The 50910-nt window shown below is 41.9% G+C and overlaps 1 protein-coding gene across 1 annotated transcript; it reads right to left on the minus strand.

Annotated features, from left to right (window-relative positions):
• Positions 1–18428: 18428 nt before the first annotated feature.
• On the minus strand, positions 18429–43862 carry ITIH6 (inter-alpha-trypsin inhibitor heavy chain family member 6). The gene is given in 20 exon segments (XM_039851399.1): positions 18429–18640; positions 19553–19822; positions 19825–19929; positions 20890–21003; positions 21185–21220; positions 22156–22248; positions 24119–24140; positions 24142–24686; positions 24689–24904; positions 24907–25803; positions 25806–26180; positions 26901–27072; positions 31537–31613; positions 31616–31652; positions 34444–34613; positions 36723–36970; positions 37781–37891; positions 42507–42661; positions 43759–43773; positions 43776–43862. Coding segments are annotated over 20 exon segments (3957 nt in total).
• Between the last annotated feature and the right edge of the window lie 7048 nt (positions 43863–50910).

Here is a 50910-nt window from a genome sequence, read left to right on the forward strand (position 1 = left end):
GCCCAGAATGTGGTCTATCTTGGTGAATATTCTTTGTGATCTTGAGAAGAGTATATATTTCATTGTTGTTGGATAAAGTAGTTGAAAGATGTCAATTAGATACAGTTGATTGATGGTGCTGTTTTTTTCCAATGCTCTTCCTTACTTTATGTATATCTGAAGGGTTTTTTTTCTGAAGAACATTTTTTAACATTTCTTGTAAGGCAGATCTACTAGTAACAAATTCCTTCAATTTTAATTTGTCTAAGAAAATATTTATTTCTCCTTGACTTTTAAAAAAAATATTTTATTATTTTCAAGTGTACAGTACATTGGTTAGATATTTATATAGTTTATACAATGATCTCCCCAATTGCTCTTCTTCTCCTCTGGTTTTCTACCTAGCCATTACATTAATGCAAACAGCATTCCTTATGCTGTGCTCCCCATCCTCATGACCATCTATCAACTACTAATTTGTACTTCCTTAACCCTTCACCCTTTTCTCCCAGCCCCCCAACTCCTTTCCCCTCTGGCCATCACCAGATTGTCCTCTATATTTGTAAGTCTGTTTTCGATTAGTTTGTTCTTTTTGTTCCTTAGATTCTGCATATAAGTGAAATCATATGGTATTTATCTTTTTCTGTCTGACTTATTTCACTCGGCATAATAACCTCTAGGTCCTTTGTCATCTATGTCATTGCAAATAAATGGTAGGGTTTCACTTTTTTTAATGGCTGAGTAATATTACATTGTATATATGAACCAAAACTTCTTTATCCAATTGTCTGTTGATGGGCATTTAGGTTGCTTCCATACCTTGGCTATTGTAAATTGTGCTGCCATGAACATAGGGATGCATAGATCTTTATGAATCATTGTTTTGGTTTTCTTTGGATAAATGCCCAGAAGCGCAATTGCTGGGTCACAAGGCAGATCCACTTTTAATGTTTTGAGAAACCTCCAGACTGTTTTCCATAGTGGCTGTACCAATTTGCAAGGATAATTTCATAGGGCACACAATTCTATGTTGTGTTTTTATCTTCAATGCTTTATTTCACTCCACTCTCTTCTCGCTTGCATGATTTCCAAAGAGAAGTCACATAAAATTCCTATCTTTATTTCTCTATAGGTTAGGTGTTTTTTCCCTCTTTTTGCCCACATTTTTTCTTTATTTTAGATTTTCTGCAGTTTAAATGTGAATGCCTAGGTGTAGGTTTTTTTTTTTTTATGCTTATTGCTCTCTGAGCTTTTCTGAGTATGGGCTTTGGTATGTCGGCATTGAGTAAAAGTGAGGTATGAAATTTCAGTGTTGTACTGCAATAACTGCCTGCTGCTGCCTGCCTATACCTGCACTACCGAAATTTGCATTTTTCTGTATACCTTATATTTTTTTTTTGCCCGTTTGTCTCTGCAATTTTGGAGATTATTTCTGCTGTTTTACATTTTTCCGTATTTCTTTATTTTTTTATGTTTGAAGGTTTCTGTGAGAATAGCCAATAAAACAGGTTTCTTTTCTACTTTCCAGCATTGTCCGATGCCACTAGCCATTGCATCGCCGCATGGCATTTCTGAATTTCTGTTGTTTTGGCTTTAAAATATACATATATTTTGAATTCTTCCGCCAGAATTTTCCTCCATCTTTCTTTACCTTTGCATTTTGCTCTGTTCTTGCATGCTGTTTACACTATCAATTGGAACCCTTAGCATATTAATCATACTTTATTTATTTAATATATTCTAAATTTTATTTTTCAATTATATTTGACATACAATATTATATGTTTCAGGTGTACAACATAATGATTAGAAATTTATATAACTTATGAAGTGATCACCCCAAGAAGTCTAATAGCCATTTGGCACCATACATAGTTATTATAATATCATTGACTATATTCCCTATGCTGTACTTTACATCCTTGTGACTATTTTGTGACTGCCAATTTGTATTTCTTGATCTCTTTCACCTTTTTTACCCAGTCCCTTAGCCCCATCCCATCACAGATACATCCATCTTGTATCTATGAGTCTGTTTCTGTTTTTTTCATTTATTTTGTTTTCGGATGCCACATATAAGTGAAATCATATGGTATTTGTATTTCTCTGTCTGACTTATTTCACTGAGCATAACACCTTCTAGGTCCCATAGGTTGGAAGGGTGGCACATGCTATAATAAGATGAGTCCAGGGCTCAAGTAGTATATGTCCAAGTGAGAGTAACCACACAAAACCTGGGCCAGATCATGCAGGTTAACAGACTCCAAGACCAGGAATAGAGCTTCCAAATATTTTTTTGGAGGAAGAAAGGAAGAAAGACTCATTGCTAATATCATTTGCTCACATCTCAGGACTGGAAAAGACCTTGGAATTTATCTGAAACCAACTGTCTACCCAAAAAAGGACTGACCTCCACTCTCTCCCAAGGTGACTGTCAAGGAATAGGCCACATTTTAGACAACTCCATGGATGGAAAGCTCATTCTGGAAGCTGACTATGACTTCCCTTTATGTCAGTTTGAAATAGATTAGCCCTAATTTGAGTGGGTTGGCAAGAATTTTATGTCTTCCCTACAACCAGAAAGAAAAGTTCTCTCATTGTCCTTTTCCCCTGATGCCTGAAATATCACCATTTGTGAGAGGCACTTCTTTGGGGTAGGCTGGTTAAGAGACTAATCCACCGTGAAGGCAAACTCTGCTGAGACTTTTAAGCCTCCGTATGAATGAATTTCCTGAATTTCTTTCCAAGATGGAAATTGACTTACTGAGGGTAGAGAGCAAGAGGGCACCGAGTCAGGCTTGGGGAAGGAGGCACCCATTCAACATAAACTTCTGTCTGTGGAGTCTCTGCTCCAGGAACCATCATTCCAGAGGCCAGGGTACCAAACTGACATGGAACTGGCTTTCGTATTTGCCTTCAGTTAGATGCAGTAATGCAGGCTGCCTGCTGAGAGCTCCCCACCAAGGGTCTTCCTGGTTAATCTGTCTTCTTTGAGCCTTAACCTCCTCCTTTTCTCCACTATACAACCTGATTCTCTTGAAAGCCCACCTTTGATCATAATCTATCCTTGTTCAGAACCATTTAATGATGAGTCACTGCCAACAGAGTAAGTTTCACATTCCTGAGCCTGACATTTATGCAAGGGCATAGCAAAAAGAGGACATAGGTCCCCAGATGCAAGTTTATGCCACAAAGATGCTAGCCAAGTATTTATCTCAACATTGCATTTAGTAACTATTTTTAGATATGTTGAACATTAAATGTATGAATACACTTTAGTTTTGCTATGCATTTATTCAGTTCTGAGCTATTCTAACGCATGTGTAAGAAAAGAGGGCACAAACACAGTACATTGAGCTCAGGTACCATTTGCCCTCCTCAATGTTTTAAGACCCACTCACTCCTTCTAGTTTCCTTCCCTTCTAGCTGAGCTGTGTGTAGGTAGAAGTGCTATGAGAAAAAAGACACTTTACCATCCTGCTGCAGTAGAAGAGAGAAAATGTGCCAGGTGGGGGTAAAGCTGTTCTTTTTATCTAGACCATTTTTCCCCCAGAAAATTACACAGACACTTCCTTACCTCCTTACATTCTTTTTAAAAAATTTATTTACTTATTTTTTTATGGTAAATTGGTTAATGAAATCCAATGTTTCATCTGTACACATTAACAGTAAGGCATATATATGTTTACACTGTGTGTCACCTCCCATAGTTAGATTTCTTTCTGTCACCACATATTTGACCCACTTTACCCTGTCTATGTCCCCCCTCCCCTTACCCCGTAATTTCTGGTAAACATTAGTCTATAGTCCATGAACAGGAGTCTCTGTTGGTTTGTCCTGTTCATTTGTTGCTTTTAGGTTTACATCCCACATATAAGTGATATCATGTGATTTTCAACTTTTTCTGTCTGGCTTATTTCGCTTAGCATGGTTATCTCGAAGTCCATCCATGTTGTCGCAATTGGCAGTATTTCATCTCTTCTTATGTCTGAGTAACATTCCATTGTATATATGTACCACAGCTTCTTTAGCCAATCATCTATTGTAGGACACTTTGATTACTTCCATGTCCTTGCCACTGTGAATAAAGCTGCTATGAACATCGGTGTGCAAATATCTTTTCAGATATAGGTTTTCAAGTCTTTGGGGTAAATACCCAGTAGACAGATTGCTGGATCTTATGGTAGGTCAATTCTTAGTTTTTTGAGGAACCTCCATATGGTTTTCCATAGTGGCTGTACCAATTTGCAGTCACACCAGCAGTGTATGAGGGTTCTTTTTTCTGCATGCTCTCCAACATTTGTTATTACTTGTCCTGTTGATTATAGCTATTCTAATAGGCGTGAGATGGTATCTCATTGTGGTTTTGATTTGCATTTCCCTAATAGCTAGGGATGTTGAGCATTATACTTAATGGTGAAAAACTAAAAACCTTCCCTCTAAAATCAGGAACAAGGCAAGGCTGTCCACTATCACCACTGTTATTCAATATAACATTGGAGGTCCTAGCTAGTGCAATCAGACAAGAGAAAGATATCAAAGGCATCCAAATAGGAAACAAAGAAGTCAAACTGTCACTATTTGTGGATGACATGATTCTCTATATAGAAAATCCTAAAGACTCCACAAGAACACTACTAAAAACAATAAGCAAACACAGTAAAGTTTCTGAACACAAAATCAAAGTTCAAAAATCCATAGCGTTCCTAAAATCTAATAATGAATTGTCAGAAAAAGAAGTAGAAAAAATAATTCTTTTTGCAATTGCAATAAAAAAAATAATAAAATACCTAGGAATAAATCTAACGAAACATGTGAAGGACCTATATAATGAAAACTATAAGACTCTATTAAAAGAAATTGAAGAAGATACAAAGAAATGGAAAGATATTTTGTGTTCTTGGGTTGGAAGAATCAACGTAGTTAAAATGACTATATTACCTAAAGCTTTATATAGATTTAATGCAATCCCCATAAAAATCCCATTGACAATTTTTAAAGAAATAGAACAAAAATCATCATATTTTTATGGAAGCACAAAAGACCTCGAATTTCTCAAGCCATCCTGAGAAAAAAGAACAAGGCTGGAGGCATCACTCTGCCTGACTTCAAATTATACTACAAAGCGACAGTAATCAAAATGGCATGGTATTGGCAGCAAAACAGACACACGGACCAGTGGAACAGAATTGAGAGTCCAGAAGTAAACACATAATTATATGGGCAAGTAATTTTCAACAAAAAAAACCCCCCACAAATATACAGTGGAGAAAGGAAAGCCTCTTCAATAAACGGTGCTGGGAAAACTGAAAAGCCACCTGCAAAAGAATGAAACTAGACTGTTGTCTATTGCCACACACCAAAAGTAACTCAAAATAGATTAAGGACCTGAATATAAGACCTGAAACAATAAAATGCATAGAAGAAAATATAGGAACTAAACTGAAGGACCTTGGGCTTAAAGAGGATTTTATATTGTCTACGGCCATGCCATCCTGAGTGTGCCCGATCTCGTCTGTTCTCAGATGGTAAGCAGGATCAGGCTTGGTTAGTACTTGGATGCTGTAGACGTTTAAAAAAAATAAAGAGAATTTTATGAATTTAATCTCAAAGGCAAGGGAAGTAAAAGGTAAAATAAATGAATGGGACTACATCAAACTAAAAAGCTTCTGCTCAGCAAAAGAAATTGTCAACAAGGTAAAGAGACAACCATCCAAATGGGAAAATATATTGGCAAGCAATGCCTCTGATAAGGGCCTAATATCCAAATTATACAAAGAACTCATACAATTCAATAACAACAGCAAAAAACAAATAATCCAATGAAAAAATGGGCAGAGTTCCTGAATAGACACTTCTCCCTAGAGGATATACAAATGGCTAACAAATATTTGAAAGAATCTTTCCATTCTTAGGGAGTCTAACTGCCCTGGTTTTCCTAGAACTGAAGAGTTTCCCAGGATGTGTGGTTTTCAGTTAAAACCATGACAGTGCTGGGAAAACCAGATGGTTGATTACTCTAGTTGCTCAATCGTCATCTCAGTGAGATCTTCTCTGACCAACCACCCAGTCTAAAATAATATATGCTTTCTTCCTTACAATCTCGTTTGCCTTATCCTGCTTTATTTTTCACTTCAGCTCTGTTTATTTTTCAGTCTCCTCCAACTACAACATAAGCTCCATGAAGGCAGGGGCTTTTGTTTTGTCACTGCTGTATCCCTAACACATAGAACAGTACCTGATGCGCAGCAAGTAATCAATACTCACTGTTGCATGAAATACATCCATTTTGCCTCTAGAAAGCTTTTTATTTTTAAAAAATCACTTAACTCCAGTGCTAGGGAGATTTACTAACTGCCCTGGCCACTGGCAATCACTCACTCTGCCAGGTATCCTACTACCAGGCTTAGTCATTTATTACATTTGGCTTAGGTTCCATTCTGTCATTTTGAGCAGTTTTTCCTGGCAATGCTACCTTCTTAATATCTCTTACATTCATCTCCTCCTCTAAACCCTGTTGCCCTTACCCTAGATCAGGCCTTATTACCTCTAGAGCACTGACTCTTAAAACAAACCAAACTCATCATATTGCAATTTGGTTCCAGTTTCAGAGTTTTTGCTTTAGTTGCTCCTTCTTGCCTGGAACACTATGTCTGCAGATTTTCCCATGATTGGGTCCATCTTTTCATTCAGGTCTCAACTAAAATGTCAGCTCCTGAGGAAGATGTTCCCTGATCGATATAGCCAAAGGAACTCCACCAGTTACTTTTTCTTCAACATATTTTATTTTCTTCATAACATCTATTGCTCTCGAGAAATAATCATTTTTATTTTTCTTACGTGTTTATTGTTTGCTCTCTTTCACTAGCTCCATGAGAGCACAGACTTTTTCTGTCTAGTTCACTGCTCTATCTCCAGAGACTAACACAGTGCTTAGAACATAATAAGAGCTCCCAGGCTCCTCTCTTCCAAATTATTTTCTACAGAAGCTTCCAGAGAGTTCTTCCTAATCTGTCAATCTGAACATGTTAATTTTCTGCTTAAAATCTTCACAGGCCTCCTACTGTCCCTGGAATAAAGTCAAAGCTCCTTAGCCCAGTGTTCAAGGCTCTCCAGGAACTGTGGGTATCGACAATTCACAGCTTATTTCTGGCTTCTCTTTTCTTCTCCCAATCTTGAATCCTCTAATTCAGACATATTGAATTACATAACATTCCTGAAAGCTACAAACTTTTTAAAGACCAAATGCCATTTCCTTTACCTGGGATGCCCTACCCTTATTTGGGTACTGGGAAACTCCCACTCCTTCAAGACTAGAGAGAACAGTGTGGTTTATGAATAGCAATCTGGTTGAAAAAAGAGGTGCTAGGAATTGTCTTGCAGCTGTATATTTACAGAAAATTCACTGAATTTAATCATTGTGATGTTGCTGATTGAAAAATCAGCTAAATCTTCTTAAAATGATTTTTAAAAACAGCTATATTGAGGTATAATTCACATGCCATAAAATTCACATATTATAAATGTACATTTCAAATACTTTAGTAAATTTATAGGGTTGTGTAATAATTACTGCTATTCAGTTTTAGAATATTCTTATTATCTCCAAAAATTATTTCCTGTCTGTTTACAGTTAATATGAACTCCCTTCTCCAGTCCTAGGCAGCTATTGATCTATTTTCTGTCTCAGTATTTTACTTTTCTAGACATTTAATATAAATGGCATCATATCATATGTAATCTTTTGTATATAGCTTCTTTCACTTATGTTTTTGAGGTTCTTTCATGTTGTAGCATATATTAGTACTCATTTCTTCTTATTGCTGGATAGTATTTCATTGTATGTATACACCACATTTTGTTAATCCATTTATTCATCAATGGACACTTTGGATTGCTTTCATCTTTTGCCTATTGTAAATAATGCTCTTCTGAATGTGAGTTTACAATTATCTCTCTGAGACACTGCTTTCAATTCTTTTTGAGAATATCCTTAAGTGGAATTGCATGATCATATGGTAATTCTATTTTTGTTTTTTTCTTTCTTTTTTGTATTTACATTGACAATTCAATGAATTATTTTCAATTATAGCTGGCATACAATAATACACCAGTTTCAGTTGTATAACGTAGTGATCAGAGATCCACATAACTCACAAAGTGATCACCCCACTAAATCTAGTACCCCTTTCCCCCCTTACATATTTATTACAACATTATTAACCATCTTTCCCATGTTACGCTCTACATCTCGGTCTATTCTGCACCTATCCTTTTGTACCTCTCAATCCCTTTGCCTTTTTTTTTGTGACCCCCAACCTCCCTCCCATTTAGTATCCCTCAAAATATTCTTGGTATCTATGAGTTTATTTCTGCTTTTGCTGTTGTTGTTGTTGTTGATTTTGTTCTTTAGATTCCACATGTATGTGAAATGATGTGACATTTGTCTTTATCTGACCGATTTCATTTAGAGCAATACCCTTTAGGTCCATCAAGGCAATATCTTTTTCCATCTCCTTCCTTTTAGTCTATGTGTGTATTTTAATCTGAAGTGAGTCTCTTGTAGGCAGCATATGCAGGGGTCTTGTTTTCTTATCCATTCAGCCACGTTACTTTTTGGTTGGAGCACTTAATTCTTTTCTATTTGAGGTATTTGTTGATAGGAATATAGTTATTACCATTCTTTATTCCTGTTTTTGATACATGTTTCTCTTCTTAAGAAGTCCCTCCAACATTTCCTGTAATGGCTTGGTGTTGATATATTCCTTTAGCTATTTTTTTTGTCTGGGAAGCTATTTATCTGTCCTTCGACTCTAAATGATAGCTTTGCTGGATAAAGTATTCTTGGTTGTAGATCATGGGTTTTCATCATTTTGAATATTTTGTGTCAAGTTCTTCTGTCCTGCATAGTTTGAGAAATCAGCTGCTAGTCTTATGGGTGCTCCCTTGTAGGTAACTAATTGCTTTTCTCTTGCCGCTTTTAAGATTCTCTCTTTGTATTTAACCTTTGGCATTTTAATTATAATTTGTCTTGGTGTGGGCCTTTTGGGGTTTATTTTTGGGGGGACTTTCTGAGATTCCTGGGGTTTTATGTCTATTTCCTTTACCAGATTAGGAAAGTTTTCCATCATTATTTTTCAAATAGCTCCTCAATGTCTTATTTTTATTCTGGTACACCTATGACATGGATATTTTTACATTTAATAGTGTCCCGTAAGCTCCTTAAATTATTATTATAGTCTTGTCTTCTTTTTTCTTGCCATTCTGATTGTGTGTTCTTGGCTTTCCCATCCTCTATATAGGTCATTTGATTCTCTTCTTTATTCACTCTGTTTATTCCATTTAATATACTTCTCATTTCAGATAATGTATTCTTCATTTATGACTGGTTCCCTTTTATAATTTCCATTTCCACTGTTATGTTTTTTATCTCTTTGTTGAAGTTCTCACTGAATTCATCTACCCTTCTCCTAAGTTCATTGAGCATCTTTATAACCAGTGTTTTGAACTCTGCATCTGTTAGATTGTTTGCTCCATTATTTTTGGATCTCTATTCTGTTCTCTCATATGGTTTCTGCTTCTTTGTCTTCCCATTTTGGCTGCCTTTCTGTGTCTGTTTCTATGTACTAAGCAAAGTTTTTAAGTCTCCCAGTCATATTAGTGCAGTTTTGTGAAGTAGGTGTCCAGTGGCGCAGTTCTGAGAGGGGTTCAGCTGCAGGCCAAGTTTAGCCCCAGCATGTGCCCCCTGGGGGATACCTGTTAAGATTCAGTAAGCAATCCACAGATGCTGTCCTTATAGTTGCCTCAGAAGGCCACACCAGTGTGAGTCCAGGCGCTGCTCAGCAAGGGGCACCTGACTCACTAAAGATACACCTGGATGTGGCTTGGTTGGGGCTGCGAGTTTGGGGAGGTGGGGTTTCAAAGAATCCTCTGGGCTGAGTGACCTCTGTTATCCATTTTGATGACGTCTCTGCTATGGTGGTGCTCAGCCTGCACACTGAGAGTGGGGAGGGCCCAAGAGAGGAACAATGGATACCGCTGGCACTTCTGTACAGAGCGAGTCTCATCTCTGCCCCTCATTCTGACAACTCAGTGCCCCCCTATAAGTCCCTGGTGCCCTCTGCACAACCGAACTGGTGCCGGTGCTTAGAGCAAGCAGGACCATTATGCCAAAAGTCTGCTCGCAGACACGGCCCCTTTAAGAGGCGTCTGTAGCTGCCAGCTGCCGTTGCCACTGCCTCCGTCTTGCTCAGCTGCTCGAGACTGGGCAGCCTCACGTCTTCGCCCCGTCCTACCTTCTGCCATTGTAGGGTGATTTCTTAATTCTCTTGCTAGTTGTAAGGCTTGTTCATCTAGATCCTACGTGATTTTCCTTGCCGTTTGCTCCTTGTTTCTGTCACAAGTTTGATTTGGTTGCCAGAGGGATGAACAGAGCCTCTATCATCTATACCATTTTTTATCTCTCCCTATTTTTAATTTTTTGAGGAACCCTCATACTGTTTTCTATAGTGGCTGCACCATTTTACATTCCCACCAACAGTGCACAAGTGTTCCAGTTTCTCCACTTCCCCATTAACATTTATTTTCTAATTTTCTCTTCTTTTGATAGTAGCCATCCTAATGGGTGTGAGGCAGTATCTAATGGTTTGGATTTATAGTTCTCTAATTATTAATGATGTTGAGGTTCTTTTGATGTGTTTATTGATTATTTGTATGTCTTCTTTGGAGAAATGCCTATGCAAGTCTTTTGCCCATTTTTTAGTTGGTTCTGAATGTTTTTTTTTTCTGAATATTTGGGGAAATTTCTCATATTTTCTAAGTTACTTTCATTGTGGTAAGAGCACATATCCTTTTAAATTTACTGAGACTTTTTAAATGGCATAGAATATGTTTTTTCTTAAAAATGTTCCATATGTACTTGAAAAACATGTGTATTTTGCAATTATTTGGGATAGATAGATATGTATATAGATATCGATAGATATCTAGATATCTATCTAAGCATACACATATATGTACATATTCACCCTCCCTTTTCCTTTTTGCTATTTTCATATCTATTATATTTTCATTTATCATAAACCCAATAATACAGTGTCATAGTTATTGCTTTAGTCAATCTTGATTTAAAAAAAAAAGAATTTAATAGAAGTGAGCAAAAACAATATTATAGAGTCTTGTATGTTTATCTACATATTTATCAGTTCTCGTAGATTTGAGTTATTATCTGTTATCATGTTTTTCAGCCCAAAAAACTTCCTTTAATATTTTTGGCAAGGTTGGTCAGCTAGTCACAAATTCTCTCGGTCCTTATTTGTGTGTAAATGTCTTTATTTCACCATCATTTTTGATAATTCTAGTTTTATTTCACCACTTTGATTATGTCATTCTACTGTATTCTGATCCCCACTGTTTCTGATGAGAAGTCAATTGTTAATATTGATTCTCTCCTGTCCATGACGATTCATTTTTTTCTTGCAGATTTCATGATTTTCTCTACAATTTTGGCATTTGGAAGTTTGTCTATAGTGTGTTTGCTTGTGGAGTCTAAATTTATCCTACTTAGAGTTTGTTGAGCTTCTTGGATCTATAGATTAATGATTTTCATTAAATTTGGGAAATTTTCATTATTTCTTCAAGTATGCTTTTCTGCTACCTTCTCTCTCTCCTCTTTTTGCCGGGACTCCTGTTATACATGTCTTAGAATGCTTGATGTTGTCCCACAGATGCCTGAGGATCTGTTCATTTTCTTCAGTCTATTATTCCCTCAGTTCTTCAAATTGTATTTCTATAGATCTATTTATCTTAAAGTTTATTGTTTCTTTCTCCCATTTTGAATCTGCTGTTGAATTCCTCTAGTGAATTTCTCATTATAGTTATTGTGCTCTTTAATGCCAGTTTCCATATGATTCTCTATTTTTTTGTAGCAATTCTGTATTATGATATTTTCTCCCTAAAGATTGTTGTTGTTGCTTTTTAAAATTTTTTTCTTTGTTTAGTAACTAGTCTCTTTTGTAGTATGCAGCTAGTGATGTGTCTGTTTTCTTTTTTAAATATTCCTGTAAGCCTGGCTTCCTAGTGGTTGCCCCTGTTTCTACATAACTTATTGGTTAGTCAATGATTAGTCAGAAGTCATGCTCAATTACCTTGAGCCAGTAAGTTTTCTATAGTTTGCCAATGGATCTATGTATGGGTAGGGGAGTGAATTCAAAGTTCAGACTGTTTCTAAATTTGCTCTAGGTTTTACTTTTTCTTTTGAGTCATCTATGTCTATGTACACAGCCTCAGGTGTGTGTAGGAAGCTTGTGGCTCAGGAATATGCTTGTCCCAATAACGACCACAAACTCAGGGTAGTAAAGCTTGAACTGGCAGATTCTCATCCACTTGCCTGCTGTTAAGCAGTCACTTCCACTGACAGTGCTGCTGGTCATGGGCATCACCCATACTCCAGAGATACGGTCACTGCAACATTCAGGCATTGGGAAACAGGGTGCACTGTTTCAAGATCAGCAGTTTTTAAAGTACAACCACTTCTTAGATTATTTATATGTCTTTGGGCTTTGAAATAGTTGTGTTTATCAATTTTATCTGTTTTATGGTTACTGTTTGTGGGGAAGATTTGCTGATTCCCTCATTCGGCCATAGCTGGAAGTCTCTCAAGATTATTTTAGTCACACTTTACATAAGATTGAAAAACCACAGTTATCCATATCGAAGAACACCATTGTCACTTAATTTAAGTGGGGTGGATGTGGAAGGGTTAAGATTTCATAGGAGGAAAGGCTAATATCCCCCAAAGTCACACTTTTGTCCCCTTACTGCCTTGCATACACACGTCTCTATTTTCTGTTTGTTTGTTTATTTGTAGTTGTCTATGTTGATAAACATCTTATCTCAGGTTTTGGAATATCTCAGGGGCAGGGACCAGGTCTGAGTGCTCTCTAGTACCTAATATTGTCTAGCAATAACCTGGCATAGAGATATTTTCTATAAATGTTAGACAAATGAATTCTCCAACTGAGGGAGACAGGCCAACACCCACTAATTGTGACTCATTGACTTTGCCTTTACAGTCTAAAATGCTCCCCAAACTCAGCTAGACAGGGTTAAAAGCAGCCTTTGAGAAGGAGTTGACAAAAACAGGTTCTTTTTCTGCCACTAAATTGCTGTGTGATCTCAGGCAGTTTTCTCCCTCTCTGGTCACCAGCTACTCCATGTGAGAAATGAGAGTGTTGGAGTGGGTAATTTTTTAAATTCCTTCTACCTCTGACTTTCTGTGAGGAATAATAATAGCATCAGGTACCATTTATGTGTCAAGCCTTGAGCTAGGCCCTATAAATGTGTGTATATATATACATGTAAATCATACATATGTACATATCCTTTTTATTTCATTCTCAGAGCCCTGAATAATAGGATTGATTCTCTATATTTTACAGAGCAGAGATGGAGACTTAGAGGGAGGAACTGACCAACTTGAGGTCATATAGCATGGAAAAAGGAAATGGTATATATAAGTACCCACTTGAGTGGGTGACAGTGGAGGAGACCATTGCTGGACTTCGTTCAGTCTGTACCATCCAGACATTTGTATCATGTATCTGTCTGCTTTTGGCCCCAGAGTGGCCCTTGAGCTCTAGCCCTGAGATTCCAGAGGCACTGGTGATATCCAACCCTCTAGGCATTCCAAAGCTTTTCTGGCTCCAATGTGGATAGCTACTCAGACAGCCAGGGGCCAGGTAGGGGACCAGATAAGAAAGAAGGGAGTTAAAAGTTAGACTAGATACAATGCTCTCTTCCTCTTCTTTTCTTCTCTGAAGTCTACCCATTTCTGAAGGTACAAGACAAGCTTCACTTCCTTTAAAAATCCTGCATTCCTTAAACCTTGTTTCAGAGTATTTGGTGCTATTTGCTAAAGGGCTTCTGTGTGGGTGGAGCACTCCAACTAGGCTGGGAGGAGGACAAGAAGGACATCTCTCTTCCATCCGCTACATTTTCCTCCTTGTGTTACTAGCTTACCATACTTGGGAAATACTTATTGAGCAACTGTTTCTGTGTGCCTCAGAAACTATATCCAAGTATCTGTATATCCCAGTGTTTGTGTGTCCTAGTATCTGTAGGTTTAAGTGTTTGCAGTGTCTGTGTGTCTCAATGTCTGTGTGTCTCAGTGTCTGTATGTCCCAGTGGTTGTTTTTAACAGTGTTTGTGCACTGTTTCCCAATGTTTAACAGTGTTTGTGCACTGTTTCCCAAAACTGCCTGAATGTTGCAGTGACTGTATCTCTCAATGTCTGTATATCCAAGTGTCTATGTGTCTCAGGAGCTGTGTCCCAGTGTCTATATACCCAAGTGCTATGTGTCTCAATATTTATGTATTCCAGTGTCTTTGAACTCCGATGTGTATAAGTCCCAATATCTGTCTCTACTCGACTGTGCACCAGTGTCTGTGAATTGAAATTACTGTGTGTCAGTGTCTGTAATTTTTCAGTATCTGTGTATTTCCCAGTATCTGTATATTTTCCAGTATCTGTAGATCGCAGCCTCTCTGTACTCTAATGCTCGGATGTCCTAATATCTGTTTATGTCCTAATGACTGTATATTCTAGTGTCTACATGTCTTGATGACTGTGTATGTCCCAATATCTATGTTCCTCAGTTTCTATATGTCCCAGTGTTTGTGTACACTAGTGACCATTTGCATATTACATGTATTTCTTAGTTTCAGTATTTCTGTGTACCTCAATATCTGTAGCCCAGTGTCTGTACATTACAGTGTTTGCTTGTTCCACTGTTTGTGAGTCAAAGTGTCTGTATGTTTCAGTGTTTTTGAATGTCCTTGTGTCTCTGTGCCTTAGTGTGTAGGTATCCTGCTGTCTGTGTTTCCCAGTGTCAGCGTATTACCATATGTCTCTGAGTTTTAGTTTTTGTGTGCTTCAGTCTTTGTACTCATTTCCTTATGTCCTAGTGGTGTATCCCAGTGTGTGTGTGTGTGTGTGTGTGTGTGTGTGAGGTTCTATATGTCCCTCTGCCTGTGTATCCCTGTGTCTGCATATACCAGTACCTGTGTAGTAGTATCCGGTCCTATTGTCTTTGTGTACCAGCATTCCTGTGTTTTCTGACATCTGTTCTAGTGTCCATGTGTGTTAAGTGTTTGTATGTGTCAGTGTTTCTGTGTGTGTTAGTGGTTGCCTGTATTTTCAAAGGGCTGTGTATATCTTAATATCTGTATGAGCAAGTTTTGGTTTAGTTCCAGTGTTTGCACATTTCAATTTTCCAAGGTTTCTGTGTCCCAATGTCTCTGTGTTCTGATGTCTATGGTTTCAATTGTATATTGTAGTCTAGTATCTGCATGTCTTTGGTCCTCTGTAAGTCTGTGAGTTTCTCCATCTCGTTCTTTATGCATGCCTGTGTTGTACATTCCATTAATCTCTGTTTCAGTGTCTGTACATTTCCATCTCTGAGTGTCCCCGAGTTTTCATTTGTATTCCCCTACTTGTATGTCCCTGTTTCTGTGTGTCCCTGATCTCTGTGTTTTAGTGCATATGCATCCTTGTCCTTGAATGTGTTTGAGTTTTTACATATCCTGAGCCTCTGTAATCTAGTATCTGTGTCTTCTTGTCTCAGTGTGCTCATGGATCTCTATGTTTCAGTGTCTGGCATCTAATGGGCCTTCGTGTTTAAATGTTTATACATCCCTTTTTTCTTTGCATCACTGAGTTTCTGTGTGTTTCTGATTCTTTATATATCCCTGAATCTTTGCATGTTCCTGAGTCTTTATGTGTCCTTGAGTCATGGTGCATCCCTGAGCCTACATGTCCCTGAATCTTTACATGTCCCTGCATCTTTGCATGTGATCTAATGTCTGCATTTCTGAGTCTGAGTGATCATTAGCCTTTGTGTTCCAGTGTCTGTGTGTTCCTATCTCTGTACATTCCCAAATCTTTGTGTATCCCTGAACCTCAGTGTTCCGTTTTAAGTGTGTTCCAGAGTCTCTCTATTCCTGGGCGTCTTTCTCTGAGCTTCTGTATTCCAGTGTCTGTGCTCTTGAATCTGCCTGTACCTCCTGAATGCCCTTTGTTGGTGAGTCCCAGAGTCTGTGCATCTCTGGGACTTTGTTTTCTTTTTATGTGATTTGGTATTTACCCTACTTCTCCATTTATTTTTCCCAGCTTTTGTCAGTGTCTCTATATTATTGTTTCTTTACATTGCTGTGGCTGTGTCTTAAATTGTTCTATGACTCAATAACTCTCTTTTAGTCCTTGATTTTTTTTCTCTGGATCTCCATGACTTTGTTCTTGTTTCTATGGATCTGTTTGACAGGGTATCTCTCTGCATCTGCTTCTTTTTCTGTCTTGCTCTGTCCCTGGTTTTGTTTTGATCTGACTCACCACTTCTGTGTCCCTGTCTGTCTGTGTCTGGTATCTGGATCTATGTCTTTTTATTTTTGAGCCACTATCTCTGTGTCCCTGGATCTGATTCACTGTCTCCATCCCTTTGTTTGTGGCCTTGGTTGCCTCTTTGTGTGTCTCTCTTTCCAAGTGGCCCCAGGTATATATTGATTTTGTGTCTTTGCATCCCTGACTCTCTGGATAGATTTCCTTGTCACTGTGTTCTACCCATTTGTTTATGTTCTGTGTATCTGTTACTATGTGGCTAGGTTTCTTTATTCCTGATCCCACCAGACGTGTCCCAGTGTTTCTGTCCCTATGACTAGCTTGCATCTATAAGACTGTATTTGTGGGTTCACATCCTCATTTCTACTTGTTCTAGGATTTCTCTCTCTAAATTCCTATGTCCCTGTCACTATGTTACGATGTCTCCAACATACCTGGGAATCCACCTGCCTGTCTTTATGTCTCTGTTACCTGGCCTGACCCTTAGCCCCTATCTTTTTGCTAGTGTTTGTGACTCTTCATGTGTCTCCATCCCCATGTCTTTGTCACTGGATATCAGAATATATATGTCTGTGTTCCTGTCTCACTCTTAGTGTGTTCCTCTGCCTGTAACAGTGTCCTTGGATCTTTGTCACAAATTCTGGGTCTGTGTAGTGTCTTTTTTTACATACTTGTAGGTCTCTGGCCCTGTGTATCTGTGTTCTACTCTCATCCCCCACCCAAAATCTGCATGTCTCTGTGTTTCTACTTCTCTGTCCTTGGTGTCTTGGAATATGGTCTTGACTGATATCTCCTTGGTTACCTCTGTATCCCTGTGTTTCTATGTGTCACCGTGTATCTTGATCTCTATGCTCCTGTATGTGGATCTCTGTGCATATCTATCCCTTAGTTTGTATGTTGTTATGTCTCAATGTCTTTATAGTAGTCATTGTGTGTCTGCCTCTGGGTAAACTTCTCTTTGTCTTCCTGTGTCTTTGTCTATGACAGGGACAGTACCTCAAAATGTACCTCAAAATGAGGATACAGAAGCCCAACAAGAGAACATTTGTTTCTCTGTGTTTATGTCCCTGATGCTGTCATTCTGGCTTCCTGTTCCCCTCTTTGTATGCCTATGTGTCCCTACATCCATTCTTTGTTTTGAGATCCTCATGCCTTGTTTTTCTGAATGTCTCTATCACACTATTTTTCTATGTATGTCTGTGTCCTTGTTGCTGTCTTTCCGTGTATAATCCTGTGTCTTTGTGAGTGTGTATTTGTGTGTGTCTACTGCTGTATCGTGGCTTCCTTTATTGGTTCATTCATTCATTAATTCATTCAGCAGGTATTTACTAAGCACTATTTACTAAACATTTATTATGCGCCAGGCATAGATGATTCAGAAAAGGTCCTTGCCCTCAAAGAGCTCACAGTCTAAGTCAGAGATCCCCCAGCAGCCCCTAGACAAATAAACAGACAATTACTACTTAGTATGATAAATTCTGTGAGCTTGGGTGGAGTGGGTGGGCTATGAAAACACAGAAGGAGACCGAGAGCAATCTAGAAGAGGGGTCATGGAAGGCCTTTTAGAGGAGATGACAACTAAGAATTGAAGGATGTGTAAAACCTACCTATATGGAGCCAAGGAAGGAAATCTCATGCAGAAGAAAAAATACACGCAAAGGCCCAGCAGTGGGAGAGCATATGGTTTGTTAGGGGAACTCCAAGAGCCTTAAGTATAACCATGGGAGCCAGAAAGGTTGTAAGCAGGACTGGTGACTCAGCATTTTTGTTTTAAGAAAGCCACCTCTAAAGCTGGTGTGAAGTATGGATTGAAGAGAATGGAGACTGGAGACAGGAAGGACTGAAGAGGCAGGAGTATCTAACTAAGTCTCTAGGTCCGTAGGTCTGCATGTCTATGTGTGTGTGTGTCCTTGTATATGTGTCACATAGTGTATGTGTGAGTGTGTGTTTCCCTGTGTGTGTCTTCATGTTCCTAGGTCTTTGTTCTTAGATCACCCCATGCCTGCCCTCTGGGTTTCCTAAACTCAGGTCTCCTGGCTCTGGGGTTCAGGCGCCATCACAGGACATAGGCAAGGTATGGGTGGCACAGTAGCTGCTGTACATGAGAGCACTTCACCAGCCAGCAGGAAGCCCAGCGGGGCAGCAGCCTTGGTGAATCCTTCAGCAGCTTCTTTCCTAGAACTACAGGTATATCTGGGCCTTGGTGCCTCCGTAGGCATGGCCCTGTAGACCTTGCTACCAGTTGAATGTCTGCATGCTGGAACTGTCCTGAGGGAGAAAGATTGCAGCACCAGTCAGGGCAGTGGCCTGAGTCCCCACTGAGAGCGCTGAAAGGAGCCTACAGCAGGAAATTTAGAAGGAAAAGTGAGAAGGACGACAGACAGCAAAAGTCTAGAGGAGAAAAAAGACTAGGAATTGTGGGAAATGTGGTAGAGCCAGATGGGACAGGGGTGTATAAGAAAGTAGGGAGCCAAGGTGGATGGGATGGCAACAAAAGAGACACAGTCAGCTGTGGAGGCGATGACAGGGCAGATTTGCAGGAAGGACAGGAGAGGAGTGGGGAGGCCCAGAGGAAGTAAAAAATATCTGTCCAACCCAACCATCACTGCTCATCATTGGCGTGGGCCTCTGCCTCAGGTTCTGCCCTGTGTCTCTTGACCTACAGTCTGACTTTCTGTAATCCCCCTTCACAGAAGCCTCTAAAAGGATCTTTGTTATTCCCAGATCTGATTGTCTTTCCCTTACTTATAACCTTTCATGGCTCTCCATTGTTTTCAGGATAAAGCCAAGTTCCTTGTTTTAGCATTCTACTCTGATCACCCCTGCTCCATCTTCTCTAACCTCCATTTCTTTCCTCTGCTACTTTTGCTCAGCCTCTCAGACTGTGGGTCTCTCTTTTCCAGGAGATCTTTCTTGAACTCCAAGGCTGGGTGAGGTGTCCCACCCTGGGTTCCTCCAGCACCCTGGGCAGCTTTCTAACTAGCACTGATAGCTCCTGGATCACTATCTATGTCTGGGTCTGTCTTCTTCCCAGACCAGGAGCTCTCCAAGGGCAGAGCTTGGGTCTGATTCCTCTTTGTGGTTAGAGAGGGTACAGGGTGCTGGGGGCTCACTGGCCTTTGGCAAAGTCTCTTCTGGGACTGATGCTCCCTGGCCCCTCTCAGCCTCAGTAGTACTTACCCAGCAGGCCATGAGTCAAGGGACTGAGGCCTGAGCCATTGACCACATAAAACCCCAAGTGTGGTAGTTGCAGGGTGCTAGAGTGCCTGCTGCAGTGCCGAAGGACTAAGAACTCGAGATGGGCCCCAAGGCGGAAGGTGAGGTGGGCTGCAGCAGCCACATGGTGCTCTATCTGGGACTTCCTCAGCAAAGTAGATTGGTCCCAGGAGAGAAGCAAGGTACTCTCGCCTCGCACATATATGGAACTGTGGGTGATATTGATAGTGTAGGCCTGGGTTTGTCTGTGGTGACTGTGACGATCTGGAAGTAGGTGCGAATCTGGTCCTCATGGCCTGGCCTTGGTGGTGCCCCAAGCAGCTGTCCATGCACATGCAGCCCTGAAGGGAGGAGAGTGTGGGTCTGGAGGATGGTCTTTACATGGTCATTGATGTGGTCACTCACAGCACAGAAAGGGGTGAGTTCTCAGAGCCTGGGTACAGATTTGTGGTTAGAAAGCTAGCTCCTAGGGAAAGTGCTTCTACTATAACTCACCTAGGTGCTCCTTCCTATGAAGTGTGTGGGCATACATTTATGTGGGCACATGCCCGCCCCAGTAGGGCTGTTTGATTGCGTGTGATTGCCTTTGAGTGTGTAAATGTCTGTGTTTGGTTATGTTTACATGAGTATCTCTGGGTCTATCAGTGCTTCTGCATATTTTGGGAAAGTACTATGTTGAAGTGTGTATTTTTTTGGTTGTATATTTATGTTTATCTCTGGATATGTTGGTGTTACATGTCTCGGTGAATAGTTTATGTTGTATGCGTCTGGTTGTGTGTTGTTAGATACTGATATATATCTAGGGGTGTCAGTGTGCTTGTATCAGGGTGTGTCATGATGAGTTTTTGTGTGCATTGGTGTGTTTTGTATGTTTAGAGTAGTAGAGTATGTGTGCCTATGTGTGTTGAATTCCTGGGTATTAAGATGTATCTAGGGTATCAGTGCATGTATGTCAGTGTGTTGATGTATGTGCCATTGTATATATCTGGGCATTTATTGTGTGTCACTGTGTATCAGTGCATATTTGTATGTTACCTGTGTGGGTGTGCAGAGTGTGAAAATATGTGTCTGTGTGTGTATTTGTGTGAGTTTACTATATGCCCTAGTGTGTGTCTGTGTGTGTATATCTGTGAGTGTCTTGGTGTTTGAATGTATTCATGTATGTTTTCATTTGCGTGTTTGCTTGTGTATATGTGATATGCACTGCTGTGTGTTTGTATTAGTCCACAGATGTCTGAGGGTGTTGACATGAGTATATCTGGCTATGGTGTTATATGGGGTTGAGTCCTTGGGGCTCTCACCTGCCTTTGGGTCATCTATGAGCTGTAGCAGGTCCCCTGGGCACCCATCAAGTGTGAAGCAGATCCTCTCTTTTGAGCATGGGACATGGATCACAAAGTGGGGATCTCCATCCACTATAAGGCAGGAGATAAAACTCTGAAGTTTTGGCTTTAGAAGGAATGGGAGGAGAAGAGAGTGCAGGAGGGAGGAAGGTAGGAGGCCATGTCTATTTCCCCAGACAGAGAGAGTCCAGCTCCAGTCCCAGTGCACAAGCTGTCTTACACTCAAACAGTATAGTGAGATTAGCTGGCTTACCTGAGGATGAGAAGGTGAAGATGCTTGGCAACATGCCTGCAAAGGAGAGGAGGACCGTGTTGGTAAGGGACCGACCTATTATATTTCTTGGAACTCTGGGACACCCTGGCCTCTGGGTCATGCCCTCCTAGATAAGGGCTAAATTTCTGAGCTCAGCATGTAAGTCTTTGCTTCTGTTTTCCTGCCACTGGAATGTTTTCCTTTTCTTTAGCTACTAAGGATCAATTTATAGTTATCCTTCCAGGTTAACTCTTATCCTATTTTCTTTTACTCTCTGCCTACGGTAGGTAGAATTGGCCTCCAAGATTCCCTGGTGTACACAACCTATAAAATTCCCAGGACTGTGATATGATGAGATATCATTCCCATAAATAGGTTATGTTATGTGGTGCCATTGACCTTAAAATAGAAAGATTATCCCGTAGTAAGGCCTGACCCAATCATATGAGTCTTTTAAATATGAATCAGAGAAGTCAGAGATTTGGAGTGTGAAAAAGATTTGATGTGAGGGAGATTCTCTGTCTTTGAAGATGGATGGGGTCTTATGGAAAGGAATGCAGAAGACCTCTAGGACCTGAAAGTGGCTCAGGTGGCCTATAGAAGTTAAGAGTGACTGCCAGCCAGCCAATAGCCAGCAAGCAGAGAGGGATCTCAGTCCTACAAATGCATAGAACTGAATTTTGCCAACAACCTGAATGAACATGGATGAGATTGAGAAATCAGTCTGATAGACACCTTGATTTTAGTCTTGTGAGACTGTAAGCAAAGAATCCCACTAACCCGTGTGCAGAATTCTGATCTATAAAACTATGAGATAATTAATGGATGTTACTTTAAGCTACCAAGATTTGTGGTAATTTCTTATTCAGCAATAGAAAACTAATATATTGCCTCTCCTCTGGGCTTATGTAATGCCTATGAGAATGGAAATGAAAGCTTAGGGATTTTTGCTAGGAGAGCTCCTTGTTCACCTTTTTCTGGATGCACAGAATTTCCCTGAGAGTCCATGCTGCCTCCAGCTCCTCCCAGGATCTCTTCAGAATTGCTTTCCCAATGTGGATTTCCTGCCAAGCACAAAAGAAATAAGAAAAATCTTTCACACTCCCAGGGCAATGATGCCCTAGGCTTACCAAAGGACACATCTTCCTTCTGACCAGGAGAGTCCTCATGATCTTCCCATTTGACCTGCATATTGCCAAGACTGGGACCTTATGCTCTCCATAGCATCCTAGTCTTTCAAGTTTAGTTATGTTCAAAATTCTCCCTCACAGCATTTATGCATTTATTCATTTGTTCATTCATTCATTCATTCATTCAGGCACTGTTTAGGCATCAGAGATATGGTAGTAAAAAAGGCAGTCATGATTTCTGACCTGATGAAGTTTATACTTTAGTCAGTGAAGCAGACATGAATGAAATCATAATTACTTGTGTGATAAATGCTTTTAGAAAAACAGAGTGACTGAAGGAGTTGCAGACATTTAATGTAGTCTGGGGTGCTGAGGGTGGGTGGGAAGGACCTCTGAGCTAAGATCTAAGTCATGAGCTGAAGTGTGAGTGGCTATGGAACAAGTAGGGGTGGTAAAAACGGAACAGGGTAAAGCAGGTCAGAGAGATTACTAAGCAAAGGAAACAACTTGAAAGAGATCCTTGAGTGAAGGTGGGAGGGGGGCCAGGGTCCATTGGAAGAACAGAGATGAGGACAATGGGGCTAGAGTTCAAAGAGTGAGTGAGAGAGGTGAAGTCAGAGAGGTTTGGGGTAGAGGGCAGATCAGGAAGGGCCTTGTAGGCCATTAAGAAGACTTCGGACTTCATTCTAGGTGTGAAGGGAAATCCTTAGGGGTTAAGTATGAAAGGGGCATGATGTAATCTATGTTTTTAAAAGATCCCTTTGGCAGCTGGAAGAGAATGGCCAAGAGATTCTCTCAAGAGAGGAAGCAGGGAGACCAATGAGGAGGCTGGAACAGTTTTCTAGGTGACAGAAATGGTAGTCTGACCTAGGATAGTGACAGTTGGGTTGGCGAGAAGTGGGCACATTTGGCAAGTATATTAGAGGTAACATTATCAGGAATTGAAGATGGATGGAATATTAGGAAGGGAGCTGGTGAGGGAGAGGGGCATGCCAAGGATGTCATGCCCAAATTTGTATCTTTGTGACTTATTATTACCCCAACTAGTTCTAATCCTGCCCCATAAGGTCACCCAAGAAATGTCATTCCTCTCAGTCAAGCAGAATAGTGGAGAGGCAAAGCACATTCAGTCTGGGACCAGATTATGTAGGTTCAACTCTCTTACTAGCTGTGTGACATAGAGCAAGTTACTTCGCTTCTCTGTACTTCAGTTTCTCCATGTGTAAAATATGGATATTAATCGTTTCTTGTAAAGATTAAATGAGGGACTACAGGTTCAACATGTAGAGCAGTTGCTGCACGCAGGAAAAGCTCAAAAATGTTAACTGCTATTATTTCACAGTCTTTGGGAAATTTAAAGATAATTGTCATCATCTTCCTAATTTTTTATACCGCTTTTGTTAAATAGTGCTATTCACAGAGCATGAAAGAACCAATCAGACCTGCCTTGCCCAGTGATGCTCCCACTTATAATCACACATCCCTCCCCTGCTTGGGAAGCATGAACAGTTCTCTTATCCAACAAAACAAATGTCAAAGCCACAGCTTGGCCAGGTTGTTTTTGTTCAGCCTTTCCAGTCTTAACAACCCTCTTCTCCCAGGGCCTCTAATTCTTTGCCTACATACTGAGGCCCAGACAAGTTAAGGAGCTAGTTCAAAGTCTCAAAGCAAGCAAGCAAGCAAGCAAGCAAGCAAGCAGCTGTATTATCACTGAAATCTGCATAAGCCTTGTAAACTCGAAGTTTCTGGTGCTCTCCATTCATACCTCCCCCTCATGTCTTGACCTCTTGCCCGTGGCACTCACCATCTTCATCAGGAGTGAGGAAGATACGTATAGAAAGCTGGTGGGTTCAAGGACTCCACAAACTTGGACTCCACCATTGACTCAGGCAGCAGCTCTAGTTCCTCAGGGAGAAGGAGCAGGCTGACTGCTTCAGGGAGGGTGCTGGAAGGCAGCAAGACTGGCGGGTTCAGAGGGCTGTTTTCTGATATAGGCCTGGAGCTGTTGGGTGGACCCATTGTTGGGACTCCTGACACAGATGGCCCCAGGATTTGCCTTGTGCTTTGGGGCCCTGGCAGCAGGTCATGCTGATGCCAGAGCTTTCCAGGGGGCAGCAGAGAGGGCAAGGTAGGATGAAAGGGAGTAGGGAGGGGTTCTCCAAGGACAGAGGTGATCATATTACTTCTGGGAATTGTGGGATTTGAGATTGTGCTTGAGAATGTGCTTAGGCTCTGAGGAGGTGGGGGCCCAGGTCTGGCAGGTCTGGAGGATAATGGGAAGTTGGGTTTATTGGGGATTAAGGTCCTAAGTTTGGAAAGTGATAAGCTTGGGAAAGTTTGGCGAGGTGGGACATTAGATTTAGGAGTGATGGGACTTTGAGGGCCTTGGGCAAGAGGATCGTAGGTCTAGGGTGTGACAGGTTGTTTGGAGTCTTGGGAGTGGGAACCCTTGGTCTGGTGTGTGGTGGATGTTTGGGGATGGAAGTCCCAGGACTGAGCCATAGCAGATTTTTGGGTGACTGTGATGTGAGTACCCCAGGCTAGAGATATGATGGGGCATCCAGTTTAGGTTGTGATGGAGCACCAGGTTGGAATGCAGTGGAGTGACATGTTTCATAGTGCCAGCTTTGGGCTGGGCTGGGGTGCCAAGATTCAAAGGTGGGGATTGTGTCTTGGAATTCATGGTTAATAGGATTTCAAGATTCTGATGTGTTGGAGTGCTGGGCTTCAGAAGCAATAGGGGTTCTGAATTTGAGGGCACGGGGGCAGCAGGTTTTGTCCTGAGAATTGGCTGAGCCAAGGTGCCAGAATTGTGTTGTGCTGAAATTTTAGGCCTTGGATGTGATGGGGTAGATAGAGTACTAAGGCTCTGACCCAGTGCCTCCAACTCCTTGGAACTGGCCATCTTCTTTGTAGAGGCAGGAGCGGTTGAAGATAAGTAGAAATTTGGTTTCACAAGCTTTGATTTGAGAGAGACCTTGGGCACCAAACCTGGCTGGGCTGTGTCTGTCCCTAGGCCATGTCTGTTGGTGGATGAGGTCATGATGGTACCTGGTGCAATTGTGGTAGAAGTCTGTCTCCTACACTCTTCACTGGCCTCCTTGGGCTGTGTCATGACCAGTGATGTCAGAGGCGTGACAAAGTTGTATTCAAGGGACAGGTTGAGGATTTTGGCAGCCAACAAATGGCGAGTGGTGGTGTCACGGGATTGGAAGCGTGCCTCCAGCAGTTCTCCAATGGTGGCATAGGCCCAGAGGCAGCAGATGAAGTGGGCTATACCGGGAGCTGGCTCATCTGGGCAACCAAAGGCCTTCTGGCTGCTGTTGGTGGCCACCTCACTGTGGTGGGCCACGAGAAGCTGACCCTTGGGGCCATAGGCTGCCAGGTGGATGCCCAGTTCCTGCTCACCTGGCTGCACCAGGCCCGCCACCACCAGCTCTGAGCCACCAAAGTAGTTGGTGAAAAGGGCCCGAGGGGAGGCTCCAACCAGCCACCCAGGTAGTCCAGATGCACATCTGCCAGCATAGGCATGGAGATCTCCTCATAGAGGCCCTCCAGGTGTAGGGCTGCATCAGTGTCCTCATATATGAGTTGGGCTGCTCTCTGGTTCTCCAAGGACAGGTGACAGAGCAGTGGGAAGCCAGCATCATCCCCAAAGACCAGGCTGAAAAGGGATCCACTGTTGCCCAGTGCCTGATGGACATTTGAGAGGATCACACTGGGAGTTGTCATGCCAGCTGTGGGCTCCCCATCTGTCAGGAAGATAATGAGAGGGATCCTCCCCACACTAGAGCCCCTCTCAGGCTCCTGGTTGCTATGGTTCAGCACTGAAGCAGCTGCCAGCAGAGCTGCGTTGATGTTGGTCCCTAATTGGAGAGTAGAATGTGAGACCATCTTTTCTAGTTACTTTTACCCCCACTGCAGACACACTGGGCACCCCACCAACCTCCCAGGCTCAGTCCTATTTCCTTATCTTTGCTTAGACTGTTTCTGCAGCTTATCCTTCCCAAGTCCCCCACCCCCACAAGGCTCCCTGAGATCTGATAGTGGAACCCACATGTCCTTAGCTTTTATCACTCGCCATATCAGACTGTGCTCTGTTTCCTTGGGGGATCTCTCATTCACTAGTCGGATTGGCAGCTCCCCAAGGATAGCACCCCCACCTCCATGCTACAGGAAAAGAAAAGGCTAAATTGACAGGAAGTGGTGGTGGTGAGATGTCAGTAATTGTCTGAAGGAGGATTGATCAAAAACCAGAATCAGGACAGCAACTTTCTCAAATGTTTGGAAACAAATATCTAGATTATTGATTTAAAAAAAAAAAAAAAAGCCTTAGCAAATTCTTCTACGCATGTGCTTTAAAGAGGAGGAAACTCCAGTCCAAAGAGGAATGTGCCCTAAAATACATGGAGAATCAGCTATGTTCTTTCCACTAGGAAAAAGAACACAAGGCACATATTTGTATAAAATATAGTAGTGATATTCCAAGCATTGTGAGAGGTGAAGTAGATGGGGGTATGAAGGGAGCCTTTCAAGAATTTCCCATATCACCTCAGCTTGCCCATATGGGTGGGTAGGTCTAACACAACCATCAGCTTCCATGTGGCCCAGATAGTTCTTGGCACTGTGGACATTCTGGGCGGTGGCCTGTATGGAGCCTCCAGCTCTCCAGACACTAACTGTGTCAGAAAAGGAGATGATGTTGAAGTAGTCGTTGGCCCGCAGGTCACCAAGGATCACATTCATGGCCTTTTTAGTCTGTGGGATATGGATAAGTCAAGGAGATGGACCAAGACTTGAGGTCTTATTCAAGACCAAAAGGCTCTTTATATACAAGTTACTAATGTCTAAGTGTTGTATGGTTTTAAGACTCTCTGACTCCAGCACTCTGAAAGTCTAAGATTCTCAGGTCAAAACGCTCTATAGGCTCTAAGGTCCAACGCCCAGAACTGCAAGTCCAATGGCAGCTTTTAGTCACATGGATCTATTTACATGTAAATGTAAGTTAGTTAAAATCAAAGAAAAAACTAAAATTATGTTTCTTCACTTGCAGTAGCCATGTTTTAAGTGTTCAATGATCATATGTGGCCAGTGGCTACTGTGTTGGAAACCTCAGATTTTTAGAACATTTCTATCATCAGGAAAGTTCTATTGGACAGTGGTGGTTTGTAATGTTCAAGTTCTACGCTTTCAGAGTGCTAGGATTCATGTGTTCTAGGGTTCCTGGACCCCATGACTCAGGATTCAATGATTCCAGGACCCTAAAGTTTAAGAGCTTTATGATTCCAGGTCTTTATAGGTATTTTTCAATGACTTTGCATACTTTAGTCTGTTTCATATAATCTGTTATTCTACCTCACCCTCTGTTTCTTCCAGGTGGCTCTTTTCGCCAGCCCTCAGATAACCCAGATTCCATTTTATCTCCACAACTGTGTTCTTGTTGTATCCTTTAGATAGTAGACCTTCCAACTTCCCTCTTACTTATTCATATGTTCACTACTCCTTCAGTTGCTCCTTCTCTGGGAAGCCCTTCCTCGATTGCCTATTCTGACCCATGCTTGTCTCACCCAGACGTTCCCTGTCCCAGACTTTTCACTGACTGTCTTATGTGAAATATTTTCATCCTTTATCAAGATATTGAGCCCTCTGAGAACAAGGCTTAGAATGTTATTTTCTCTTGGCTCCCTTCTCCATGAAAGTACTTAGCACAGGGCTAGGCACATAAGAGGTTCAGGAAATAGGGTATGTAAGTTCTAGTATTAGGTATCATTTATAGGACACTTATCTTTAGATGCATCTTTAGATACATCGGCTCATTTAATTCTCACAGAAACACATTGAAGAAGATACTAGTATTATCCCCATTTTACAAGTGATGACATTGCGGCTCAGAAGAGGTAGAGTGACTTGCTCAAGGTCACACAGCTAATCATCGATGGACCAGGGACTCAAACTGATATTTTGAAGGTGTTAAATCCAGTGACTTTAAGCATGATATTATACCTTCAACCCTTTTTATCGGTATGGATTCCAGAAACCACAGGAAGGCCATTTGTGGCCCACCTTTTCCTACATCTTAAAGTGATAGAAGATGTCTTGAATGCTTCTAACTGGATCAGAGTCCTTGCTGCCTAGATTGAACTCAGGGAATAGGTCACACATTCTGGGATAGGGAGCTGAGCACCATATTCTTGTTTCTATTGAGAGGGCTAAGACATAGAGGATGGTCTTTCCCAAAAACCTCCTGTTAACCAGGGACAGATTATGTTTTTAGAAGTGTATTGTTTAATTTATTATTTTGAGATTTTCCCCACTATCTTTCTGGTATTTATTTCTAGTTTAATTTCATTTGGTTTGAGAACGTACTTTGTATGAATTATATTCTTTTAAGTTTGTTAAGATGTTTTATGGCTCACAACAATACCATCTATTTTGGCAAATGTTCCATGTGAGCTTGAGACAAATGTGTATTGTGCTGTTGTTGGATGAAGTATTGTATAGATGTTAATTTTATTTATTGATGGTGCTGTTCAGGTCAACTATGTCCTTAATGATTTTCTGCCTGCTGGATCTGTCCATTTCTGATAGAGAGGAATTGAAGTCTCTAACTGTAATAGTGGATTCATCTATTTCTCCTTGAAGTTCTATCAGTTTTTACCTCATGTATTTTGATGCTCTATTGTTAGGCAATTATTCTTGAGATAAAACTCAAGATAATTGCCCAACTGTAGGCTAATATAAGTGTTCTGAGCATGTTTAAGGTAGGCTAGGCTAACCTCTGATGTTTGATAGGTTAGGTATGTTAAATACATTTTTGACTTAGAATATTTTCAATTTATGATGGGTTTATCAGGTAGGTAACCCCATTGTAAGTTGAGGAGCATCTGTACCTTGTAACAAAGTATTCCCAATTACTTCCTCCTGCCCATTATAATTTTGCTGTCATTAATTTCACTTATGAATAAGTTATGTTCACAAAATACATTGTTGCTATTATTATTTTGAACAAACTGTTATTTGTAAGGTAAAATAATTAAAAAATAAAATATTTTATTTTACCTTCATTTATCCCTTCTCTAACACCCTTTCTTTATGTAGATCCAAGTACCTATACAATTCTTCTTCTCTCTGAAGAACTTTTTAAAATATTTACCTGTGTGGGGCAGGTCTACTAGTGACAATTACATCAATTTTTGTTTGGCCAAAAAGGTCTTTATTTCTCTTTCACTTTGGAAAAACAATTCTGCTGCTGTATACAGAATTCTAGGCCAGTTGTCTTTCTTTCAGCATTTTAAATATTTCACTCTACTCTCTTTTTGCTTGCACGGCTTCTCGAGAGAAGTCTGATATAATTCTTATCCTTGTTGCCCTATCAGTAAGGTGTTATTTTCTCTGGGCTTTTCCCCCAGGATTTTTGTTTTGTCTTTGATCTTCTGCAGTTTGAATAGGATATGCCTATCTGTGGATTATTTGTTATTTATCTTGCTTAGTGTTCCCTGAGTTTCCTGGACCTATGGTTTGGTGGCTGGTATTTATTTTGGAAAATTTATACCTATTATTCCTTCAAATATTTCTTCTGTTATTTTCTCTCTTTCTTCTCCTTCTGGCAGTCCTGTTACACATATGTTACACATTTGTAATAGTGCACAGTTGTTGGATATTCTGGTTTTTTTCCATTCTTTTTTTTTTTTTCTCTTTACTTTTCAGGGTGGGAAGTTTCTATTGACATATCTTCAAGCTCATTGATTCCAAGTTCAGTCTCCTAATGAGCCCATCAAAGGCATTCTTCATTCCTGTTACAGTGTTTTATATTTAGCATTTTAAAAAAATTTTCTTAGGGTATCCATCTCCATTTACATTACCCATCTGTTCTTGCACGTTGTCCACTTTTTCCATTAGAACTTTTAGAATATTAGTCAGTTATTTAAAATCCCACTCTGATAATTCCAGCATTTGATTTCTGATGTTTGATTTACCTCTTCAGACTCTGTTTTTTCTCTTATCATGCCTTGTAAGTTTTTTGTTGAAAGCCAGACATGATGTATCAGGTAAAAGGAACTGAGGTGAATAGACCATTAGTGTGAAGTTTTATGTTTATCTGGCTAAGAGTTAAATTGTGTTTGCTGGTTCCTGCAATTGCGGGTGTCAGGAGCTAAAATTTCTTATAGGGTTCAATTCGTTTCTCCTCTGTTGTCTTGAGATTCCCTAAAGATTCTCTCATAACTGAAGTGTAGGATTCCAATTCTTTCGCTGAAACCTCCTATTCTTACAGAGGAGCTCAGCTGATGTGGTAGTAATGTGTGGGGGAGGAGGAACATTTTATTATTCAAGCCTTAGAGCACAGACTTTTATGCCCCTGGAATATGACCTTCACAAGTGCTCCTTAGATTTTTCCTGCCTTAAATGGGATGGGAAGGCTAAACTGGTTTGGAGTTGGGTATATCCCTTCCTCTACATGGAATGCTAGAAGGAGACAGTTTTCAATACTTCTTTCTTCCAATTTCGTTACACTTTGGTAAAACACAAATCAGTTAGCCTTATGCCCCATGGGCTTTGTGGTTCAGAAATTCAAGGTACAAAGACTATACTGCCCCAGGACACTTGAGCGTTATAATTCTAGAGCCCCAGAGTACTAAGGTTTGACATACTGTTTCCAGAAATCTAAAGATTCAGGCTCTAAAGTCAAAATCTCTTCAGACTATGGCTACAATATTCTGTTTGAAGGGTGCTCTAATACAAGGGTTATAAGATGTAAGTCTAGATGGAACCGGGACACTATGGTTTCAAAGCACTACATTACTAGTACACTGTGTTCTTCTGGCTTTGAAGTAAAAATAATAATAAAAGCAAAAACCTGTGGCATAAGAAATGTTCAGAGTCTAAAATACATAAGTACTTTTCTTGACTCACATTTAACGATACAGAGTACTCTAGCTCAAAGGCACTTGATTCTGAGACCTTATGAGCCCAGGAGTTTTGTGGTTGAGAATCTCAGTGGTTTCAAGTCCCATGGTCCAATGCTTTAATATTCCTCAAATTCTGTGGCTCCAGGTCTACACGGCTCCAGATATGTAACGTACCAGGACCCTAAGGTAGGCCCAGACCTGTAAGATCCAAGGGCGTTGGAATATAGGGCCTCTGGCCCCAGGGAACCAATGTTCCAGCATCGTCTGCTTGCTGAGACTTAGAAGAACTATGAAAGGTCCCCGAGGCCCTTGTTACCTGCTTCATCTTGGTGCCAAACATGGAGCTGCTCACATCAATAATGAACACCGCGTTTTTCTCAACAGGTGGGAGGCTCTGGGGGCAAAGTAATGAACAAAATAGCCATCGTAAATCTGGACAAAGAGAAATGAAACCAACAAGAACTGTAAAAGCTGGTCTAAGTCAGGCCCCTTCTTATTCTCCCACATAACAAACTGCTCTTTTCCTTCCAAGGCCTTATCACTGTTTCTAGTTAAATAGGCATTTGTGCGGTTGTTTGTTCAATGTCCATCTCCTCCCCCAGAACTGTGTCTCTGCCTTCACACTGTCAGTCCAGGAGCTGCCCCCAGAGCCGTGGAGTGATCTAGACTGGCCTGTGGCCCAAGGCTCCAAGGAGCAGGATCTCTGTAATATATGAGTTCCCGTCCATGAGAGCTGGGCTTGCACAGTCTTGAGGGCCCCTAGGGACATTGTGCCTGGGCTCCAGGAACTGTAAGTATTGTTTTAACCTCCCTCTATAGAGTAAGCCTGGGGCCCAGCTCCACTGCTGCCAGGGGCTGGGAGTTTGCAGGGCCTCCTCCCACTCCTCCTTAAACCTCCCTTCTGCTGTTGCTGGGCAGAGCAGGGAGGGGAGGAGTGAGCAGAGGCTGAGTGAGCTGTTGTGCAGAGGGGATTGGTTAGACCAGGTGCAGATGCCTAAGGCTGTGGGAGATATGATTGGCTGCTGACCCCTTCCCCCACTCCATCTCTGCCTCTGCAGAGCCTGGGGGCTGGGACAGCTGAAGGAAGGGGAGGGGGGAGCTGGGAGGGCCCCCAGGACTAGTGTCAGCTCAGCCCAGGGAAGTGTGGGCTTGCTGAGGGTCTGTGCTGCCCAGTAGCCTGAAGCAGGCTCTGCCCTGGGATAACCAGCTTAACCTCTTCTCTGCCATTCAGGCGCTCTCCGATCACAAGGCTGGACACACTATCTCCTCCTTTCTCAGGGAATCTCAGAGGACATGGGAGGACATCTTGCTGTTCTCTTCCACCCCAGCCTTTGAATTAACTCACAAGTGCATGTGCAGGCTCTGTCTTCACTTTCTCCTGGCACTCTACAGCAGTTCTCAAAGGCCTGGGTCAACCAGCCTGCACCTCCGCAAGCTAAAGGCAGAGGCCAGCTGCCCTCCTCTTTTTGTTCCTTTCATACAGAGGAGGGTAGGTGAGAGCTTCTGGGAAAATCACATGCCCAACTGTCCACAGTCCCAGGCTCACCGGTGGTCCCGCACCTCACATCCTATAAGCCAGAGGCATGACCCAGGTCACCAACCTCTCATTCTCACTTCAGCCGTCATGCCCTTCCACTCTCAAGAAACGTCTCCCTTCCTTCCTCATGAACAAAATTGAGGGCAACAGGCCATGTCCCTTGGACTGCCTGCCTCACCCTTGCACAGGGTCCACATCCCCATACACCTCTTCTCTCTACTCAAAGGCAAAATGGTCCTGGCCTGGACCCCACATACTCCTAGCCTCCAGCACCTCTTCTACCAGTCAGGCCTCTGCTTTCCAACCCACCCCACACACCCTAGAGGGCCTTCTTTAGAATATAAAATTTTTGTGTCTTTTCCATCCACGAAGACAACCCCCATTGATCCCAGCCCCACCCAGACTTCAAGCCAGCTTTTCTCCTCCCTGTAGCCTGCCACGGTAATGAAATCAGCACCTGCAAGGGTCTTCTCATCTCCACGTCGCTCTTCTGCCCACCACAGACTGGCTCCCACCTCCACTGCACACTGACCCTTCTCTCACGAAAGGCAACAATGACTAGTTGGTTTCCAAACTCAGTGGGTGGGTTTCAATTCTCATAGGACTGCGCCTCCCCAGTGAATTTCACGATTGATGATTATTTCTGCTTTCTTCAAGAATCTTTTCCCCTGGGATTGTGAGATGGTGAACTCTCCTTATTTTCCTACCAGCTCTCTGGCCCATCTGATATAGTCTCATCTTGGGCTGCATCTCGACGCCCGCCGCCCCCCCGCTTAAGCAGTGCTTCCCCAATCCTTTTCAGACATGGCATGCAAGAAAATGATTATGTTTGTGTAGCACAATGGAGGGAAGTGGTGGGAACTTAGAGCTCTGAGCAGGCTGTTGGCTGTTGGTGGGGCCAGACACCCTGAGGGCTGAGGAGATCAATAGCTCCTTGAATGGGAACCTCTGCCTTAGCAACTGCTGTCCTTGATCTGCTCTTCTGGCTCTATCATCCTTTCTGGGGCATCTGGCTCGCTCTCTTGGTTTCAATTGCTGAATCTCCACCGATGACCCCACATCTCTTCCTCCTGTCCAATGCTCTCCATTCTTCCTCTTCCACAACTGCATACCCACTCACTGTTGAACCTGTGCCCTTAGATGTCTGAAGATGCCTCCGATGTATCCTGCCCTCCCCAAATAAATTCATAAAGTCAGTGCTCTCCCTCTCTGGTAGCTCTTCATGAGTGCGGGAGCTCAGAATTTCAGGGCTCCCTGTTTGGGCAGATGGCTCAAGTGAGGCAAAAAGAATTTTTGAAACTTAGAGAAAGCGAGGAAGCCCAAGAGAACATCAGAGTATCGGAGCTGCAGAAAGTGCGAGAGCCCATGAGTGCGAGAGACCAATTACTGGCCAATAGTCCCCTTTCCAAAAGGACCGGTTAAGAGTGACTATGACTTGATTCTATTAGGGGCAGATTCATTTGGAGCCTCATTCAATTTGTACAGTTCCAGGTCTCCAACCCTTTGGGGGATCACATGTGCCTCCCAAGGTGTGAAGTCGTTGTGTCACTACACATCTTGTTCATGTTCGCTAGTCCTCACTGATTGCCAGGGAGATCCAAATGAGCAACTTGTGGAGGCCAGATTGTTGTCGAGACCTGTGTGTCTCCAGAGCCCATGCTCTTTCCATTCCCCTGGTTCCCTCACCTGCACATCGCCAATGATGTCCTCCATGACTACATCGTACTGGACCACAAAGTCGGCCATGATGCCTGAGCTGGAGAAGGCAGACTGGTCTTGCAGCATCGGGCAGAAGGTGATTCGGACACAGGTCTCTCCCCTCTCAATTCTGGAAGATGGGGGCGAGTCACCCTCACCTGTATAGTTGGGAAGGGTTGGGATGGGATGGCATGGAGGGCTCACTAGGTGGAAAGCCTGGCAAAGGGTCATCAAAAGGAGCAATATCTGTACCACCTGCTGCTCCTCCTGCCTACAGCACCTCCCACCTGCCCAAATGCCACACTCCTTCCTCTCCAAATCCTACTAGCAGCTCCTCCTGCTCTGCCTCTTCCTGTAAGCCCAGCCTGACAGGCCCGGCCCTCTCCAGTTCCCCGGCTCTGGCGGTCTGACCCCCATGCACGACTTTGCCCTGGCTCACTTGCCATCCATCTGAGGCCCAGTTTCTGAAGGAGTGCCATGTCCCCAGGTAGACCAGGAGCCCGGATCTCCTCCCAGAGTGGCCGTGTGCAGTGTGTTGTGGAGAGAGACAGACACACAGAAGGGGCCTAGGTTTCCTCCTATGCCCCTTACCGCAGTGGGAAATTGCAGTCTGTCAAGGTTCTCTTCTGGGATAGGATGTCATGTCTTTTCTTCCCCCCTCCGCCTTCTGACTCTCAGAATCACGTGTGTGAATAAGCCTTTTAGCGCCTCATGAAGTCACAGATGAATTTCTGCCTCCGGATGTTTGCGGAGCTGGCCACAAGATCAACTCCTCTGGAATTTCAGTCTAAGACAAATGTCCATTTAGACATGTCTCTGTGCCTCCTTTTTCCAGAAAATGGAAACTTGGGAATTCTGCCCTCCCCCTTCCTGCTACAGCTGTCAGGAAGCTTAGGGGCAATCTGAGCCCCCATACTGTTTGAGGCGCCTGCTTACATACATTCCCTTGGCTTCCTTCCTTTCAGAGGTCTTTGTTCTATTTTATCCCCACAGGATTGGCTCTACCCTCTGTTTTAACCTTTAAGGAGTGGGGGTGGGGTGGGGGAAGCTGCCATTTTTAGCTCAGGGCTTGAGTGCAGGCTCCAAGGACTCAGATGCTGCCTATAGGGCTCTGGAAAGTTATGACACCCTCTAAGCCTCGGTCTCCCCATCTGTAGCACGGGGATGGTAATAGCTCCTATCTCATAGCCAGCATGTGTGGGGATTAAATGAGACCATTCACGTAAAGCGTTTGGCGCTGTGCCTGTGTCTTAGTAAGTAAGTGCTCAATGATGCAATGATTAGTTATCTCCAGTCTTCATTATTCTGCACCTGATTTTCAGGGAGGAAATCTCTCAAATCCTCATAATGGTCCTGAGCCATAATAGATAGCATCTCCTCACTGTACAGATGGGAAAAGTGAAGCAGAGCGTTTGAGTGATTTGCCTGGGGTCCCACCTTAGGGGAAGGTCAAAGCTGGGATTTGAACCCAGGTCTGTGTGTCTGTCTCTCTCCTTTGCGTGCACTAAACTGTCTCTCTGGGTTTGCATGATCAAATTAGCCCAGATCTCCAAGCTAAACAGGTTGGTGAAGGTGGCCACATGTCATGGGTGATGCCTCTGTGCTTGTCCACTCATCTCTCAGAGGAGGTGGGTAGTTCAGCTCAGTGGTTCTCTGATCTGGCCGGACATCAAGTTCACCTGCAAACTGATCAGAAACAGATTCTTGGGCCCCTCCCCAACCTACTGAAGCGGACTCCAGATGGGAGGGGTCCAGGACTCTATATTTCTAACATGGTGATTCTGATGTAGCCAGTCTTGCCTTCGAACACCTCTGGATGAAATTTAAAGCAAGGCTGGCAGCTAGAACTTCTCGCTGACCCTGAGATGGTATCCTCAAGGACAGTCTGTGCTTTATACTGTCCTCCCACTGCCTTTCCATTCTCAGTTGTGATTCCAGAGGAAAGCAAGTTTTGGCCACTGCGGCTTCCACAACCCTCAGCATTGTCAACAATAGCAAACCCTCCCTCAATCTTTATTTTCCAATGAGGGAAGTCACTACTCTGGGTTGTTATTGGATTTGCTGTTTCACACATCTTACAAGGATCAGACCATTTGCAACCCAAAAATCTTTAACTCCAAATATGCTCTCTTCTCTTTGTTTGAATGGGGCGAGATCTTGGCAGTTAGCACAGAGCAGAAGTACTCGAGGGAATCCCAGGGTAAAGGAGCCATTTCCCATTTAGGGATGGCCAGTCTGATGCTTGACCTGTAGTTCTGCCCACATACTTGTATGCGTGTTGGTGCACAGGCGGCTGGTCCTCAGAGGTGATACTTGAACATATCCAATGCCTGTCCTTTCTGACACTGTGATCTCTACACTCAGCCTTGTCACCAATTGGCCAGACCTCAGGCTCACCATCAGCTGGTACTAGCCCTGGTGCCCCTGCAGCAGCTTCTCATAGGCCAAGGTAAAAGGTCCCTCTGTGCCTGCCGCCAGGTTGGTAGAGATGCGGAACTTCTCAGATTCCCTGTCCCTGGGCATGACATGGAGCAGGGTGGAAAGGGGAGGGGAATTGTTAGATGATCTAATTCTGCCTCCTCCACCCCCACCCCCCCGGCCCCATCAGACATGACCAGGCTTCTGGTTCAACTAAGTCCCTTACCCACAGTTAGTCACCCACTTGTCCACTCATTAATCTGTCTCTCTTCCTCACTCAACCTCCTAAATATTCTGCCCGAGAAATTCTGTCACAGGTAGTTTACCCATGAGAAAACTGTCAGTGAAAATCTGAATCTAGAATAAAATAATAAGGGACTAATGAGTTGTTTTACAAAAAGAGTTTTCTATTTACGCGGGATGCCTCTTCTCCTTCAAAGAACCCCTTGTACCCAGACCTCCCTCATGCTTTAGACTAAGCTTGTCTCAGTATGCTGTAGCCATATGTAACATTTATGTGCGTGATGAAAGTCTTTTGGAAGCTGAATGGAAACATTTAAGGAAGATAATACATTTCTGCCAGCAGAATGGAATTCAGTTAGGAAACAGGATTCAACTCGAAAAAAATTTCATTTGAACATAACCTTACCAGAAGGTATCAATTCTTAAACAAGTCACATCCTACTGGTAGGAGGAAGGAAATGGGGAAGTAAACTCCCATTTATTGAACACCTGATGTCTTACAGGCTTTGATATTCATTAACTCACATCATCTTGTAATCTTATGACGTAGAGATCATTGTATCCACTTTACAGAGGTAGACTGAGGCCCAGTGAGAACATGTATAAGCCGCTGATCGCACAGCGAAAATGAACTCGTCAAGCTTCTGATTGGATAGAGCCTTACCTAATGCCCACATGAGCAGCTGTCTTTCCCTGCTGATGGACTTCCTCATAGATTTTCTTTGCCTGGTGCTTCTCTTTGACTTCTGCAATGTAGACTGTATTGTTGATGGTCCTGATGGAGCAGGAAAGAGGAAGGACAGACAGAGACAAAGAAGGGAAAAAAAGAAATGGTCAGAGACAAAGAAGGAAAGAGACATATAATGAAGATGAAGGAGAAGGATGGGGAATAGGGAGAGAAAAATAGCAAAATAGTAACATAAAGCCAGAGTGAGAGCAGGAACAAATAAGAGAGGTAAGGGAGATAAAACCAAGTGAAGCAGTTATCATTAAATCTGTTTGTCATATGAGGAAATAGAGATCACACAGTTGGCATATGGTAAACCTGGTATTAGGACTTTATGTTTCCCAAAGTCTTGAATGAATTTTATGCTTTGGCACATAAATATTTTTAGGTGGGACACAAATGGATATTTTAATTATAACTATTATATATTACTGTAATGTATATTAAACATGTAAGTGGCACATTGAACCCATGAGCTCACAGATATTGTTTCTCAGGATAAGATTAACTGAGGTAATCTTAAAACGTGTATCTTTAATAAAAATATATTAAGTACATAATATAGTAGGTGGTACAGGTGGTAAAAACTGTGAAAGCAGAGTGCAAATTGCTACAAAAGCATCTGGGCCTAACTAGGGAGGATGCCTTGCCCTTGGGGAACTCAGATACTGATGGGATACTAACTCAGACTTGCTTATTCCTGTTTTTCCCTTTGTTCTAATGAAGGTAATAAAGTGTAAAGCAGTTCAAAGAGGAGAGAGAGCACTTTTGCCCAAGTCTTCAAGAAAATGTCCTAGAGGAAGTATACTTGGTGCTCGACCTGAAAGGGAGGATTTGGATAAATGATTCTCACTGGCCATGCTTTCTCAGTCTCCTTTGTTGGCTCCTTCTCTTCCTAGGTTCTTGACCTTCCCTTCCCCTCTATTCCCCTTCCCTTCCCCTCCTTTGTTCATTCTACAGTTACTCTCTAGGTGAGTCATCTAGCCCCATGGCTTTAAATATCATTTATACATAGATTACTCCTAAATCTGTGTATCTCAAGTGTAGACCTGTCCCATTAACTCCAGACCTGTATATCCAATTGCTTACTTGATATCTCCACTAGAATGTCCAATAGGCACTTAAAGCTTAACATATCCCAAATTGAGTTCCTGGCATCTCCTCTACCTCCCCAATCTGCTTCTCCCCTGGTCTTCCTTATCTCAGGAAATAGTTATTCAGCTGAAAATCTTAGAGTCATGCTTGACTCCCTTCTTCCTCTCACACACTATACATCTAATCCATCAGGAAATTTTGCCTCTATCTTTAGATACATTCACAATCTGACTACCTCTCACCACTCTCTTATTACTCTGGTCCAAACTAACATCTTTTGCTTGGATAAATGCTATAGCTTACAAACTGGCTTCTCTTTCCAAAGCTTTCCTTCCTTATTATGTTATTTTCGCAGCAGTCAGAGATATCCTGTTAAATCCTAAGTCAGTGTCCCTTCTTTGCTCAAAATTCTCTATAGTTCCAATTTCAACTCATACTAAAAGCCAAAGTCCTCACCAAGGCTCCCATGGTCCTACACAGTCTGGCTACACTGTTACCTCTTTAACCCCATCTCCTTCTATTCTTCCCCCATTCATTCTGCTACAGCCACATTGGTGTCCTTGGTTACTTAAATTTGTTTACCACACTTCTGTCTCAGAGCCTTTGCAATTACTGTTCCCTTTACCTGAAATTCTCTTCTTCCAGATCTTTGCAAGTCTTATACCCTCTCTTCTTTCACATCTTTATTTAAATGTCATTTCTTCAAGAGAGACATCCTTGAACATTCAAAAATAATACCTTCCCACTTACTCTCTATCTACCTTGCTCTACTTTTTATTTCTTTGTAGCACTTCTCATCCACAAACTGACATATATTTTCTTGTTTATTTTTTCCTGTTTGTCTTCTCCATTGGACTGTGAGCTTCTTGAGGGCAGGGATTTTGTCTATCTTATTTGCTGCTATATCTCTGGTGCTTGGAATATGGCTTGGCACACAGCAGGCACTCAACGATTATTTGTGGAATGAACATTCTGGACAGACAGTAGGAAAACACAAATGTCTTTCAGGGAACAGCAAGTAGTTAGTCAGGTTTGGCTGTAGTAGAGGGGCAGGGAAAGGAGGTATGGAGAGAAGTTTGGAGTGGTTGCGTAGGCCTAGAGAATAAGGGGCTTGAACACCAGACTCAGTGAATTTATATGTCAGTGGACTTCTATGGAGAATGGAAGCCATGGATAAATCTTGAAAAGTGAAGGGATGGGTCAGAGCTGGCCTTTAAGGATGATAGATAGTTTGGTGTCCTAGAGAACATTAGTGCAACTCTATAAGAGGCAGGCAGTAATGACGGTTTCTATTTTATAAATGGAGAAACTGAGGCATAGATATTGGGGTAGTGGGGGCAGATTGTTACTGGACCAAAGCATCAGCTTCCAGGAAAATTTAAGGAGCATATGCAGACTGCAGAAGAGACCACTCAGGTGGGAAGTGTTTCTAGGTGGCTGAAACTAGTGGTTGGGCTGGTGTCGGGGTGGGCCGAACTGGCGCTGCCCCAAGGTCTCCTGGGGGAGTGTGGGGGTGTAGGGTGGAGCTGGTCTGGCAGAAACACACTGGGGCCTCTGTGTGTGTGTGCTACCTCCAGCCAGCATACTTTCCACAGAGTCTGCCCAGGAACATTTCCTCAAGACTGCTTTGCTTAATTTAAAACAAAAATTTATTTTGGTGTTTTTTCTATTGCAACAAAAATCTAAATTCTGCCTGACTGCTTGGCTCTTGCATCATTTGACCAACAACCTCCCCTAGTTAGCCCCAGTATTCCAAACCTATGCCTGCTTGTTTGCCTTTGGTCTCCCTGCCCCTCCATGCAGTGTTCCTGGTCTCTTTAGATCTTACCCATATGGAAATCCTGCTTCCAGGAATCCCTCCTTGACTATCTCACACCTCTCCTCTAAACTCCCTGGCCGGGGGCATATCTTTCACCTCTTCCAAACTTTCCTCTCTCCAGGAGAGTGCCATCTGCCCATTAAGGCCAGGAGGTTTTAGATGACAAAGCCCAGGCTGTTGTTGAGGCTTACAGGCTACTTACAGTACAAGATCCCCCTCCAATGAAGGAGTCTGAGCAAGGGCTGAAACTTTACCTGCATCAGCCTCACTCACCCCTGAGTCCAGAGTCTCTCTCCCCAAAGCCAGGCGTCTTTTTCTAATTCACACTAAGGTGCTATATGGGCAAACCGAGGTCCCACTAAGCATCCCCTTATCTGCTCCTCCTTCTATATTCACCATCTCAAGGAAAGAACTGTCACCTACACGGTCAGAAAACCTGAAATCAATTTACTTACTTCCCATATACATCAGGTTATTTCTTCTCCCTTATGGTATTTCAAATCCCACTGCCACTGCACTGCTCCACCCTCAGCATCCCTCTCGTGCTCACTGCCCTAGGTTTCTTACTGAGCTCCCTGCTTCCCTGCTGTACCCCCTCCAGCCCACTCCCACTTCATTATCATCACTCCTTGCTTAAAACCTTGCTAAGTCTCCTTATGGGCCAGTTATTTCTAAAGTGGGGTGCTCATGCTCCAGGGGGTGCTAGGGACAAATCATGAGTGGGAAAAGAATAACACTCTGCTTATAGTGTTTTTTTCTCACCTTTTATTCATATTTTTACATATGCTTTATAATGTACCTAATATATTTGCACAGTTGTATATTCGTATAATTTATAAATTAACAAATATACATATTTGTGGAGTACATGATCAATTTTTCCTGATGGGTATGCAAATACAAGATAGTTTGGAGACCATCAAATAAGAACTAGGTATTTAGCCTGGCATTGGCAGTCCTCCACCACCTCATCTTTCCTTACCTCTCCAGTATCATTTCTGACCCCTCTCTACCCTTGCTTGTGCCCTACACTCCAATGATGCTGAAGTACTTGCAGTTCCTCTCTAATGAGGGAACATTTGCTCCTATATTCCTTTTGCCCATATTCCCCAGTCCTGTTCTCACCCTTCTTGCCTGGTGAACATCTCATACTTCAAGCCTCCGTTTAGGCATTATCTTTGTGAAGCTTTCTTCATTGCCTGGGGGTGAGGAACTGACCACTGTCTCTTGCTAGGCCTCACCATTCCCACTATCCTACATTCACACTTCTTTTTGTTCCCCAGCATACTTTATTAAAATTATCTGCTTCCTTTTTCATATCCCCCATTAAACTATGTACTCTTTGGGAGTAGGGACTGTGTGCAATTCATCTTCCTCTTTCTGTAGTACCCAGTGCAGTGTAAATCACACAGTCAGCACCAATAAATGTTTGTTAAAAAAATAATCAAGCTAATATTATCAAAGCTTACTATGCACCCACCACTAATTTTAGCATATATTTTCAAATATATTAACTAATTTAACTTTTGCAGGTGGGATTGAATTTTATCCCCATTTTACAGATGTGTAAAATGAGACTCTGAGAAGTAACTTGTCCTGAGTCCCATAGCGGGCAGAGCTAGGATTCAGACTCAGAAAGTCTGATCTCAGAGTGCATGCTCTTCATCACTATGCTCTGATAAAATGAACAAAAGAATGAATGAATGTACACACAAATGAATGAAGTAGTAAGTTTGAAAGCAGACTTACATAGTAAAATTGGAGATAAAGGCGAGGTGAGGCAGATCCAAATCAAAGATGGCTTCATGGGCCTTGGCATGTGGATTTAACAGGACAGAAGTGACCAAGGTGTGAGCACAGTGGAAAACCACAGTTGAACGCATGGAATAACTCATCATCAACAGCTGGGAGAGAGGGCACGGAGGTGGGTTAGGTAGACTCTATCCTTGGCCTAGATGAGCTAGTACTTGGGAACCCAGGACTCCTGGATAGGCCTCTGGGAATAGGTGGAGAAATTGAGGTCTAGAGAGAAAACAGTGTCTCTGTTGTCCATTTTGCAGACCCGTCTAATGTTTCAGTGAGCTTTACAAAGTCTCAGAACCAAAGACTTACAGAAGATCACAAATCAAGGGACCTCTGGACAAGTGCTTCTCCAACTTTAACGTATACATGAATCTTCTGGAGAGCTCGTTAATATGCAGATTCTGATTCAGCAAGTCTGGAGTGGGGCCTGAGATTCTGACTTTCTAACAAGATCCAAATGATGATAATGCTGCTGGTTTATGGACTTTACTTGAGCATCAATGCTTTAGAATATTACAGAGCAGCTGTCATTCATTGAGCCATACTCTCTGTGCAGGGCACTGTGAGATTTTATATATAGTCTCTTTAGGATCTCGGGTGTAAAGAATTGTAGTTCATAAGTGCAATCATACACTGAAAGCACAATAAACATTTGGCTTCCACGATCTTACTTAATCCTCAAATCAGCTCTAAGAGCTAGTACTATTATTGTCCACATTTTATGGATGTGTTTACTGGGCCCAGAGACTGAGTTCACACAGCAAGATATCAATCTTCTTCCTCACCTTTTCTGAAGCCATGATCCCTCCATTTACCCACACATAACATACATCCAATTTGTTCTTCAGGTGGGGCAGTGGGAAATGAAGGCATTTCAAATCAGATGGACCTAGGTTCAAATTCGGGTTCTGCTACTTCCTGTGTCTTATCTCTGAGCCTCTGTTTCCTCCTCTATGTGATGAGAATAATTGAACATACCTCAGAGGGATGCTGTAAGGATTAAATGAAATCATAACTCTAAAATTCCTGGTGCAGCACCTGTTATGTGCTCAGCAAATAGTAACTCTTTTTCTCTGGCTATAGCTTATCAGTCCTGGGACTGAGTAAACAAACTGAATAACCTTCCCCTATTCCCCCCAAGGAGCTAATTTTCTCACATGTCAATCCCAGAGCTTTGTTCTCTCATCCCAGAACTGACCTTTGTGCTTGATGAGGGGTGGGGGCAGGAGGTCCCTGGTATGTCAGTTCAAGGAGAATGGTCAGTAAAAAGCTGACAGAGATGAGGCACCTCCACCCAGACATGATGCCACCTCTGTCCTGGGTCTCTTGTTCACGTCCAGAAGGTATGAGCCCGATCTCTAAAATCTTGTTCTTTTAAACCTCCAGGTATCCCTTGATTCTCCTTAGAATCTCTTGAGAGGGAGGGACTATCCCGAAGGATAGGGAAAGCTCTGAATGTAGCATTGAGGCTCACACAAGCCAGGATTGTCCAAGAGCTGGGGCTGGCATCTTGCCTGGAGAGGGGCTAGTTCATGCCTCCCTTTCCTCACTCATCCAGCTGTAAGATGAATGGAAACTAAACATACTAAAGTGCTGGGTCTGTCTGTTTGCTATGTTGGCTTAGGGTGAGGTTTTTCTTTCCTATAAACATCCACAGGAGCCCAGTAACTGAGGCCAGAGAAAGGTCACTTAGCATTGATCACCTTAAAAAGGTAGCAGATATGAGAGAGGGGTTGGTGGGGCAAGACCCCAATCCTGGTCTTTTCTGACACTGACTTTAACTTTGAGATAGGAGGGACTTACTTAGGCTCCCATAAAAATTAGGGGTCCCACAGGCATGAAACTTACAATCTCCAAAATAGTCAGAGACCAAGACAGGCTAGGGCAGGACTGAGAATATAAGAGTGATTCACAATACAACTACTGAATTCAGACTATCCGGATTTGAATCTCAGTTCTGCCACTTACTGACAGTGTAATATTGAGCAAGTTAATTAACTGCTCTGTAGCCTCAGTTTCCTCATCTATAAAATGAGGATAATAATAGCACCTACTTCATAATGTTGTTATAAAGATTGAAGCTGTACTTTCCGAATGCTTGGCACATGGTAAGTGTTCAGTAAATGTCAGCTCCTAGGACTAGAGTGGGATGAGGATAGACTGAGATCAAAAGTATGGGAAGCTCTCGGTCCCTCCAGGGACCTATGTAGGGGAGGTAATGTAGGGAGGAGGCAAGAGAATTAAAAATGTTAATCAAGCCACACTCATATGCTGATCAGCCCTACAGCCAGGCCAGGAGGATACCTGCAGAACAAAGAAAGATTAATACTAGGATTGCTAACAAACCATTCCCCACACCTGTGAAGGAGAAACAGGAACCAACAGAGTCATTCTCTATGCCTAAAACCATGCGGAATCTACGGATTAAAGGCTGGGAAATGCTGCAGGCCTTTCACTCTACATGTTCTTACCTTTTCACACTACATACTCTTCCCCTTCCCCTTCCTCACTGTATGTCCGTATTAAAGGAAATGGGTTAACAAAATCTTTTAAACTATAACTCACAAGACCTAAAGAATGATATATACACTGAATTCCCTGAACAGTACCTTTAATCTGTCTTTCTCACTGTCCATCTCACTCTCTGCCTTTGAGACGAGACCACACTCTGTGGAGTGTTACCCCTTTTCTAATAAATTTTCCTTTTGACTCTAACTTTGGTGTGTGTGTTGAATTCTTTCTACACTCTCTGCCAAAGGCCCCTCTTCTTTTGGTGCAGAGCTTGGTCTCCTTCCCCACTGGGGGAAATTTACCCTGTCTTGCATCATCTTGGGACCTAGATAGGGGAGGAATGGGGAGATGCCAAGTTGATAGGCATCAGTCTGTCTGTGGGAACCCAGAGATGCTCTGGACTTTGTCTGCAGGTACTGTGTAGGGCAAAGGTGAGGAGTGCAGCTGAGAGAAAGGAAATTACTTGAAGGTCTGCACACAGGACACCAGCATCAGTAAGAACCCCCATCTCTCTGCCCTTTCCACCCACATAGAGCACATGCAGTTCTAGCACTTACCTTCAGGCAAAATCTCTAACTACAGTTTTTACTTGTCTTGTGGCATTTGCTATGGCAGAACAAAGTCTTTGTTCTTCTCACTCTGGTATTTGGGCATCCCATAGTCTGTCAGTTGCCACCTTCCCCAAGTCCGCACAAAGTTTCCTGTCAGAATTTCTTTACTGGGGAGATGGCTAGCTAGAAAACAGTCCCGCTTAGACAATAACAGAGAAATCCACATCAGGAATTTCAGAGATCCTTAACTAGGAATGGATAACCAAGGATCCTCAGGCAAATTAAAGAAACGTACAGCATGACTAAAATAAACAAATAGAACAACTAACCCTAGAGCAATTTGGGGATTTTGGAAGCAATAAGAATTTCGGGGGGATAATATTATTAACAAAATCAAGAAGATATAACACGAATAAAATAAGAACTAGGTGCTACAAAACAGGAACAATAAAAAAAGGGAAGATTCCTTATAAATATAAAAGAAGTTGCTGAAGTTAAAATCAACAGAAGGCCTGGGAAATAAAATTGAGGGAATTTCCCAAGATGTAGGGCAACAAAGAAATACAAAGAATGAGAGAGAATTTAAGAGATAAAGATTAATTCAGTAGGTTCAACATCTGAACAATAGGAGTCCTGGAGAGAGAGAAAAGAAAAAAAATGAAGAGAAATTTGTCAAAAGTATATTAGAAGTTAATTTCCCAAAGCTGAAGAAGGATCTCTAAAACAGGTGCCCAGAACAGCAAATCCAGGAAACAGTGGTCCCAAACCCAAGCAAATACTACTGTGGTAGTCTCTTCACTGGTCCTCTTGCTTCTCCCTTTGTCATCCCTCCTTCTACATTCCACCATTATATTTTCACAACAGCCAGAGGGATCATTTTAAAACCCAAGTCAGATCCTCTCCTACCTCTGCTAAAACCCATTGTGGCTTACAGGGCCCTATAAGATTAGGCCCCCATTAACCTATCTTACCTCACTTCCTATTATTTCCTTTCCTGCCTTCTTCAGGGTCACTCTAGCGACCCTGACCTTGATATTTTCCAAAAATGGCAGGCATGAGTTAAAAAACTTTCCAGGCATAGTCCTGATCCAGGGCCTTTGCACTGACTGTTCTTTCTGTTTGGAATGTACTTTTCCCAGGCTAGCTCTCTCACCTTTTCATAGAGTCTTTCTCTGACCGATCCATTTAAAACAGCAATAACTTCCCATCCTTTTTGGCATTCCCCATCCCATTTTTTTTTCAGTTTTTTAAAAATTAATTCATTTATTTTAATTAGTTTCAAATATACAGTACATTGGTTAGACATCTATATAGTTCATAAAATGATCCCCCCAATTGCTCCCTCCCTCCCCTGGCCCTCCACCTAGCCAAAATGTTAATGCTAACTGCATTCCCTCTGCCGTGCTCCCCATCCCCGTGACCATCTGTCAACTACTAGCTTGTGCTTCTTTTTGCAACTCTTCACCCCATTCTCTGACCCCAGGCCCTATCACTCTGTCCCATCACCAAATTGCCCACTATGTTGTAGGTCTGTTTGATTAGTTTGTTCTTTTTGTTCCTTAGAGTCCTCATATAAGTGAAATTATATGGTATTTACCTTTCTCTGTCTGACTTATTTCACTCAGCATAAGAACTTCTATGTCCATCCATGTCGTTGCAAACAGATGGTATGGTTTCATTTTTTTTAATGGTTGAGTAATATTCCATTGTATATATTAACCAAAATTTCTTTATCCAATTGTCTGTTGATGGGCATTTAGGTTGCTTCCATACTTTGGCTAATGTAAATTGTGCTGCCATGAATATTGGGGTGCATAGATCTTTACAAGTTATTGTTTTGGTTGTCTTTGGATAAATACCCAGAAGTGCAATTGCTGGGTCAAAAGGTATATCCATTTTTAATTTTTTTGAGAAACCTCCAGACTGTTTTCCACAGCGGCTGTACTAATTTGCAATCTCATCAATAATGTATGAGGGTTCCCTTTTCTCTGCATCCTCACCAACACTTGTTTTTTGCCCCATCCCTTTTATCCTGATCTATTTTTCTCCATAGCACTTATCACATTTTAGCATATATATGAATTATATAAATTAAATTAAATTATATATAATTTAATGTATAACATATGACGTATATAATATATTAAATTAAATACATGAATATAATTTTATATATATATATACACACATATATATATATATTCTCCATCACTAGACTATCAGTTCCATGGGAGCAAGGATGTCTGTATTCTTCACTGCTGCAACCTCAGCTTCTAGAACAGTGCTCGTCCCATGGTAAACACTCAATAAATGTTTGTTAAATGAATGAATACAATACAGGTAAATAATTAAAAAAAAGAAAAACAGTTAGAAACTTACTCCCCTCACCGTCTATAACTGTTCAAGAAAATAATGGTCCAAGTATAAAGCAAAATAAAATATAACAGGGTTACAAACAGCTAATGGACTATAATTGAGATTCCCTTTGACCTTGATGGTGGAAACATTCTCCTTTGAGAGGCCCAAAGACTGTGATGTTGGACTTGAAGAAAAGGAAGTGTATTCCTGGCTCACGACTTGACTGGGTTTTGAAAAATATAATGTAAATGCTGTTTATTAGTTTTTAGGTTTTAGAGTCAACCTGAGGACAAAGCAGGAAAGATCTTGTTGTAAATGTTAATAACAGTGTACATGAAAGATGAAACTGACAATGCAGATCATTGAATGGGCAAGGGGAAGGCAGTGGCCCTGATATCCTTGCCCTAAAATGTGAGCAGTTGAAGTTCTCTGTCAAAAAGAGATGGAATAAAGAAGGAAGGTTTAAGTATATTTTTTCAAGATACAAAATTAACCAAGAACAAAAGAAAAAGAAGTATCAATGTTAGACACAGCAGGGGAATGAAGGGAAAAGTGAGGTGGTGTACATGAACAAAATCCTCATTGCCATAATGGGGAGTCAATAGGATATTGTCTAAATTTTATGAACCAAGAAACAGAGTATATACATATTATCAAGAGTTGTGAAGGAAACAACCAGCAGAACTAAAACTAAAAATTATTAAATGTTTTTTTGAGGGAGTGGGATGGAGAAGGGGAGGGTCAAGGCAGGGGAATATTTGTTTTTATCATAGTCTTTTGTGCCCTGTTTGATTTGTTGTCATGCACATGCATTACTTTAATAGAGATAAAATTCTTAAAAATATGTTTATCTCACAACGAAATAACTATATATCTTATGACACTTTATGACAATATCAAAATGAGTGTCTGGATATCCAGTTAGACTTGCCTCCACAGAAGACATTCATACTATAATGTATCTCACATGTTTATGAAGACTGTTGGAAAGGATATTCTGGTATTGAAAACATTAGAGGAAGTAGAGTGTAGTTGTAAGGGCTCTGGTATTTGACCGTGCTGACCAGGGTTCAAGTCCTCTCTCTGCCATTTACTAGTTGCCTTGCCATGGGAAAGTTACCCCTCTTGCCCCCAATTTTGTCCTCTGTAAAATGAGGCTAATAGTCATACAGTAGAAATGTAAGAGCAAGGACCCTCAAGAGCAAGGACCACCTCTGTAGGGATGCTCAATACATAGTCGATGCTCATTGTCTGTTGAATGGTTGGAACCTGCCTCAGAGGTATATGCTGAGGAAGAACTCAATGTGCAAAGAGCAGGGGAGGAGTGTTAGTCCAAAAGTGGGTAGTCGGTTTCCTCATCTTTGGGAAAGTGGCCTTTGGTTTAACAAAATGTAGTCATTTTTGTTGTAGAAAGGTAGTACTCATGGCTTAGAGTAATATAAAATGAATTAAATTGCTCTGCACATAAAAGGAAGGGAAAAAAATGAGATTCTACCAGCAGCTCAGGAGAGGACATAGGATCCTAAAAATGGAAAGGAGAAGAAGCTGCACCATCTGTATGTTGTGGGGCAGAAAGGGCCCAACAGCAATGGGGAGTAGGGCCCAGGAGATGGGACAGTTAGTAGGCCTTTCCTAATGGTAGGAATGGCTTAGGAAATGTGAAGAGAGGGAAAGTCTGATGTCCACCTTTAAGTTGATTGCTGGGCTGTGCTGTACAACTTAGATGACTAAAGAAGTGTTAGGTAACCTTGGAAGGAAACCTTTGCCATCTGTTCTCATCCTTACCTCTCAATTCAGAGGTACTGATTTTGTATAGTTTGGGGGAAGGGAAATGTGTTAGGAGAGGATTGCTGGTTAGGGTATTCTGGGCTTCGCATTTAAGCTCCGCGGGTCTGAAATCTTAGATGCCCTGGGATTAGGCAGTTTCAGCCCCTGAAACTCTGCAGTAAGCAATCTTTGGCCTATCTTTCCTTATCTCCTGAACAGAGCTGCCTGGTGATAACTCAGCTTTTCATTTTTTCCCTTAGTTGATATGTAGAATCTACATGATCTCAGGTATTTGCCTGCTGATCTATGGATGCTGGAAACCAGTCTGAGACTCAGTGACTTAGATTCTTCAGAGTTTATGGGTAGATGCTGAAGATCAAAAGATTCCAAGAGTTTACAAGGAGAAGGTGGGAGAAAATTTCTCTGGTCAAAGGGTGAAGATTGTGAATGAATTTACCTTTTCTTTCCTGATAAGGTTTCCTCCTGTCCTCTGATCCCTAGGTCATAAGATAAGGGTCGTTATGGTATTGCATTATAAAGGCGGTGGCATTGAAAGGGGGCTGGGGAAGTTAGGCTTTGAAAATCTTTGGTAATGCCTCTCTAATGGACTTGAACTGAGATTGTGCCTGAGTCCCTTGAATCCAATATCTCCTAAGGTTCTGATTCTGTAGTCCTTTAAAGTTACCCCAGGATCCCAAAGGCCACAACTGGGACTTAAAACATTGTGGAATTTAAAATGGTGAGGGGTAGATATAACAGAAGGCATTCCATAGAGAAGAAATCATATGAGCAAAGACTCTTAAGCAAGAGAAGGCAGGGGACATCTGATAATAGTGAAGTGTTTTATTTGGTTAGAATGTAGGCAGTGATCAGAAAAATAGCAAGTAAAAAGCTGGAAAACTAGTCAGGGAGCTAGATTCTGGGAGAGCCTTGAGATGAGGCTCAGGCATTTCTTCAAAGAGTAGTCTATATTCATTGTCATGAATATCTCACTTGCCATTCACATCTTAACCCACTTCAATGAGAAAACTGCTGCACAACACAGACTCCAAAATAACAATGGCTTAAATAAGGCATGTGTATATATATATACACATGTGTATATATATATATATATATATATATATATATATATATATATATATATATATATATATATATAT

This window comes from Pteropus medius, unplaced genomic scaffold, assembly GCF_902729225.1.
Source record: "Pteropus medius unplaced genomic scaffold, Ma_sr-lr_union100, whole genome shotgun sequence".
NCBI lineage: Eukaryota > Metazoa > Chordata > Mammalia > Chiroptera > Pteropodidae > Pteropus > Pteropus medius.